Genomic DNA, 52,711 nt, shown 5'->3' on the forward strand with positions numbered 1-52,711 from the left:
CCTCTAGTCTTACACTGCTAAATTAGGAACGGCTAGTGCAGATAGCCCTCGAGTAGCTTTGCGCGAAATTCAAACCATATCAATTTAACTACTAATGTTTTTGAACATGTGAAGTTATCTATCTAGTCATGTTTCTTGTTCGTAACAAAACAAAGTTATATTGACGATCACGTGAAACCCACTTCAAGTAAAAATATATTCTCAAGACGGCTGGTATAGCTATTAAAACTTTAATCAAAATAAAGTACAGAACAACGTTTCAACCTTCTTAGGTCATCTTCAGGCTAACAAAGACAGTTTGCAACTGACCGTTGTCGGACACTTGTCTTAGAAACGAGAGTGTAAACGGGTACGGGATTGTAGGGGCGTTGTAGTTAGATGTTAGGTTATTAATTAGTATTGGTATAAAAGTGTTCCTTTGTGTTGGTTTAATTTTAGTTTGAGCGATCAATTCAGCTTTACACCCATCACGATACTGGTACAGATATGTTGACGATACAATTGCTGGAATCACATCTACAGAACTCACACTTAGTTTTTCAACCACGTTAACTCCATAGACCCCAATATTAATTTCACCTGTGAACAGGAAAAAAAATAACCAAATAGCATTTCTTAACTTCAAGACCATTAGAACCGATACACAATTCAAAACAGAAACTTACAGAAAAAACGCCCATACTGGACTATACATTCCCTGCGACTGAACACAAAAAACAAAACAAAAACTTAACATATTAAAAAACCAAATAAAAAACAGCTACAAAACTCTCATCAAACGATAAAATTAACAATGAAATGAACAAAGTAAAGCAAAATTTCATCAACATCAACATTTGGAAGAAACTTATAACAAAACACATCATTCCAGTAAACACCAAATTTATTTAAAAAATAGGTGCAAAACTAAAGTCCATACTATGTAAAAACTATACTGACAAACACAACACCAACATTATTTATAAAATACAACGCAACAACTGCTACGACTTCTATATTGGAGAAACAAGAAGAAAAATGGAAACTAGATTAAAAAAAAACACCTTCTAACGTTTTTGAACACTGTAAATCAAATAAACACAACATAATCATAGAAAACGCCTAGATACTAATTAGGGAAAAAATATAAAGAAAGGCAAAATCAAAGAAGCCCTACTTATACAACAACTCTAACCAAAATTAAACCAACATAAAGGAACACCGTTATACCTATACTAATTAATAACCTACAGTCCGTAGGTCAGTAGCGGACTCTCTTTGTTTACCTGAAGATGGCCTAAGAAGGTCAAAACGTTGTTCTGTAATTAATTTTAATTAAGATTTTAATAGCCATACCAGCACTTCTGAGAATACAAAGCTGTATTGGGCTATCCGCTGTATCGACTGTGAAAAATTAAACCCCGAATGTTGACGTTAAATTCGAAGCTTACTGCTGACCTACTAGATGAACTAACAAATCTTAATTTAAATATTTTGGATACAGAAATAATATACATAAAATACGACAAAATCAACAGAAAAATCGGAAAAGCTTTATTCATTAAATGACTGCCTTCACCTATTATATACTTCAAGACAACGTGTTATATTTATTATTAAATCAAACAGTAGGAATACTGAAATGTACAACTACCTATACGTATCACTACTATCACTGCTCACCGTATCTATGTTAATACACGAAAAACTTCGTTAGAAATGACGTTTTACCTTTAATGAGTTTCAATTTCACGCAAAGCTGCACAAGGACTATGTGCGCTACCCGTCTCTATTTTAGCAGTGTAATACTAATAAGGCAGCTAGTCATCACCACCCACGGCCAATTCTTGGGATACTCTTTTACCAACAAATAGTGAGATTGACCGTCACATTATAACGTTTCCAAAGCTGAAAGAGTGACCATCTTTAATGGGACGGAGATTCGAACCTGCGACCTCCAGATTGTGATTCAAGCACCCTAACCACATGGCCATTGCCTTTAGTGTATGCTTTCTTATTCATATCACCTAGTTTTATGTAGTTTTTATTTATATTAAAGTTTGAAAAAGTCTCCTATAAACCATTAAAGAATTAATTTCTTAGTTTTGAAAACTTACCCACGATTAATTCTTTCCTTAGACTCGTAAAATACAACAACATTGAATTAAACCGGCTTTAATTTATACATTTATAGCATGTATGTATTCTTATAAAAAAATAGCGACATCGGAGTCATAGTGAATCCACCAAAGGGAATCGAACCCCTCATTTTAGTGTTGTAAATCCGTATACTTACCACTGTACCAACGCATTTACCGCCGGAAAAGCAATAAATTGTTTGGGGACTTTTTCAAAACAAGCAAATATATTAAGTTTTGCGACATTTAAGTTTTAAACACAATGAGCTATAAAGCCTTTTTTCAGACAAATGTAGTAGCAATGTGGAACTTTTACCGCTGTTTTGAACTATTGTAAGAATACTTCTGACAACTCATGAAAATCTTATGCGTTTGTTTTTTTCATTTTTGGACAGAATTACACTTGAGCTATCTTCGCACAGTAGTCCCTAATCTTTTCACTAATCGAATAGAGGGCGACAGTTAGTCAATATAACCCACTGCCAACTCTGGTGCTACTCCTGTTTGACCAAATAATGAGAGACTGATCTTTCCTTTTATAACGCACCTGCGGCTCAAAAGTGAGAAACATATTTTTATAGCAACAAAAAACAAACAAGGATCGTTCAGGTTCATAGTACGCGTACGCTAACCACTAGGCCTCGACTGGAACAGTAAAAAAAAAAAAAAAAAAAACTTGTGTTTTTTCGTTTTCTGTTAATAAGACAGTGATCAGTCTAGTACTTCTACCTTCTGTTCTTTGTTGGAATGTTTCCTTCGACGTTGATCTACCTTTCTTAGCTTCTGCTGTTCTCGCTGAGAAATTTCTCGAATATATCTTTCTTTACGTTGAGGCATGTAATCAATATTTTCAACGTACAGCTTCATGTACCTGAGAAATGCAATTACGTCATATAATATTTCCTAGTCATAATTATCGTCTGATTATGCTTCCTGTTGACAATATCATAATTTCTAACATAGATATGAATAATCGTGGAATTAACCTGAAACTCACAGAAAGAGAATAGATTAAGTAATATTAATAGTGAAATTAATCGAACTTTCTCATGAATATATACCTGTAATAAACACCAATGTGAACGCTTCTACATGAATTCGAAATCGGTAAATGAGTACAAAATATCCAAAATGAAAGATGAAATTTGTAAAAAATAAAACCATACATGTCACATTTCCGAACTTGGTCTACAAACAACCAAACGTCTACAAATATAAATTCATGGTTCTTTGGCTGTAGAGATGTTTAAGAATTATTACAGTGAAGATAGAAAATGAAGTATCTTGAGAAGGACTTACTATAAGCTTACTTAAGGGCTCACATAAAGACTTATTATAAGCTTACTTAAGGGCTCACATAAAAACTTACTATAAGCTTACTTAAGGGCTCACATAAAAACTTACTATAAGCTTACTTAAGGGCTCACATAAGGACTTACTATAAGCTTACTTAAGGGCTCGCATAAGGACTTACAATAAGCTTACTTAAGGGCTCACATAAAGACTTACTATAAGCTTACTTAAGGGCTCACATACTTTTGTTTTTGAGTTTTTTCTCGTTCTTCTAGAAGTTTCTGACGTTCAGAAACTTGTCTACATCGTTCCCGAACTGCTTTGCGCATTTCAGTATTTCTTAGTTCTTTTAATTTCAGTCGCTTTCTCTCTTTCAATCTTATTTTCTCTTCAACTTCCTATTAATAAATGTAAGAATTCATTATTTCATTATCATTTAATTTAATTCAAAACGTCTTAGGTGTTAAAAATAAAATGCGGCAACAAAAATATTGAGTGTGCGTCTTAAAGGAACAAAATCAACAGTTTGTCCGCTAACTTTGATTTCATTCTTTTAAGCCACAAGCTCAATATTTTTTTTTCACATCTAAGGTGTGTTTGATTAGATATCATGACTTTTTTGTCGAAACACACCAACAAACCTTAACAAATAAGAAAGCGACCAACATTACTTTTGGGGTCACAATTCTATTATTCGGAACATACTTAAACTTTACATATTCTTTAAAGTATGTGGTGGTAGTTTTTCTATATAAAACTTAGCAGTTTCTTGTCATCACTCCCATGCAATCGGTACAGCTGCATCAAGCGTTATTATTTACGTTAACTGCTAAGGTAATACCACGTGACACAAAACGCTCTTTAATTAGGAAAATTTCATATCATTTAGTAAATTTGTACTGAAAAGTTGAATCATCGTTCACCCACATGATTCTTTTGAAAGCTTTAACTAGAAACTGCTAATCTAGTTTGCTCGGCGTAACCCGATAATTTTGCTGCTAGAAATAAGTCGTCTTTAATACGAATGACAAAACTAACAACGGTTTACTTTCACTATTACGTGAAACTGTAATAAAAATGTTAGACCGGTATAATCGTAAGCAAAAACGTTTCGTTTAATTTAAGTGCTTGTTTTTCTCGAATAACTTTGCACGTGTAAGTACAAGTCACATATAATTGTGAGTTGTAAAGATCCGTCTGTGTTCCAAATTTTAAAAAAATATCCACAAAAGTTAAGTATTTTTTATATCAAATAAAGATTTCCTACTTTGGGCGCAAAGAGAAAAAACAAGGAAAAAATCAGTCATAATTCGAGAAATTATATCTCAGGTGTTTCTAAATATACTGCCTTGACATTAGATATGGATTATCAAAGTACCTGAGCTACAGAAGGTGAAAAATTGCTAAACTATCACTCCTGTTAATATCATACAGTGTGCCCTGCAAGTAGTTTATTTGGACACAACACACACACACACTAATGTGTCTTCAGATTCAAATAGAAATTATTATTAAAGCTCAACAAACTAATAATAATTGAAATAAAATATATTCGTCTACGTGTTGATACTTTTACTTGAGATACAATAAATATTTTATTTAATCTATACTTTCCAGAAGTGTGATATGGTATTTACCGCCTTTTTTCTGAGCTGTTCAAGTTCATACAGGTATAGCTTCCTCAGGTACAACCTGTACTGGTTAAACTCTGATAAACTACAATTTACTTTGCTGTCTTTTGTCACATAACCGTTTTGAATAAGATGTTGGAGACGTAGTGGATGGTAAAAGAAGTCTTTCAAATGAGGATCATGAAGGCTGTGGTAAATCGTTGGTATATTGTAGCCATATGGGTCACTAAGGTCGAAGTCCTTACCATGGAATGATTGATGCAGCTAGATTTATAGAAAAACTTGTTTAAATGTTAGTTAAAATTCTGATTTTTGCAGTCTAAGACTAATGGGCGTCGCAAATCGCGGGTCCACAAGGAAAGGACTCCAAATGTATTATGCAGTGTCCTGAATATGCAGTCATGTGAAAAAGTTAGGACACCCTATGAAAGCCTGTGTATTTGTGTAACATTTTTGGATATATGGATATTTAATCTCAATTTCAACAATACTGAGATATTATAGAAATATAACTGAACAATTAAAACTGAAGAAAATACTTTTCAAGATCTTCTGTAAATGTAATTCTACAAAAATGCATATTCGAACGGAGGAAAAAGTTAGGGCACCCTACCCCCTAATAGCTAGTGTTACCCCCTACGGCTGAAATACCTGCAGTGAGACGCTTCTTGAAGCCATCTACCAGTCTCTGACATCGGTCTGAAAAAAGTTTGACCCACTCCTCAATGCAGAATTCTTTCAGCTGTGAAATGTTTGAGGGGTTTCTTGCATGTACAGCCCGTTTCAAGTCACCTCACAGCATCTCAATGAGATTAAGATCTGGGCTTTGACTTGGCCATTCCAGGACTCTCCATTTCTTAGTTTTCAGCCAGTCCTTGGTGGATTTAGTGGTATGTTTTGGGTCATTGTCATGTTGCAGGGTCCAGTTCCGCTTCAGCTTTAATTTTCGTACAGATGGTCTCACATGATCCTCAAGCACCCTCAGATACACAATAGAATTCATGGTGGATTCTATGATTGTGAGCTGTCCAGGTTCTGCTGCAGCAAAGCAGCCCCAAACCATGACACTTCCACCTCCATGCTTCACAGTTGGTATGAGGTTCTTTTCCTGGAATGCTGTATTTGGTTTACGCCAAACATGTCCTCTGTTCTGGTGTCCAAATAATTCAATTTTGGACTCATCTGTTCAAAGAACATTATTCCAAAAGTCCTGGTCTTTGTCTACATTCTCTCTGGCAAACTTCTGTCTGGCCTTGATGTTTCTCTTAGAGAGCAAAGGATTCCTCCTTGCACGTCTCCCATGCAAGTTAAACTTGTGCAGTCTCTTTCTGATTGTAGAAGCATGCACTTTCACATCAACAGTAGCCAAAGCCTGCTATAGGTCTCGTGATGACATGTTAGGGTGTTTGGAGTCCCCTCTTAGCATCTTGCGGTGTGCTCTCGGGGTGAACTTGCTTGGACGACCAGACCTGTGCATGTTGACAGTCGTTTTGAAAGCCCTCCACTTGTTGACTATATTCCGGACAGTGGAATGGCTGATTTCAAAATCTTTTGAGATCTTTTTAAATCCCTTATCAGACTCATAAGCTGCTACAGTTTTCTTTCTGAAGGCTTCAGGCAGCTCTTTTGCTCTCACAAGCTCATGGTGCTCACTCTCACTTCAACAGTCAGGAGCACACCAAACTAAATGCCTGAGGTTTAAATAGGGCAAGCCTCATTCAAAATGCTGAGCAACGATCTTCTAACCATGTTCACCTGGTGTGATACACCTGTGTGTAAGTTGAGCTATTTTAAGTGGGAATAAATGAGGATGTCCTAATTTTTTCCTCAGTTAAAATATGCATTTTTGTAGAATTACATTTACAGAAGATCTTGAAAAGTATTTTCTTCAGTTTTATTTATTTAGTTATATTCCTATAATCTCTCAGTATTGTTAAAATTGAGATTAAATATTTAAATATCCAAAAATGTTACAAAATTACACAGGCTTTCATAGGGTGTCCTAACTTTTTCACATGACTGTATTACATTTGGTAGCCGCTTCTTCAGGCCAACGTCCCGAATATTTTCGGAGGCCAGAGATGCCCCTGCAGAAACAATAACTAAATATAATTTAAAACTTAATCACACTAAAGTGTTACTACAAATCTATGTAAGTTTCATAAAATACATTTGTTTGTTTTGAATTACACGCAAAGCTACACGAGAGCTATCTGCGCTAGCCGTCACTAATTTAGCAGTGTAAGACTAGACAAAAGTCAGCTAGTCATCACCACCCACCACCAACTTTTGAGCTACTCTTTTACCAACGAATAGTTGGATTCACCGTTACATTATAACGTCTCCACGGCTGAAAGGGCGAGTATGTTTGGTGCGACAGGGATTAGAACCCGCAACCATCAGATTATAAGTCGAGCACCTTAACAACCTGGTCATGCTGAGCAACATTCATGATACGAATTTAAATGGTGTCTGTTTTTGTTTTGTTTTTCAATGCACCTATAGTTTAAATCAAACTTAAATATATATTAAAAATCAAGTATTGTTCTAGATCTGACATAGCGTACCCGTTTTGTCTTCACTGAAACTGTTAAATTATTATAAATAATACAATATAACTCAGTTTTGTGTATTGGATTCATAATTTTCCTCGGCCCAGTCAGTTGGTCAGGGCGCTCGGCTCGTTGTCTGAGGGTTGCGGGTTCAAATGCTGTCGCACTAAACATGCTCGCTCTTTCAGCCGTGGGGGCGATATAATGTGACAGTCATCCCACTATTCGCTGGTAAAAGAGTAATCCAAGAGTTGGCGATGAGTGATGATGACTAGCTGCCTTTACTCTTGTCTTACACTACAAAATTGGGGACGGCTAACGCAGATAGCCCTCGTGTAGCGTTGCGCGAAATTCAAACCAAACTATAATTTTACTTTGTTTTTATATAGTAATTCACGAATATCTTTCCCGTAAGTTAGAATGTTTTATAAATATATAACAGTAGGAACCAATGAATAATTTACGGTGATGATAAAGTGTACAATAAAGAAAACAACAGTGCTGATTAAATTGATGCCGCTTGTTTTAAGAATAACTAAGATTGGTGTAGACTGTTTCTTAAGTTTTAAAGTTGAAATAATGTATTCTAACGATGAGATGGAAGTAGAACTATAATAGTGCTAATATTGATTCGCCAGACGCAAATAAAATAATGATTATATACACACTTGTGTGTCGAGTAGGGTTACAAACACAAACACATGAGTGAAACCGTGCGCTCAATTAAGTACGACAAAAACAAACGAAATAACAAACACAACAAAGTAAGGTATGACTGATGACATCGTAAGATATAATAGCCTCATGCAAAACGGTCCTAAAGAATCAAAGTAATAGTCTTATGTGACGTTAGACCCTTCGCATACCCTAGAAAGGGCGGTATCCACGAAGAAATTTTTTTACTGCGATATGCGATCAACGCAGTAACTAACTACAAGAATCCTAACGACGAATTGCAGTTAAAGATCAAAGATAGTCATTTAATTAAACAGTCTTAAGTCGTAATTAATTCGGTATATCGAAATATATACTCATATTTTCTGTTATTTGAGAATTTCTTCCTTTACTCACTCATATATATATACAGTGAAAATGAATAGATTTTTACGAAGTAAAATAAGCAAAAAGGAAGGACTGCGTTATAAACAGCAAATTCAAACCTCTGACTAATTATATTAGTTTGTTTAGGAATATGTTAAACAAAAAACGCTGCACTAATCGCAAAAATCCCAGGGTACAAGCTATAACGTGGGATTATAAAATATACCCTAGGTTTTGGAGGTGACTGAAGAAGTAGGGCCCCTCATTGCGGTGGAGATACACCGCCTATCATTCTTAACCTCCATTCGCCAGTTTCACATAAGAAATAAAAGATATAAAAGTATAAATTAGAAGAGCAAGATGTGGGTGTTCAAGCCCACAACATCCCACATCTATATCAACCTTTACTACCTGCAGACAGTTGTGGGGAGCTACCATTTGGGGCTGAATAAGTTGAAAGTTATCTCTTAAGGTTAGCATTCCAGCCCTCAGTATGGTTGCTAGGTACTAGCTGGTAACACAGCAAACGAGATATATCAGCATGAAGCGTTCTATCCAGCGAAATTAGTATAGCTCCCACTACATCACCACCCATTCACCAAATCTACTGCGACTATCATGTTATGTAACAAATAAATAGATGTAAAGAAATAAAAATGAGAGAAACTTTACTTAATGTTTCTAGTAACTATTTTTAGTTATGAATAAGGTCTTTTAACAAATTGGCACTACATTATACGGATGTATACCTTGCCGCATATAAAAGCTTATTTAGAACATGATAGTCACAGCAGATTTGATGAATGGGTGGTGGTTGGGAACTATACTAGTTTTTTGGATAGCTGGATGGGACACTTCATGCTGGTATTGTTCGTTTGCTCTCCTGTCAGTTAGTGCCTTTCTACCATATTGGAGGCTGGAATGCTAACTCTAAAAATTCCTCTTTACACTCTACTCCTCCTCCTTCAAAAAATATTGGGTTATTTCGAATTTAACGTAAAGCTACACGAGGATTATATACGCTAGCTGTCCTAATTTAGCAGAGTAAGACTATAAAAAAGGCAGCTAGTCATTACCACACACCGCCAACTCTTGAGGTATTCTTTTATCAACGAATAGTGTAATTGACAGTCACATTATAATGTCCCCCGAGAATGTTTAGTTAGATGGGGATTCAAACCGGGGCACTCAGATTGCGAGTCGAGCGCTCTATGAATCTGGCTATGCCAGGCCTTTCCCAAAAGTAAGCATAATTCTAGCGTAAGAAATATAGTACATAATACCTAACCCGCATATTTTGTAGGATTCCTGATTCAAAGAAAAAGTAATTTCATTGAAATCTGTTCCATCTTAAGTGTAACTACTAACACCAACAACAGTCGTCATCATCATTTCAAATTGAAACAACAAATCAAGAAATGTGTGTGTTTTCTTATAGCAAAGCCACATCGGGCTATCTGCTGAGCCCACCGAGGGGAATCGAGCCTATGATTTTAGCGCTGTAAATCGGTAGAATTGCCGCTGTACCAGCAAGAGGGGACAAGAAATATAATCCTGGGACAGATATATAATCGAAAAGACACTATTATTACAATTAATTCATTTAATATTTTCAGTATTTCATCACTTTAATACGATTAAATGTAGAACTGAAGAAGTATCGAAAAAAAGAGTAAGGATTGTAAATAATATACATGCAACTCCCCTCAGGTAAAGCTATTTTGTAAATTAGGGGGATTGACTTACCACTAGGGGATTTTCAAAGTAGAAACTGGCAATCTTGGGCTAAATCTTAATCAATTTAGAAATATTATAAATATATTTTCACACAAAATTGTGGTATATTGTTTCAGTCTGTTTGTAAGGTAAAAATTAATATGCAGTATTAGTGTTGCCATTACCATGTATATTATATAAGTATGTAAAACTAGTTACTATTTCTTTGTTGATACTTTTGTCTTCAGTATCCACTGGACAGATACATAAGTACTGACGTTAAGTTGGGCCATTTAGCCATTGTCAAGGGCTAGGTGAGTCTTACTAAATACATTTACAGTTTAAGATCACTTTCACAAGTATGTAAGGCCTAATTTTGTTTCAGTCGTAGATACATTTCTAGAATTGAACTCCAGCAATTGAAATAACCACAGATAATTATTTACCTTTTCTCCTAGTTTCTTTCTTGTAAAGTAAACTAAATTAGGATTTCTCCCTATAGGTATTTTTGTATCCAGAGGTAGGTTTGCCCATCCAGGAAGAGTATTTGGTGGCAAAATTCTTGAGGGTTTTCGCACTTGCTCAAATCCAGGAAAGCATTTGTAACAATATGGTATATTTGTAGCCATTGGTTTATGTAGCGAATTACAATAAGATATCTTAACTAATGCACCTTACCTTCAAGTTATATTGCTTAAATTGTTTTGGGCGTAGAGCAATATGATGTCACAAATATCATACGCTAAGCTTACAGTTCTTAAACATATTCTTAACCTAAAAAATTAGTCCAGCGAAGAAGACTAACTTACGGTAATTGATAAACTAATTGAATTTCTAAATAACAGTACAATACTCTCACTCTTATTTTAGCGCCTGAAGATGATTTATTTATAAGACGATTATAGCTAACCTTAAAATAAATAACCTGATATTAAAGTGTTATTAACCTATACCTAAGCCTAATGCTAATTTCAACTTGACTTCATTATACGAGATTGAACCATAGCTTTGAATTTGATAACGTTGTCAAATTTGATATTCCATTTTAATACATATATTATTCCTAAATTTTCAATTAACTATATCTCTTTTTGTAGACATTTGATAATAGTTTTATAATCCTTTGGGGAAGATCGAACGTAATTAATTTTTTAATGAGGCTTAGGCTTAACAGCAATAATTCAATAGTATTAATCTTAGAATTCAACACATCTCGAGACAGTGAATGCGAGATACTCCGCAAGTCGTTTAGAGTGTTGTAATCTACATGTTTAGTACTACTGCATTGTGGAACCTTATAACAAATCGTTTTATTACGGCAAAATGCGTTATAACTCATCGACTGAAGCTAAAATTACTCCGTGTCATTCTTATTTAACTGAATATACTTTATATAACTGTGTATATTTTAAGTTTTAACATTATGTTGGTAAGATATCTTGTAAACACTAGTTTCGCCATATTAGTGGTTACTTTGTAAGACTTTGTGTTTCAATGCTTCGGAAAAACTTATGCAAGTTGCATTTTAACTTTGATTTTTTGTTATCTATATTATAGTTAGTAGTGTAGTCGTCATGAAGCGCTAATCCTTAATTATGTAGGGTGAGGGCCACTTCCATACATCTAATGTAAATTATTACCTGTGTTACTTTCTTACACGTTCAAGTGGATTTTTTTTTTTTTTTGCGCAAAGTTACACGAGGACTATTTGTTCTATCCGTCCCTAATTTAACAATGCAAGACTAGAGAGAAGGCAACTAGTTATCACCACCGTCAGCTCATGGGTTACTCTTTTACCAACGAATAGTGGGATTGATTGTAGTTTTACAACGCTCCCACGGCTAAAAGGGCGAGCATTTTTGGTGTGACGGGGATAAGAATTTGCGAACCTTCAGATTACGAGTCGATCGTCGTAGCCACGTGGCCATGCCGATCCCATTCAAGTAAGATCGGTGGATTTTAAATTATCTATCAATTATGGAACGCTTTGTATAAAATGAAACTTTTATAATTAGTTGAAAGCTCTCTGGCTTTTCATATACTGCTTTATTACAACAATATGCCTAAAGAGCAACTGTCTTCTGAATTTCTAATTGGTAAACATGATGGCCATATTAAGCAACCAGATAATTAGCTGTTCTATAAGGAATGAGGTACAGATGGTAGCGACAGTTTACCTCTGAATTTTACATTGCGTCACTAATAAATAGTAATGTACTTAAGGCTGTAGCTGAAATCCTGCAGAACACTTCTGATTGAAAACCTATATTGAACCAGTGGGGAATGAGATAATCAAAATTGAATATTATGATTTTACTACACGCATTACTAAGCCTAACATGTAACTTGCAATTTTTTTAACATACAGACATGCATTGGCATATATCATGACCCACGATAGTGTTAATAATTAGGGGCCACAAAGGAATGTGTCCAAAACTAATAGAACATTCGGGCAAAAACATCTTAAAAAGTAGTTGAAGTTGTTAACTTAAAATGGCTGTTTCGTAAATATATTGGTTTAGGCCAGGGGTCTGCAACCTCTTTCCCCACAGGGGTCAGAGGCCATGTCTGTGAGCCACATTAAGTTACAAACTTGAATTCTTTTTTAGGACCACCACAGGCCGGATGGATGTGATATTTCGTTTGGGGACTGAAGGCTGGATGATTTCGGTTGGCTGTCTGGATCCGGACCGTGGCCCGTAAGTTGCCGACCCTTGGATTAAGCTATACTATTTGTCAAAAAATAAATTGAGACAATGTGCATTAATGTTGTGTAAGAGGCCGTCACGTTATAAGCACATTGTCTTGTTATTTTTTTTTTTTTTTTAAGAGTAGGAAATTAATTCAGTCTAATAAGTCGCGAAATAGTCAATGAAATTACCTGACTATTCATGAATGATTTTGCTTCATGTTAAATTGGTGTCTGAGTTATTAGCTTTGTAAATATGTTCGTGATATCCAAGCACGCGCAGATTTAGCGTGCGACGTTCCTAGGCGATTATAGTTTTAGAAGCTTATGTTTCTCGATTATTGAACACGTATGATTAAAATGTTACGTTGGAAAACTGGCTATCAAATTATTAAAATTTCATTTACATGCGTGCATTTTAAGTGCACATTATAAAAAACAAACATGTATTATATATTTTGAATGCAAATTAATTTACTACACATGAAATTCAAACATTTGTACCCATAATACAAAATTTACGGGAAGCAGGTACACATCATTCATTCCAGTCGATCACAGTTCAGAATTTTCGAATGTAATAGTGGAAACTGGCTCTTTGAACTTCTTCAGGGATTTTACTACTAGCAACTATGTAGCCCATCACCATATGTGTAGGATGCTTTACTTATTTCACACAATTGCATGTTATTCTTCTGTATGCTAAAGTCCTCTATCAGATCAAAATAATCTGTATAGTTTATTATATTTTCTATAGATAACATTGCCAGAGATATCAATCTTTCTAAGGACATGGTAAAATGGTTTGTTTGTTTGTTTCTGAATTTCACGCAAAGCTATACGAAGGCTATCTGCGCTAGCCGTCCCCCTAATGTAGCAGGACGGAAAGCAGCTAGTCATCACCGCCCACCCCCACAGCTGAAAGGGCGAGCATGTTTACTATGACGGGGATTCGAACCCGCAACCCACTAATTGCGAGTCAAGCATCCTAACCACCTGGTCTCGGTCCTGGTAAAACGGAGTTAAGTCATGAAAACTTCTTTTGGTCGAAGCATCCTTAACTGGTATAGTAAGAATAGACGAACTTCAACATACACGTTAGGATAAATTTCACATAAGCCATTGTCATTGAAAAATTCCAAGGTGTAATTGATATCGGTGCTGGGATGGGTGGGGTAAGAATTCCGCGAAATATACTGATTTGTTTTGTACGTCATTAATGTCACGTGAACCCTCAAAACTAAGCAGAATCTTAAGGTCGTTGCAAAGTTACAAAAGTTCTTCAGTAATGGCTTGAACTTCTGATATACAAAAATCCATATCTACCAACATACTCACACGAATCGTATCAACGACAACTATCAGAGGGTCGCGGGTTGGAATCCCTGTCACACCAAACATGCTCACCCTTTCAGTCATGGGAGCGTTATAAAGCGACAGCGAACTCCACTATTTGTTGGTGAAAGAGTAGCCCAAGAGTTGACGGTGGGTGGTGATAAATAATTCCTTATAATAATTGGTCGACACCATTAAAGTATTGAATCCTTAAAAATCCCTTATAATTACTTATACGTTAATGTTCACTTCCATAATTTTTTTTTTTTTTTCTAAATTCGACGTCACGGTTCTCTGAAATCTCTCTGAATCTCCAAATTTTCTGCCAGATCATTGACTTTAGAAAATGTTGGCTCAAAGCCCATTGATCTGTATTCTCAATCATTTCAGAAATTCTTCTAAGTGTACAAAAGTACTGTCTAAATGCATATTATTACTATTTTACTATTTACTGATAGCATTGATTTCTACTAGGATGTCATACCATACAATTAAAGAAACTATGAAATCGCAGGTTATAGTATCACTAATGAAATATTTACATTAATTGCGAAGTTTGGGATCACCTACACAATTTGCTGATAGTTTTTGTAAATTGGTGCAGACCTTTTCGAGTGGAAATTAAACAACTTTCCCATCTAGTTTACGAAATTAGTTTTAGGGTTATATTATCCCTTTCTTTTAATACACACCTGCTGTAAGAGGTTGGCTCTGCATGGCCAGATGGGTTAGGTGCTCGACTCATAATCTGATGGTCGCGGGTTGGAATCTCTATCACACCAAACATGTTCACCCTTTCAGCCGTGGGAGCGTTATAAAGCGAACAGTCAACTCCACTATTCGTTGGTGAAATAGTAGCCTAAGAGTTGACGGTGGGTAGTGATGACTACTTGCCTTCTCTCTTGACTTGCACTGTTAAATTAGTGATGAATAGAACACGTATGCCTCGTGTAGCTTTGCACGAAATAAAAAAAAAATCTCACTTGGATGTGTAAGAGAACAACACGGGTAATAATCTACATTAGATGTATGGAAGTGGCCTTCACCCTACGTAATTAAGGATTACCATTTCATGACGCCCATACAGGACTACACCACTAACTGTAATATATATAACATAAAATCAAAGTTTAAACGCTACTTACGTAAGTTATTTGCAAAACATCGAAACACGAAGTCTTACAAAAGTAACCACTAATAACAGCCCAAGAGTTGGCGGTGCGTGGTGATGACTATCTGCCTTCCCTCTAGTCTTGCACTACTAAATTAAGGACAGCTGTCGTGTAGTTTTACGCAAAATTAAAAACAAACAAACTAAGAAGTTATTGAAAATAGAATGTAAAACCTCTGGATTAGACCAAAAAATGTACTGAAGCCCTTGTAAAGGATGAATCAGCATCTCTTTGGGTCATATACCAACAATGACAACAACATAGGCGGAAGGAGGCCCGTGGATTTTCTTGTAATATTCTCGCTTTTACATCACGTAATATCACTTAAATCTCGCGTATTTCCAAAAGAAACGAGTTGTATTTGGCATCCATCGCCTTGTCCAGTATCTTATTTTTAAATCCTTTTACTATAAAATTAATCAACGCATTCTCAGTGGTCTTACTGGGATAATGATTTCTTATTTCATTCTTCCAGACACAACACAAATGTTCTCGCACAACAAGATCATATTTTGTTAATAATTATAATTTAGGTAATCCGAGGAAACTTCCACTATTTTTATAGACTCATTATACATTCTTCATGTCCACGAAAAGCTAAGTTACGTTATGATAAAATATCTCGTCAGCGTTGTTTTCTTAGTCGTATCTACATTTGCGAAAGTTTGGCAAGAGTAGTTCTACCATTTAGTTTATTTCCGAAGTCTAGCCATTTCATCACACATTTCTTGTGGTCTTTGTAATTTTTCTGTGATTTTTAAACACTTTTTTTCCAATCTGGATAACTTTGAGAAGCAATGGCTGTTTGTAATCTTGCAAATAAACAATAAACAAAACAAAAATACATAGCTTTTACTTTGAGAATACACCAAACAATGTTGGGTATGTTTTTCACCGTTACTTAAAACAAGGTTATGGTAAAAATGGACGTAAAATGTCAGTTTTTTTACCAGCTTTCAGAAAGTTATAATTTTCTTTTAAGATTAACTGACTATCATTGAAGAGCTAAGGCCATTAACTAGGTTCATATAAATTGGTAAAAACAACAACAACAACAACAAAAACCCAGCCTTCCAAGTACGAATTGTTTGTACCGACGAAAAAGTTGATGTATCACTGATAGCACTGGTATCTTCCTATGTCATTTGGAACAGTTACACAATCTTCTATTTCATTATACATATTCATATTATTTTTTGCTTTCACAGTTATCATTAATAAAATCTTCATTTTCACATACAATAAATCCTTCTATGTCACTGGTACGTCCAACAAGGATTCGATCATGCAGGAAAAATTTAAAACTAATTGCCTGCTAAACATGGAAAATTCAATTATTCGTGGTTCACCCAACACGCAAACATACTAGCTCTCTAGATCGTTCTGAGGAAAAAGGATATGTCCATCAATAGTTGTTTAATGCAAATGAGATAGGGCTCTTTTATAAGAAGATTGGTTCGTTTGGCTTGTTTTGAATTTTGCGCAAAGCTATACGAGGGCTATCCGCACTAGCCGACCCTAATTTAGTAGTGTAAAACGAGAGGGAAGGCAGCTAGTCATTACCACCCACTGCCAACTCTTGGGCTACTCTTACCAACGAATAGTGGGATTGACCATCACATTATAACACTCCCATGGCTAAAAGGGCGAGCATATTTGATATGACGGGGATTCAAACCCGCGACCCTCGGATTACGAGTCGAGTGCCTTGCCAGACCACTTTATAAGGACAACAGGGCATAGTTACCAAAGAGCATAAGCAGCATCCAGGTATAAGGCCTTTAAGGATAGGCTCACTTTGCTTCCGCTGAGGAACTCATCCGGTGATTTTAAATGCAAGCCTGTGTTAGTGTATCGCTCCACAAACCCACACGCATTAAAAGGCAAGAATAAGCAACATATGTCTGTTGTTTGGTGTTCAAATAAAAAGGCTTAGGTAACTAGGATGCTATTCAACAACTAGTTACAATATCATTTTGTGTACGAGTTTTAAAAAATACCTGCCGAATAATAACCTTGACTTTGAGGTTCTTGTAGTTTTGGATAATGTTTCTGTACATGACCTTGGCACACTATAGTTCAACTATCCCAATGTGAAAATAATAATTTTACCTCCCAATACCACATACATCTTGCAGCCAGTGAACCAAGAGGTAATAAAAACATTTAAGTCTTACTATACAAGGAATATCTACCAATGTTCCACCCAAGCTATAGACTTTGGTGTTTTCAAAAACTCAACCAACCTTTGGAAAGTTTATAACACTAATCACTATATTGATATCATAAAATGTCATGGGACGAAACAAAAGAGTCTTATCATAAATGCATGCTGGTTGTCCTGAAGTCATAAATGATTTTAAGGGCTTTCCAATGGTTGAGAAGAAAGTTACCAATATTGTAAGACTCGCTAAAGAAATTAGAGGTAAGGGGATCTTTCCAAAGTAGCATGCTTTTTCCTTTTAAAAACCTCCTTCCTCAAATTTGTTGCAATCTATGCTTGACACTTTAAATACAATAATACAGTAATTGTTTTTAAATCAAATGATATGGAATTATTTCAGGTGAAGTTTACAACGATAATGACGAGGAAATGCCACAAATAAAATGACTGATGCCTATTGGCACTTCTTAGAAACTCAATTGAGGCAATTGTTTAACAGGTTTAAGAAAGAAGAATTGGATAAGATGAACAAATAAAATATGCTAATGACAATTTCACTGCTTTGAAGAATTTATCTGTCACTGATTCATTTGTTGAAGTAGTAGCAGTGTCCTGTGTTTCTATAGAAATATGAGTTCAGGATGAAGAGATGCTTGTTCTGCTGGAATCCCATTACCAAGAGTCAAAGAATAAAGAATACGAAGTGCTGATAGCTTCCAGAATGATGAAGATGTGGAAGAGACAGAACCTGCTAAACCTATCCTCACAGCGAAGGCTATATCCGATTTCCTATGCAAGACAGATGAGCTCGCAGAAATGGCTCTAGACATGGAATCTATAATAGAGAGAAGCATTAAACTTACAAGAGGGTTTAATGACGTTTTAGCACACTACAGAGAAATCTTGAAAATATTTTTGAATGAAAGCCAAACGTCCGAAAATTACTGACTTTATAAAGCCCAAGCCTGATTTCTGGCCCCACTCCCTCGACTTCTACATCTGCTTCATTAAAGTTGGAAGCCGAGTTTTCTGATGATCCACCAGCCTCAAATTAACCTATCAGCCCCTAATTTATTATCATCACCATTGCAAGTCTTCCTTTCATCAACAAAAGGTCTTTGTCTTCTGTTACAATAAAATATGATACTTTTTATTTAACTTATTTTCATTTGCAGGTGCAGAATATCACATGTGAATGTTGTTATTTTATATTTTTAGCTCCTATACAATAGGTAGGTCTTTTAATTTGTGTATAAAAAAAAATCCGTATATAAGCATTTATCAGAGACTTAACTTGGCTGTGTAGCCGTGTCCCTGTTAGTTCTGTAAGGTGTGGATGGAGTTCCTCCAACATAACTTGCTTGAGGGATGTACCCCTGCATTGGAGGAAGACCCACTGTACTTTACTCAAATTACAGCTAAAATAAGTTCTCTCACAACTGTCAGTTTTCGAATATTTGTTGAAAGATCTTTCCAAAGTAGCATGCTTTTTCCTTTTAAAAACCTCCTTCCTCAAATTTGTTGCAATCTATGCTTGACACTTTAAATACAATAATACAGTAAGTTTTTAAATCAAATGATATGGAATTATTTCAGGTGAAGTTTACAACGATAATGACGAGGAAATGCCACAAATAAAATGACTGATGCCGATTGGCACTTCTTAGAAACTCAATTGAGGCAATTGTTTAACAGGTTTAAGAAAGAAGAATTGGATAAGATGAACAAATAAAATATGCTAATGACAATTTCATTGCTTTGAAGAATTTATCTGTCACTGATTCATTTGTTGAAGTAGTAGCAGTGTCCTGTGTTTCTATAGAAATTAACACCTGATAGCTTCAGTGATGTAGGGTTCTTTGTTGAATATAACATTATAGTTTTATCCACTGATTTTTATATCACTGCGAGACTTGAGATGTCTGGAAAAAACAGTTTCCTTTCTTTTAGATTGAAGTTAAACATGAACGTTAAGGATAAAATGTTTATTCCAGTGGCATAATGTAATTTTCTAAACGTGGTGTACAGTTTAGGAGAGGTCTTCACAAGAGATTCTCTTTGAATAGGAAGATGCTGGATTTTTAACAGTATTTGAAGATTAAAATGGACTAGTCCATTAACTGTGTTGTAAGTGAAAAATTAAAGCAATTATAAAAAGAATCAAATGCTCATCAGAGTGTCAGAGAAAACTTTGACTGTTTGCAATTCTCCGGTCTCCAAATACGCTCTTAGGGCTCTCTCAGACTGCTCAGCATACAGGCACTGTCGAGCCACACTGGTTCAAGAACAGGTGTCAGATCCACTCAGATTGACAGTGAAATTTTTCCATTGTGGTTATTAAGACATGCAAATATGGAATTTAAAGGCTTAATGAAATCCATTTATACTGTAAGTTTAAAATGTATACACTTTTAAAAGGATTGTTACCTGCATAATATACAATGAAAGTATTTTTGTTTTTTCACTTATTGAAGGTGGCAGGACAGGAGGTGTGCAAATTATTTTATAAAACAGCATTGTTAATACTATTTGCAGACAAATGTTGTTAAAATTAAAGTTGAATGAGATCAATTTTTTTTCCCCCCTTTGATACTTTGTTAAAGGAGTTTGAGTTGCACTTTTTCACCTGGTAACGTGCAACCAACTTCTTAATAATGTAAGTTGTCTCAAACAACTTTTGCATATCTCTACTTAAAAAGAACTTACAGAAATGTAAATTCTGAAATTGCTTCACAACATTTATTTAATGAACTTTGTTAGTTTTGGGAAAAACAAAAATACTAGTCTGATGCTGTAGAAAAAACAAAATCTAGGATTTGATTTACTCATAATTACACGTAAAGCTACATGAGGGCAATTTGTGTTAGCCATCCCCAATTTAGCATTACAAGACTAGAGGGTAGACAGCTAGTCATTACCATCAACTGTCAACTCTTCCCAATGAATAATGGGATTGACCATCACATTATAATGACTGAAAGAGCAAGCATGTTTGGTTGGAAGGAAATTCAAACCTGTTACCCTCAGATTGTGAGTTGAGTGCCCTAACCAACTGGACATGCCAGGCTCATGAATATGGAAATAGTAATGTTACAGATACACAGATATTCATGTGATGAATTATAAAAACCTTTTCTGGAATGAAAAATAAACTACTGGTTTCAAGAAATATACATGTATCAAATTTATTTATCTTACTAACATTTGTAATGAAATATAAGTATTGTGCACATGTGCTAGTTGAGTTTTTCTACTAAATACTAAAAAAAGTATGAAGTGAAAGGAAAGGCCTGAAATATAGTCCAATGAAAAGGAAATATAACAATAAGTTAATATAAATGTAAGATGTAGTTGTTTGAAAAAATAATGTAACTGTGTCCAAGTTTAAGAATTTTTTAAATAAATATATTTATTATATATCAGCACATTTTGAACCCATCTGATGAATGAAGCACGAAGTTAGAATTATCCATCATTAGAGCTTTCGATCAAAAAAACCTAAGCACACGTACTTAGCATAAATAAAAACTTACCAACCAAACAGCCAACATTACACTAACAAGATCAATTTTTAACATAAAAATCTTGAAAAATGTCTACAAAAGAAATCAGATGAAAATATTTTGTTTAAGTTTTTAAACTGTATGTAATTAATGCCATAATAATACACCCATCTACATCTTGAACTACTGATTATACTGAAGTCTTACATGATCAGTATGAAAAAAATAAAAGTTAAATTTAGAGGAAACAGAATTTTTAAATCATATATAAACAAGTTACAGATTTCACAAATGAATAATGATTTCATTTTAAGTTACCAAAAATATTTTGTCACATCTTAGTGAGTAAAAGTAAGATTACTTTCTCTGAAAGATGCATACGCTAATTTACAACAGATTCAGTACTGTTACCAAGTATCATAATGAAAAAAATACTTAAGCACTAAATATTCATCAGTCAGTCAGTCTGTGTGGCTGGAGGACACATCATCAGCACGTGTACAATTACATTAAACCAAAAGAAAAATTCACTAAACATCTTTTTTCTTCCTCTTACTTTTGTTTTCTACATTTTGTTGTTGCTGTGCTTATTTATTATACATGCCTTATTAAAGAAATTACAGGTAGCGCTATGATCTGTGAAAGTACAAATTATTGGCAACTTCTACTTAGATTTACTTAACTAATAAGTATCTTCAGGATATTTCATTTGAACTACACATCACAAGGTACTGTTGTTATATAAAAATGTCTGGAATTAAAAATTAAGTTTAACTGTGAAAAATCTGTTAACAAAAAATGTAAATATTACTGTCTGAAGTGCATTAACCTAAAATACAAAAGTCTGTACAAAAAAACGTTTATTTTGTGAAAAAGTCAAACAAACTTGCATATAACCAAGCATCTGCTAGACAATAAACTGAACACCATATTTTGCGTTCTAAAAAAACTACAATGATTCTAAGCTTGTTCTTATTAATGTACAGACAAAGAATGTTGCAGATACTTCCTTCAAAAATTTGGTAAATATTTTATAAGTTTACATAATGTTGTGTCCCAACTCTCATCAACATCTTGAAGTTCATTGAAACGTTTAATAGAAAACAGTAAATGAAAAATCAATGCATTTGTTTTGTAAAATGACTTACATAACAGTGCACTTTTCTGACGTAGCCAAAAGTTCCCAATATCTACACACCAACTTTGAAAAACAGAAGCTCATTCTTCCGAGATGACTAGTTAACATCCTTTTTGAATAATACCAAGTCCAAGTCCAGAGACTATGTTTCAAGATATCTTACATAATATTTTTCAGTTTCAAGTGGCAAATGAAACTTAAAGCAGCACTGTCTACTATAAATGGAAGATTATGAAAAAAAAGTATTTTAGAACAAATAATCTCACTAGCAGTAATGTTAGTTTCCTGTATTTTATTTCTACAATTCCATTAAAAAAAAAACACTTTGTATTCACGTTTTGTTGGTGATGTAAAATAAATGAGTGTTGCCAATTGCACAAGGAATTCTTAAAAAAACATACTTTCCAACTGAGAACATTTCATTTGTCAGTCACGTACACGTAGTCCCCAAATGCTAGTACGGTGAATACCTGTAGTTGGTCTGGCTATGGTTGAAAATAGATGACGATTAATTTCTATGTGCGGCAGACTGAAGCGTAAAGACTGAATGGCCATTTCTGTTAGAACACCAAACACTTCTAGATGTTTTAAAGATGGCATATTCTTCAAATATCTAGACAGTAACAAAATATAGTTGAAACTTAATGCATATAACTACAAATCAAAAAAAAAATTTTGTATATGTCAAGGAGGTAAGAAAATCATAACAAAAAACAACTATATATGTAAATTTTCTTGTCCAAGTTCTGTCTTGTCAAACAGTCATAGTGTTCTAAATAAAATTTATATTCTTGAATTAAAGAAAAGTAATTCAGTTTAAATTAAAGTTTGCATGAATTGCTATAGTTTCCAATAATGGAACTGTTACTTACAAATAATGAGCAGGAGGGATACTGTAGCAGCGACTAACAAATAGATGCTGTAGGTGTTGTAGCTTCAGTATTGCATTCAAAGCTTCATTAGTTAACAGTGTGGCATCACTAATATCCAAAGAATGAAGTCTAGGACACTGTTGGACTAGTACAGCAATATCTTTCAGAAAAAAAAACTATATAGAAGTTTACTTGTTTTAACTAAAACCACATTTTATGTCAGTGATAATGAAGTTATTTTTATGAGGAAAAACAAAATTCACTCTAATATAATACATTAATTTGACAATATTTTTATAGCTAATGCTAAATGTACTCAAGAACTTCATCCCACCCTACATATTAAAAGCATTGAAGAAACTGATTTTAAAACTAAAAACTTGTTATTACATTAAAATCTATAAATATCTTTATGTTGACAATACACTCTTGTGTACCTTCATTCAGCAACTTCTCTCGACAGCCACTAAGGTTCAGGTGAGTAATGGAATTTGGTAGTGAATGAATCAAAGACCAAATGCAGTCTGATGAAAGATGTGTCCAGGCTAAGTTCCATGATGCTAGCCTACACAAAAGACACATTCTAATGATTAGCATATTGCTATGTTTTTTGGCAGCTTAAGTCCATGTACTATCCACATCAAACACTATATGGTTGTTACCAGTGTAGCTGTGATCAACACTTCTAGTTTATGAGCTGGAACACTTATTATCATCATTATAGGTTCGTCAAATTCTTTTTAATCAGCCAAATTAAATTAAGATGCAACATTTACTATACTTTATCAGACCTTTAAATAGTGGCCTCTCACCTTCTACAACCAAATATGATAGCTTGTAATCCCTCACTTGTAACCCCTTTACACATGGCCATGTTCAGAACCTCCAAGTTTGTGTTAACACCTATGTGACTGAAGAGACAGAATATACAAAAACAAAATTGTACTTATGGTTAAAACACACTGGAATACAATTACGTGATTAAGATATTACAATAACTAATTAATGTCACAGTAGAGGGGTAGGTTTGCTTAATATCACTATTTAAAAACTATTTTTTCAACCATCTTCAGACATAACTGCTTAAAGTTTTCTATCACAAATAAAAGCTACTATTAAAAGTTATGTTTCACAAACTACACATACTTACCAGAAAGTATCACTGTTAACTTGACAGTGTTCCAAGCTAAGTTTCCTTAACTGTTTGCATACCAATAGGATTTCATTAAGTCCTTCCACTGGAACTGTTACCATACTGAGATCTAAATACTGAAGCTTACTGCACCTGGAAATAAATAATGTTATAACTTTTTGTTGCACAAAACTGCATAATGGACTATTTGAGGTGTACCTAGTACAGGGATCAATCTTTAAATCTTAGTGTTACAAAAAGTCAAGCTTACCACCAGGGAGAATGCTGGAACCAACAAGAACACAATGTGAAAGAAACATCAGTATCATAAAGTAATAACTTGTGATGTTTCTTGGTTAGAAGGAACTAATCAGAAAATAATTTAATTTCTCTGTTCAGATATCTGTGGCACATAGTACATAGTGGAAAATCAGATAGTGAGAAGTCATGAATATTGTCTTCACACTATTTATAATTACAAAATTTTGTATTTTACTGGTGTGAATTTTCCTTACTTGCAAGTGTGCTTGTATCAGATTGTATCTTCATTTGTAAGAGTTACTGTGCTAATAAAGTACTTGTTGAAAACTAGTTTTCAGGTGGTCTATATTGTACATTTAATGCCTGACTAAGTAAATTGTTCTTACATGGATTCAATTTAATCACTCTCATTCAGTATCTTCAAGGAAGGTACAAGTTGAATACTTAGTCTTATCAAAAATAATTTAAGTACTTCTACTGGTTCATTGTTAAAATAATAGTTGATATTTAATAAACTTTCTCAGAAAAGCCTTGATTTAAGTAAAAATGTCAAATTGCCATTAATCCAAAATATTTCAATATCAAAGAATAATTCTAGAATACTTCATTCTACCATATGTATTCTAACTTCTAGCCCTATAAAAAAAAAAATCAGTTGCTTCTTTAATATCCAAGTTTATTTTTGAAAAGTTCATTTTGAAATAGTTGAGTATGACGTTTTTTTCTTTACACATACACACTGTGGAGGATTAATTGCACTTAATAAAAATAATTTGTGTTAATAAACCATTGTTGTTGTTGTACATATGAACCATGGGTTCTCAACAAATTCCAAACAATATGACAGTGTAGTGATCCATGGTAGGATACTTTTATAGCATCATACACCTAGAGCAACCAAAATATGTAAATGTGTTATTCAGAAACCCCAGTCCAATTTGTAACAAGTTGTAAAAAATTCTAATTCCCTGTGTTAAAGAAATATCTACTCTTTGACAAAAACAAATTATGTGTACACAAGGTACTCCTCATGTGCAATGGTAAGAAAACAATATGCAGAAAACTGTACATAAAATACCTTTCTTGCAAGAGATGAAAGCTTGTTGTAACATTAAATGAGGTCTGGGTGTAGATAAAACGACTGTGACAGAAAATGAGCTATTTGCTATCAAGTCATGATGCAATAAGGGCTTTCCAACATGGGACAAAATAGGTAAAGAAAGTTTACGTTAGGTTTCACAAATGCTTCAGGTATTTTGTACTATAAACAGTTAAGTTCTCAATGTACATAATAAATAAAAAATGAAACCTATCTACCATCAGAACATATTAACATAAAAATGAAATTTCTGCACCAAAGAGAATGAAACTGATGTTCATACTGTTCCCTTCTCTGATGTACAAAGTCAACTAACTGTGGACCAATAGATTTCAATGCATTTTTCTTACTTGAACACAGCCTTGGTTTTAAATATTTATATATTGAGGGAAATGCACAAAGAGTTTACCAAAATATGCAGATTATAATTGGTCATGGCCATAAGAATCAACATGGACAGCACAGAGCTTGAAACATTACTCTCAAAGTGTGATTATTGCTCAGTACAGTTAAGTACACTTTATTCAAAAACTAATTTAACAGCATGATCTGAGATCATGATTTGAAAAGTTTCCAAGATCAACTGAAAACTTGTAGAATCTCTTACAGAGCATCAGTTGTTAACTTATTAACTCTTGCATTGGGTAAATAAAAGTGCACGTCACAACCTTTTAGTCACATTCAAAATTTAATTAAACTACTTTGTTATCAATGTATACGAAAAACTCTTGCATCAAAACATAGTTAAAAAAATCAAATTTTAATATTATACCATTTAAATTCTTAATTTTGAGAAAATACTTTAAAAAATCTCATCTAGTATGAGAATTGTAACATTTCCTCTCCAAGCCTTCCCTCTTCTACAATTTATTCAATACCCTTCCCAGAAGTAAGGAATTTAATGTTATAATATAGATATTATTGAAGGAAAACGTAATTTTTATAGCCTTCAATCTTACTTGTTTACAGACTAGTAAAGCAGACACACTTGTTTACAAACTAGTAAAGCAGACACACTTGTTTACAAACTAGTAAAGCAGACACACTTGTTTACAAACTAGTAAAGCAGACACACTTGTTTACAAACTAGTAAAGCAGACACACTTGCCCACCTGTCACATCCGCTCTTTCACAAACTGCTGATAGTTCTCAGACATTTTATCATATACTACTTATAACCAACAAGAAACCAGTTTTAATGTATCAAATGACAAAGTATATTATGTAGTTTCCTGTTTAGGATATTGTATATGTTGTTCAGTTACAAACTTGTTCTTATTGGAAACACATTAAAAAACTAAGCTTAATTTTTAAAGGATCTTATCACACAGTTTGAAAGCTAGAAACATTATGATAGTTATAGGACACTGAATTTTACATGTTAATATTCTGTGTCCCTAAGCACATTATTTAATTAAGATGATTTAGTGTAGTAATAGCTTTATTAAAAAGAAATAGGCTTAAGCATAATTGACAATCAAAAGAAAAAAGAACCAGATAAATGCTATGTTTCTTGTTTTTCACATTTTTGATTTATTATTATAAAAGTAACTAAAATGTAAAAATTAGAAACTTTATGTTAGATTTGGTAAAATAATAAAAGAAAAAATTCTTTGAGGTATGTCTGTGAACAGCTCATGGCATTACATAACTTAATATGGTACCACCAGCTAGATGTTCACCAAGTGATCAATTTGTGTGGCACGAGTATTAGTTATACAAAGTGCAAAGGTCAATAAAACAATAAAATTATATACAAGTGTATGTATACTGTTATGAACTTTAAGCTATTTAGAATAAACAGTTGTGGTTTCCTGTTACAATTTGTGATCATTCTGAAAAGAAAAAGGGTAATGTAGATTTCCTAATTTTTAATAGCAGTTACAAGGTCAGTCATATCAACCAATCCCCATAGTCAGGATAGAGAAAATAACACAGAATTTATCTGAAAACAAAATATTTGATATTTATTTAGGAAGACTGTGCAAATGAAATATGAAAACTTTCAGATGAAGAAAAGTTTTTTAAATCTAAACATCAAAATCACTTTGAACACAAAGCAGTTAACACTAATTCCATATAAATTATCAGTAAAAATGTTTAGTTATAAATTCTGATTTTTATCCACAAAAGATTTGTAATATTTACTGAAAGTTTGCCAAATTTCAAAAATACGCATTAAGTATTCTTAGAGTTATAGTAAATATGGTTAAGCTATTTTACATGGTGGTTACAAGGTCGTGTAAAATACACAAGCTACACAAAAGAGTTAACTATAATTACATATGGTTTAATAATTTGTAGAATTCTAATTTCACTACAGTTTATTATTGGTTTATAATTTAGTATAAGAAAATAAAGTCACAATATTATTTATGATTAGTTAATTCACTCACTTTTTTTTTTTTATGTTTGGTCACCAGAACTATACCCTACTTACCTTTGACAACTGTGTCTTTTCAGTGCCAGAGAAAAGTCATTAAAAATTGGTAGCTTTACCTAAAATAATATGTAACACAAATTATTTAGTGCAGAAGGAATGTAATCTCATGGTAAATGCACAACTTAGACAGTCCCCTAACTTGTTCAAACACATGCACATTTTCTTACTAGACTGATGAATTATCTGTTTGTTCTACAAAAATAATTACTCTGGAAAGTTAAACAAAGGAGGTAAATATCACATGAATGATGACAATAATGGATTAAGCACTTACCATACAGAGCCAAATCTATTAAACAGGTTCAGCATTTTCCAATGAAAAACATAACAGTATTGTGTATACAACAAAAAAATCCTTCTCAGTAACATGCAAATATTATTATTTTCTAAGCAAATTAGTTGGAATTGAGATGCAATAATTAAGTTGCATAGAAGTAATTGCCAGTTTTATACTTTATATGTAGATACCAACACCAAATGAAAGTAACCAAATATGGTTGTTGTATTCAATTGAAAGATGGTTAATATCAACTTCTAATTAAATCAAGCTAATGACTAAAAATCAAGCAAGTAATGAACATATTTAATTTATTACACTGTTGTTACATTCTTAGAGATAATAATTAGAATGAATTGCTTCACCAGTTAGGTAACTGTATTGTTAGTGATATTTTTAGCTGCACATCACATGTGTTCCACATCTTCAGTAAGAACAGTCATACTTTTGAAATGAAAGTTCCTTCAATGTCTCTAATACTAATTAATATCTTGTTTCAATGTAGATTTTCATAGTTTCTTTTTATCAATTATTTGTAAAATTGTGTTTTTGCAACAAAGTTCAAGTCTCTCAGATACAAAATAAATTTATTTAAGACTGATAAAAGTAGTATTTTCTTAACTTTTACATTACTGTAATGTTATGCAGCAATAGGAATGTGAAGATACTATGATAAAAGATGCACATTTAAACTGGGCAAGTAGAAATAGTATTTAGTTGTGATGAAAGACAAGCATTGCACAGGATAACTCCTGAAAGGCACACTGCCTCTTTAACACAACTCTAAACGTGCCTGAAATATCAGTTTTTTAGAGGATGAGGTAATTTATTAATACACTGCTTTAAGCAAGTAACACTAGTACTACAATGTACTTCCAATCTTTCGTGACAAACTCCATATTTAAGTGAAATATTCTGCTTCTAACAACTATTAAGCACAGGCAACATGACCAATAACTGGCTTTTTTTGTTTTTGTTGTTACAATGCACAAAGCTACACAAGTGGTTATCTGTGCTGTACCCAACATGGATATTATAACCTAATTGTTAGCATTAAAACTTTCAGTGTAGCTGAGTTATCAAGGGACATAATTTGATTTTCAGACCACACAACAGATTATTATGTTTGATTGCCACAACATTGAAAAGGGTAATTAACAGTAGTTTTGTCTATTAATAGCTAAAATATCATAGCATTCAATTATCATTTAATGGCTTTGTACAATCTACCTAACTATACAGAGATTTCCAACCTCAACAATGCTACCAATAATATTTTATTATCTTTGCATTGTAACTATAACAAACTACTTATATTGCTTAATTTAATCAATTTAATTTGAGGCATTTTTTAAGCTAACAGTTTAATAACACTCGTATGTACAAGGAATACTGCCTGACATGAGCTTAAAGTTAAAATGTTACACAATGTTTTTATTTGAGTATTTAAAAAACAAAAACAATTAAGTGTGTGATTATTTATCTAGCATAATGAAGCCCATCCAAATACAACTTCTTCCAATACAGCTACATACCTCAAACACATGAAGTTGAATAAAGCTAAATGTAACCTGTAATGCCACTATTTTACACCTTAAGCACATTATTATACCTCTGACATAGCAAGTCGCATGATGACTACCCCTCGATCGATCACTTGTCCAAGTACACCTGGTTGAAGATGTTTCTTGCCAAGATCAACCCTCTTCCATAAGCTTTCATCATAACTAGAAAGTAAAAATAGAATCAAGCACTTCCATTACTAAATATAAAATTTAATAGCACTGATGAAATCTAGTTAATAACAAAATAATGAAACATACTCTTTCTGTTGGAACTTGTAGAGAATGTTGATACATACTTGCACTTTTTAGGTTAGTTATAAAACTCCATGATAACAGTTGACTTTGTACACATACATGATAAGCTGCTTCTGGTGAACTACCATTTCTTTAACTTCTCTAAGGTAGCATTAGAGACATCATATCTATCCATACATTTTGTACAAAGTTCAAAATTCTGTGAAACTTGTAAACTACATTCTGACAGCTATGTAAATGAAATACTGACAAAGAATTATTATTGTTAAATACCTATTTTTAATATTTTTATTTTACACATTGACTGGAGAGTTCTAAATGTCATGTGATGAACATGTAGTTAAGTGACTAAAATATACTCTTCAAAAAAAGAAACGCAAAAGGGATATTTTTGTAATTTTAAAGAGAAATATATGTAAGAACGTTACAAGCTCAGAGTATGTGATGTTACACGTGTTAAGGCACTGATTGTCAGACCAAAATGACAATAAAAGTTGTGCACTTTGAAAATGGAGGAAAACATCGGAATTTTTGCCAAAATGCATTCGTGTCCAATAAATTTGTTTGAGAGATCTGCATGTTCTGCAAGTGCAACATGTGCAAAATCCCTATAAAAGTGATGGGTTCTCGGTTTCCATAGCTCAGTGTTAAGCCACTAACACGCAATACAATTACGCCAAGACTGACTGAAGCACAACGCAACAATGCCAATGGTCGCTTGGAAGCAGGCGAATCTCAATCAGATATTGCCAGAGCTGTGAATGTCCACCCAAGCACCATCACAAGGCTATGGAATCGTCACCAACAACATGGATCAATTCGTAACTGTCCACGATCTGGCAGACCTCGTGTGACCACGCCCGCACAAGATCACTACATCTGGTTACGTCACCTTCGGGATAGGACTACCACTGTGACGTCTACTGCCTCAACCATACCAGGGCTGCATAGAATTTCCGATCAGACCGTACGCAACCGTCAACGAGATTCTTAGGCCCCATGTGCAACCCATCATGGTGAACATCAACGACGTTTTTCAACATGACAACGCCCGTCCTCACACAGCCCAACTCACCACTGTCTTCTTGAGACACCACAACATCAACGTTCTTCCCTGGCCCACCAGATCACCAGATTTAAACCCCATTGAACATATTTGGGACGAGTTGTACACACACAGTCATGAATATTTGGAAGCTAAGTCTCTAGGATCTTCCAAGAAACAGCTTAATGCAGATCTCAACAAATATTTTCAAATCTAGGAGCTAGCTCCAAACCTCCAAAACCAGGTTTGCCTAACTTCACTGTTATACAAAATATTTGTAGCTTGGTTAGGTTTATTTGATAAGTGATTAAAAACATAGTATTCAAAAACAACCAAAATACATATTAAGACTCTTTAAAGATTCCAGTCAACTAAAGTTGTCATCAGCTGTTCTACGCTACACTACATGGTTAAAAGTATGTGGACACCCCTTCTAATTAGTGGGTTTGGCTATTTCAGCCACACCCATTGCTAACAGGTGCATAAAATCAAGCATACAACCATGCAATCTCCACAGACAAACACTGGCAGTAGAATGGGTCATACTGAAGAGTTCAATGACTTTCAACATAGCACTGTCATAGGATGCCACCTTTCCAACAAGTCAGTTCATCAAATTTCTGCCCTGCTAGAGCTGCTCTGGTCAACTGTAAGTGCTGTTATTGTGAAGTAGAAACATCTAGGAGCAACAACAGCTCAGCCATGAAGCGGTAGGCCACACAAGCTCACAGAACGGAACTGCCAAGTGCTGAAGCTCGTAAAAATTGTCTGTACACAGTTGTAACACTCACCACCAAGTTCCAAACTGCCTCTGGAAGCAAAACAGTACAAGAACCGTTCATCAGGAGCTTTACGAAATGGGTTTCCACAGCCACACACAAGCCTAAGATTGCCATGCACAATGCGAAGCGTTGGTTGGGGTGGTGTAAAGCACACTGCTATTGGACTCTGAAGTAGTGGAAATGCATTCTATGGAGTGATGAATTACACTTCACTATCTGGCAGTTTGACAGACGAATTTGGGTTTGGTGGATACCAGGAGAACACTACTGACCTGAAATCATAGTGCCAACTGTAAAGTTTTGTGGCAGAGGAATAATGGTCTGGGGCTGTTTTTCATGGTTTGAGTTAGGCTCTTTAGTCCCAGTGAAGAGAAATCTTAATGCTACAGCATACATTGACATTCTATAGAATTGTGTGCTTCTAACTTTGTGGAAGAACTTGACTGGCCTGCACAGAGCCCTGACCTCAACCCCATCAAACACCTTAGGGATAAATTGGAACACCAACTGCGAGCCAGGCATTCTCGCTTAACATCAGTGCCCAACCTCACTAATGCTCTCTCTTGTGGCTGAATAGGAGCAAACCTTGCAGCCATGTTCCAAAATCTAGTGAAAATCCTTCCCAGAAGTGTGGAGGCTGTTATAGCAGCAAAGGGGGAACCAACTCCATATTAATGCCCATGGTTTTGGAATGAGATGTCCAACAAACACATACAGTTTGATGGTTGAGTATCCACTTGGCCATGCAATGTATATGATGGGCATCCTGAACCACAGATGCATATTGAGATGCACTGGGGTATCATTCTGCACTTGTTCCTACAGATAATTGACATCTTTAGTGTGTTTTGATAAAGGTGTTTTTGTAATAATTCCCAAGCATAGACTTGTGTCAATTTTTGACTTATTTTTCAAAGACAGTTATAGGGTGCAGTTACACTTCTGTGTGAATAGCAAAAAAAGTGCCAAAAGTTATTTATGTCTATGCTAGCAATTAAATTCTACTAAAATTGAAAAGTACAAATCAATAAAGGAGCAAAAGAGGAATTGGGCATGTGCAACTCACAAAATCAAAATAAATCAAGCATGGGCAACTAACTGACTGGTTGCCCAACACTTGGCTTTTATAGTCATGATTGTGACAATTATTATAATTAACTGGTTATGTGATCAAATGACAGTAAAAAAACAAACAAACAAAACAAGGAACCTAAATATGCTGAAACATTTTACTTAGATTAAACAATGGGCTACCTAGTGAAATACATTAATGTTTCTGTAATCCAAGACATTTTTCTTTCCCCAGAGCAGCATTTATAATTAAAGCACCAGTATATATTTATTCACATTCACAGCAGTGCATGCATGCTAGTGATCATATAATATCAACAATCATTTGATAATATTGCCTGAGCTGACTGCCTTTGGTTCTGTACAAGTCTAAACATGCACACTGATATGGTTATATTGGAAGAAAGAGGAAAAACAAAATGGTGTGAAATTAGTAATGTGGTATGCAACCACAGTGCTTCATTCCTGAAGAAACATGAAGTACCAAACCTGCCATTAAAAACCTAGAAACAAAGTTCAATTTAGGACTCACAGAATGTGAAAATAGCACGAGACTTCTGAGAGTCCCGAGCTGTTAAAGATACAAACCCTATTTAGCACAAACCTCTGCATGAATAAAATGAGAGAAAATGCACCACAAGGAAATTTTTTTGTCACCACTGTGACCTGGCACCCCAGAATTATCAATGCTTGGCTTAATTGGATTCTTTTATAAACAACCAAATGAGAAAGATTGTCCCAATGGACTCCTCTCATTCATAATCTTTTTTTTATATTCTTATTTGACAGTCTTAATCCAAATCATAATTGAAGTTCTCCTTGGCTTTTGTGTTACACGAACCTGACTAATAACTCTCCAGCAGTTGGTGAAGGTAACCTTGTTTGCTTATTTCTCTTCCCATAATTCTTACTTGCACTTCTTGTGTTTTTTGACCAACTGGCAGTAAACTCCTCTGTAAAGAAACTTTTGCATGTTTCTGTTACTATTTTCCTGCACTTCAGTACATTCAGTACAACAACCTTGTTTTGTAATGGATTTCTTGCTGATTTACATCCATTTCCTAATGGCTGGAAGTCTCACTTTTTAAATGGCTGTCTGAATTTTTTTTTTACTTCCTTTTCTTAGTGAAGCTCCCTCAAATGGACTTGTGAGCACCTAGAAGTCTGGTTACTTAATTGTGTCGCAATAACTTGACAAGCCATTTGTCTTTCATATAGTGTTTATGGAGGATTATTTTATCCTTGCTTCCATAATTAAGACAATGATTACAAACAATACAAAATTGTTCATAGATGTCAGTTTTTCCCATAAACAATATCCTTATGGCCAATTTAAAGAATATTTGTCCTTGGACCATTCCCAACACAATATATTTTTTTACAGATTAATCAATGAGAACTGCATCAATTCTGCACTTCAAAAACTGGCAGGACAAAGTATCCAGTGCACAATCATGCAGTAAATGATAATGTGGATACAAAAGAGGACAATAAATTAAGGATTAGCAGAAATGACATAGTGCATTACAAAACTACAAAACATTGTTTTATATGATTCATGTGTATAGTAATACAAAAAAAAAACATCCTGCTGTTCATTTAAAAGAATCAATTTCAACAACATTAAGCAACCTTCCAGCTGAAAGCCATAAGGCATTGGTTGCTGTCTTATAAAACTGATTTTTAATATCACATTAGTTGGGAGGTTCTAAAGAAAAGTTTAGGGACTGAGTAAAAAGAAAGACCTTAGCCAAACTTCCAAAAAGTGTAAAAAGCTTTATTTTAATTATCCAAATAACCTATGTAATGTAATGAATTTGTTACACATGACCAATTCACAAAGCTATAACAGATAAGGATATGCAAATTAAGCTAAAACAAAGTAGAATTATACACTGCACAACAAAATTTTTGCTTCTTGATCAATGTTGGGTATTCCTTATAGATTTTTGGCTGCTGATCACAAAAATCACATCCAAATTTGCCCATCATGCACCATTTCATCGAAACCTTCAGTTTCACCAGGACATTGCTACAATGGAAAAACAATATCAGGGCAACTGGAATCCGTCAATGCTTGCTGACTACTGTTGGACACTGCAACGTGATGCACCGGACATTGAATACAAAAGAAAATCAGTAGCAAAACACTTTTAATTATGTTGAACTTAATAGCGTATTAGAAATGTAAACACAATTAAATACGTTATTGCTGGTAAACAGTTAACTGTCTATTTCTCAGAGTTCCTACGTGATGAAGCAAAACCAAAACTATATTTGTGCATACCCACCAAGTACCTGTCACAATCAGCAAAAACTTTTCAAAAAAATTGTTGTGCAGTGTTATGGCAGTGCAATTTGAATCAAATAAGGTTGCAGGTAAACAAACAGAAGCACCACTATTGGAATAATAGGGTCCTCAGACCAAATAGTGGAAACAAGTTTCTCTAATGGAAGTATAAAAGAAATCATAGAACTAATCAAACAACTGGTTACTTAAAAAAGGCCATAGAAGAGTAGATGTTTCAGCTGCAATGCTGTAGAACATATGGCTAGAAACAGAACAAAAGCATGTACTAGATAAATATTTCTCTCAAAGAGTAACAAAAAGAGGGAAACTGCAATATTTGAAACATTTGGGCATTATGGTTGAGACTGACTAATCAACTGATGATAATAAACCAAAGAAACAATACCCAAGAATGAATTCTAGAGCCCAAACATAACTAAAAAACAAGAGTTAATCAGACACCAGAAAACACAAATTAGTTGGATGTAAGAAGCAAAATTCTACTCCATCTGCCTCAATCAAAAAAAGAGGTAATTACTTAAAGAAACCAGTAAGCTCTTTGATGGATTTATTAGTGGGAAGCCTTGCAACATGCTGATTTATACTGGTTTTAAAGCTATCATTATTCGACCCAATTCAGCAAGAAATTGTCTCTAGAGGTGAAGCAAGATGATGAACTGAAATGGACAATGAATGATCATAAGAATTCCAGACAAAAGTTTACTTAGAACACAAGTGCAATACTTAATTTAATGTTGAGTCCAATTTAGAATATGTTTGAAATTTGGTGGGCAATAATATTTTCTCCTCCAAAAAATGTTTGAGCTCTTCATTTTCCATTAACTCTATAGACTATTTAACAAAACTCATATTAAACTATAATGAAATTAAAAAAAGAATTTCAACTTTGTACAACTTTCATGTCATAGACTATGCAAAATAAGATGGTGGGCCAAATATGGTCCAGGCAATATGTTATGCACCTCTGACTTAGCAGAAAGGAAATAAACCACAGAACAAAAAGGTGTTTCAACCACAACATTAAATATGAAATAATAGGAGAACCTACCTGGTCTAATATGTAACCACTACTACTGTGCAACCTATAGGTGCAGAACCTTCCTGAACTAATCCAGTTACACCATTAATTCATCGAGTTACAGAACGAAGCAGGCTAGTTGGTTCAACAGCTTGCCTAACTATGAAACCAATAACAGATTATGATGGCAAAGTACCATAGGAGACAGATCAATGTCAGTTTTAAATATTTCCAATATGAAAGGATGCAATGGTGAACAACAAGCTATTAATCTTGTACATTCAAAAGGATTAGCATTAATGACATTACACATCCTTCCAGCTGTAAGGCACAACCATCTAATGGCAAAAAGAACAGAGGTACAAGATAATGTTGACAGAAAGTCACTTGATCTTAAGACAACATTTATTCATCACAATAATTTTGGGGAGAACACTGGCACGAGACAAGCCAACTGGTTAGCTTCAGAGAAGACTTTGCCAATGGTAAGCTAACTTCCAGAAGAGTCTAAAGTTCCAACTGCAATAACTTCCAGAATATTACCAAAGACAGTCACCAGTGGATTTCCTCTACCATCTACCTATAGTGTACTCTTTCAGTGGCAAGACACTTTTATGCATTAAAGGATTAATTGTGGGACTTTACAATCCAAGGTGAGGTAGTGCCATAGACTAAATTTGTATTATTTTAGTTTTAAACTTTTGCTAGATGGAGTTTTAATATCACATGTTGAACATGTAGTTCAGTAAAAAGGATTGATTGATTGATTTAGTGTTTTATGGCACAAAGCAGCGAGGCTATCTGCACCAGACATTCGGTAAAAATGTAAAAAAAATAAATAAATAAATGTAGTAATAGACATAAATGGAAATGAAGGTAAAACAAAAAAGTATAAAACCAATGTTAACACCTAGTCTACAATGTTGAGATAGAAGGCAGAGTATAAGAAGTTGTAAGGTATTTACTCTAGCAAAAAGGTAATGATCATAACCCGCCAGGAAGATTAACAGGTAAGTTCAAGAACCACCGTCAATCACTTGAAGTTGGCCTTTCCAGTCCTGGTTCCGGGTTATGTGTCATAGCAGCTATTATCAAAATGTAAAAGAATAAAAGTTTTAAAAGACACTCCGTAAAATCGTAATAATGAGTAGCCAAATGTCCAGTAAAAAGATAAAGTCAAGTAAATGGAGTAAAATTTGTAAAAGTAAATGAAGGTAAAAACAAAACAGCAATTAAAACAGAAAATGGTGTAAAAACCAATGGTGACTTCCAGTCTTCAAAGTTGTAAAATATTTACTCTAGCAAAATGTTAATGATCATAACCCGCCAGGAAGACTAACAGGTAAGTTCAAGAACCACCGTCAATCACCTGAAGTTGGCCTTTCCAGTCCTGGTTCCGGGTTATGTGTCATAGCAGCTATTATCAAAATGTAAAAGAATAAAAGTTTTAAAAGACACTCCGCAAAATCGTAATAATGAGTAGCCAAATGTCCAGTAAAAAGATAAAAGTCAAGTAAATGGAGTAAAATTTGTAAAAGTCAGTAAAAAGGAAGTTCTGAAAATGTATGAGAAGCAATCTGAACAATATAAACAATACCAGTTAGAATACAGTAATGGTCACAGTAAAGTTGTTGATTGATTAAGTCTATGTTAGTGTAATTATACACTATTTGATGCATTTAAATTATAGAAATATTAATATATCGAATACAAGAACACATATTTTGTTATAATTATTATTAATTTTAAATACACTGTAAAACACTAACTAAACAGATCTGCCATTATTTGATTATTTGATGATGAAATAGTTAAAGCATGCTGAGTTTATCAAATATCAACTAATTCGTTACAATATCATTCAATAAGCCAGAAAATATTATGTGCAAGTATTCAGAATATCATTATATTATTCATTCACCTTATAATTTTCAAAGTTGGAGCAGTACAAACACTAAACATTTTCACTTACGCAAGCCTCTTCCACCTTTTATTGACTTGTGCACATCTAGCTAATACAGACTTTGGAAGCCATTTAAGTATATGAAGAATGATTTCATCAGACATCTCTGATAAATGGTCTGTGAAGAAATAACAGTAAAATGTTTGTGAGAAAAAAACACAAATGCCTCAAAAATAATTTATTTTAAAATTTAAGAAATAAATCTGAAAGGGAATTTAGGCTTTTCTAAATGACTTCCCAAATATATATATATTTTTTTTAATAAAGACTTAGCTTTTCAACAACTTTAAAACTTTCCACAATTGTAACACTGAATACAAACCAACAATTTAAAAACAAATAATTAGTACAAAATGTAAGTTTAAAGGAAGAAAACAACAACAGTAGTATATACTTAGTGAACAAAATATCACAACAATAAATAAGACTTCAAGTTAATGTGGAAAGGGTAGCTGTTGAAACTTTTCTATCCTTTATATCCATGATTAGTCACTAAAAATATACATATCCACTTTCAGCTCTAAAACTGTCTACAGACTTATTTCATGGGAATAAGAATTTTAGAGATACTTCAGTTTGCCTTTCCCCCCCCAAAGAAAAACATCAAAGTTCAACTGTTATTTTAATATTCACACATATATACAATGTATCTATGTACTAACCTTTGCCAAAAATACCTTCTTGTTTGCTACGACGAAACAAAACAAAATCATCTGCTACTCCACAAAATGAAGAATTGAGAGAGGTATTCGCTTGGGAGTCGTTATTAATTGAAGAGTAAAATGTTGGTCCACGTGCAACCTAAACAATTAGAAAAAATAAAATACAAATTTAAGATGAGGATATTCTTCAACAGATTTTACTAAGTCTGTATTTAATAATCTGTACTTTTGAATGAACAACTTTCCTACAAATAATTAAGTCCTGGCAAAATTTCAGCTCTTTTGCAGTTGTTTCCATTAGGTCAAAGTATACGGACCAGATAATAGTAATTGCAAGAATGCCAAAATGTCCAGATTATACTCATTTCAGGTAGATAGTCCTTTCAAAAGTGCACATAATTATCCACAAACGTCTTAATAAAATCATAACAAAACTTGGTTACTCTAATTTACAAGCTAAAAAATTACGTAATTATAACTCAAAAACAGTTTAACATTAACAAATGAATAGCAGATCTATAACATATGAAAACTAATAATTAACTATAAACCTTATTCACAGTAATACCGTGTAACTAGAAACTGTACTACAATGGTTCAGCAGTAAACCTGCAGGCTTATGATACTAAAACCAAATTCGATACCCGTGGTGGACAGAACAGAGACAGCACAATGTGGTTTTACAGTTCACAATAACTAACTTATAAACTGTCAACACTAAGCCAAATATAAACGTGAAGCAAAAAACTCAGTACAATATGTAGAATCTACAAATGCTTTTCAAACATACTTCGGTGAAAAATTTGACTAAACTTCATTTTCTAAAGATATTTCTTCTTTCACTAAATTTTGTCTTCGTTACCTCAATATTCGCCCACATATGTTAAGAACTTAAATATTTATATACTAAAAAACTTTATGCGTTAAATAAAAGTAAATACATATGCTCCTTTCTGCTTATATCTGTAAAAATAGGGCAATAGAACAATGAAATAATGCATGAATTAAAAACTAATTTAATGTATGCTTTATAGTATTGTTTTCATGCCTTAGGTTATACATTAAACTTAATATTTCATTTGAAAAACGCAGCGTCACCTATTGACTACATATCAATTTTTATAACAATGTTTGTTATTAGGAATTTTGCTCACATCAAACATCAACCAGTAGCAAATTGTTCATTATATAAACGAACTATTCGCGTATAGTCTGCCCCTAATCCAGCTCTTAAAAGTGCTGTCCCCCCTCAACTTAATCTGTTGCAATATATTTTCTTAATTGTTAATTAACCAGTATTTTCTTTCAACGCTTTTGCCATTTCTTTCTTGCGTTTCAGATTTCTTGCTGTTTCGATTAAGAAAAAAGATACGTGTGTGTATGTGGAGGGGGTTGGGGCTTAACTTCGTCCATAACCCCCCCTTTTATTCCGATTTCTGGCCACTTCCTGTTGCAACAGTTTTGTAAATATAACAAACACTGAACGGACCTGATCCCACTTCGAAATTAATGGATGATTTTTTTCTTCCTTTCTTCTTGTTTCAATCGTTTCGGAGTTAGAAAGTGAAATAAACAGGAGTTAGACTCACACACGTTGAAATTCCTACCCACTTGCTTCGAAGTTATAAAAAAAAATAAGTGAAAGCTAGCCTTCCATCTAGGGCTTTCTACACAATTATTTTTCAGAATTACTTCCAGTTCCTAATGTAAAGGTAAAAAAAAAAAAGAGAGAGAGAAACAAGTCAAAGCTATTTCTTCATACAGTATTACCAAGATATCCTGTAATTTCCAATTATAGCATTAATACTTTTCATGGATTTCTAATCACTCATAAAAATTTGAAAAATCAGGGGTTAAACATCCAACAACAGTCTTACCAAACGTCCTAATAAGTTGAACACTGTTAACGTTATATACTACCACCGTTTGTTTGTTTTTTGTCGGAATCTGTGAAATACGCTGAGAGCATTTTAGTAGGTTCCACGAGTCAGTTTATCTTAACAATACAAGTTTTTAATATCTTAACTACACACGAATGTGTCGATAAACAGTAGGCCAAGAAGTGGTGGGTGATGTTGACTGCATTCTATCCTATCACTTTGACATTACACATGACAAATACAAGCAGTTCTCATGTAGTTTTGCATAAAATTAAACATAAAACTAAGTTAAAACTTTTAACAACACATTCTATGTATAGTTTATATTTTTAAAATGTACATAAGGCCACCAAATGCCTTCCGTCTTCGCTACACTGCTTTCCAGTCTTGAGCTTTTCCACAATAAGGGATAAAGTAACATACAACATCCAAAATGTAACTGAATGTTAGACTTGTGTAAAGCACTCAAATCTAAATTACCCAAGTTTGAAAAAACAATTAACTTTCGCAACAAAGACGAGATTTCAACAGTAACCAACTCGGGGATATTCATATGGAGATAAAACGACTCTCTCCTCGCATGCCGAAATTCAACTTAATGTAAAAAAAAAGCCGCAGACTGTAAAACGTCATCATAGATGCTGCAAGATATTTTTAGGCAGCGAAGAAATAGAACAGTTTCGGGTGCCTTCCTGTTTAAAGTGGGGCGAAATGTTCTTTACGCTTCAAGTTCTATAATGAGACCCATGCAACCTCAATAAGCAACGAAAATGTCCCACCTTTTAGAAACAGGGCGGAGCGATCTTCAACTCTACGCCAGTAGAACTGGTATTACTGCTGAGAAACTAATTTTCATGTTCTTATTTCTATTATCAAGAATATTTACCATATATTATTGTTCTATCTTAACATTTCATGTGTTAAAAATTAAAAATACTGCCAAATATAATATTGTAGAAAAATTACCTTGTAGTTGCCACAGGTACGTATTGAATAGATAAAATTTATTATCGAAACATTCATTATATATTTACGTTGACAATGCACAAGAAATACAACTGTAGAAAAATATTCGATCAAATATCGAAGTACATAAACATTCCAACAAATAAATACAACTTATAAAAATCCTATTACCCATACTAAACTTACATATAGATTGTGTGAACATATCATGAGCCTAGGCTTCTTCCTGTTCATTTTGAAAAAAATCAGAAATCACTACAATCTGACACGATTAAAAAACTCACTTTCAACCGCGAGCAACTTTTTAAAACAAGTTGCGTTTTCATTCTTTTATACAATCAAAACCTCACTGACCCATATCACCCCTCCATTTCAGACAAGAGAATCGACCCAACAAATCACGTGAATAAGCCAATCACGAGCTTGAACCTTTGAGGCATATCGACTAATAGCACTTGCTAAAATCATAAAGCTCTCTATTAAATTCATCATTGGCTGAACGTCAGTTTAAAACCTGATTAAAGCACGTTCACCCTTTATCGATTTGAAAAGTTTTTTGTTACATATCAAACATTAAAATGCACTCAAAACACAGTACAATTCCTTTTTTGCTAAGTTCATAAGAAAACTTCAATCTAAAAAACCCTAACATTAAAACGTGGCTCTTCAATTAGCAAAGAATAACAGTCAAAACAGCAGTCTACTACTTTTAACTAGAGATTATGGCCGTGTTTTTTAAAGCACTTGGTTTTGTCGGTAGGCTTCGATAAAGCAATTTCCAACATTAACAGCAACACCGAAACATGTCGCATCTTATGACATTTGTAATAGTTAACACGTAAATGAGCTAATCATACGTCTTTTTCTTCTCGTCTCAGGTACACCAACTCAGAACGTTTAAAATCAAATTTAGTTTCATGACTTTTGCGAATTTGCAGGTTTTACTTATGATCTCTAACGTCTACGCTGTAACTAAGTATTAAAAAAAAACCGCTACAACAGCGGCTTTATGTTAATCAAGTATGACAACTGTCACTAAGACAAAGAGACCGACATCATCCCCTAAGCCCTGACACAACGTGATTATGATTAATATGTTGCCACCTGCCGGAAGTAACGGTAGCAGGTAATCAGAAGGACTGACGCAATCAACATTCGAAAAGAAACGCACGAACATATCAATACTAAAAAATTCTCAAAACTTGAGACAAGTATCTTAGGCTTTTTAACTTTACAAAAGCCTTGCATTATTTACTAATAATCTTCGAAATGTTCTAAAAATACGCATACTGTATTAAAAACTATAATATTCTATTCACTGTAATTGCATAACTTTGAAAACGGGTCTATTGTCCCTTAATTTTTTATTCCCCTTCCGGGGTGGTGAGGGGCGAAATGCTATAAAACACGGAACTATGTACATAGAACTTGTATCTGTAAGCTGTGTATGTTTTGGTGGCGTCTCTGTATAGTCTGAGTGGCCAGTAGGCGACATTAGAATGTCATGGATGATTATTTCAACTTATGAGTAATTTATATTGACAGTATTTCAAATCAAAAACTGTCATGCAGACTTGTGTAGATAAAATGCCTTCAAAATAAGAAATAAAAAACACTTGGCATATACACATTGAAACTAGATGTTAATATCCACGCTAGTTCGACGTCGCTCACTGTGATCATATTATCAAAATAAAAAACACTATTTACAATAACGACAAAGTGTTCGTACCCCTACGTCCCGAGTAGTTTTTTGCTCATAACTTAAAAAGTATCACGATTAGGCTACTAGACGTGTAATTTATTATAAATATTATACTAACACACATCTACAAAATTTTTATGTAAATTAAACGACAAATAAACTGTTTATAAACAAATAACCAAAAATAGGAGGAACAGAAAGTGTTCGTACAGTTCAGAACGTGTGAAAAAACTGATATTCCCGTAAAAATTTTGTTTAGTTTGGCGAATAAACTACATTATACCATTCCAGAACTAGACACTGGGTTCATCAACATTGGAATTTAGCCAGCAAAAAATGTACTTCTGGCAATTTAGAGCCGTCTCCATCGTTATCTGCTTGGTCATCATAGCAAACAGGAAACTCTCCAGTGATTTAAAAATCCAAATTATTGTAAAATACAAGTCTCACGTGTCTATTTCCGATATTGCTACACAACTTAATGTGCCGAAATCTACTGTTCAAAGCATAAATGCCAAGTTTAAACTTTCAGGATCAACTGCTAACCTCCCTCGTTCCGGACGCCCCACCAAATTTCTAGAGAGAACCAAGAGGAAGGTTCTCAGAGAAGTTAGTAGGAACCTTCGTTTAACACATAATGACATACAGAAACTGATAAGGGAAACTGGGGTTGAAGTAAGCATCTCTACAGTTACGCACATGTTACACTCTTCTGGGTTCAAAGCATGCCGTCTTCGTAGAACTCCATATTTGAAGCCTGTTCATTTAGAAGCAGATTGAGGTACGCAAGAAAGCGTGTAGATAAACCTTTTACCTATTGGAAGAGTATTCTTTGGTCAGACGAGACTAAAATTGAGCTTTTCGGCCACAATGATATTCGCAATATTTTTCGTAAGAAGGGGGAACGAAATCTTCCAAAGAACACTGTTCCTACAGTTAAACACGGAGGTGTATCGATCATGCTATGGGTTTTCTTTCGCTCTTCTGGTGTAGGCAGCCTTCACCGCGTCAACAGAATCATGAAAAAAGAAGAGTACGTTGATATATCAGGCACTTATATCAAGAATGATGCTCGGAACTTGCGGCTTGGGCGTCGTTTGATCTTTCAGCACGACAATGACCCTTAGCACACATCGAAATATGTGCAATCCTGGTTGCAGAGGAACCATATAAGCGTTCTGGAGTGGCCATTGCAGTCATCCGATCTCAACCCAATTGAAAATGTTTGGCATGAGTTGAAGACCAGGGGTCATCAGCGTCATCCGAAAAACTTGCAAGAGTTGGAGGCTTTCTGTAAAGAAGAATGGAAGAAAATACCAGTCGAGTACTGTCAAATGATCATGGAGGGCTAGGAGGAGAGATTGCGCCAAGTAATTCATCTGAAAGGCTACACAACTGACCATTAAAGTAGACGCACGAACACTTTCTGCTCCTCCTATGTTTGGTTATTTGTTTATAAACAGTTTATTTGTCGTCAATTTACATACAAATTTATGTAGATGTATTTTAGTAAAATATTTATAATATATTTTCATTATCCTAATCGTGATACTTTTTAAGTTATAAGGAAAAAACTACTCATGACGCAGGGGTACGAAACACTTTCTGTCGTAACTGTACCTGCGGAATGTAAAACCCTCCGCTTTCCGATCCTGGTTATGGTATGTTTAACAGTTAATGGCGATCATAACTTAGAAGGACGACTTACTCTCGGCCATTTTAGATTGTCTGCAAGTTCAAACTTCAACACATAGCTTTGTTTGTTTTTTTTTGAAATTTCGCACAAAGCAACTCGAGGGCTATCTGTGCTAGCCGTCCCTAATTTAGCAGTGTAAGACTAGAGGGAAGGCAGTTAGTCATCATCACCCACCGCCAACTCTTGGGCTACTCTTTTACCAACGAATAGTGGGATTGACCATCACATTATAACGCCCCCACGGCTGAAAGGGCGAGCATGTTTGGCGCGACCGGGATGCGAACCCGCGACCCTCAGATTACGAGTCGCACGCCTTAACACGCTTGGCCATGCCGGGCCCTCAACACATATCAATGGTGCCGCATGCACACATACCCCTCAATGTTAAAGGGTAGTGACAGTCCAGCGTTGTGTTAGTTGTATCTATGAATACAACACTATAGCCTGAACGAAGTTTAATTTGAGGATATTAGACACCTGATAATGGTGGCACTTAAATGATACATGAAAACTCAGTATTATTATATTAATGAAAAAGCACGTAGTAGATAATATAAACATGTATGCATTGTCACGTAAAAATATTTATATAAATTTTCTCGTTCAACTATTCACTTTCAATTAACCCAGTAATGCCTATGTGGTCAATATCAGAAGTGAACAAAACAAAAGTGAATGATAATTTCTTCGCCTCTTTTTTTTTTTAAGTTGTGATTTAAGGATAAGCTTTGGGTAAATTTCTTTTCATTTGCTTTTATTAATTAAAATTGAAAAGTTCAGTAATTAGTATAACTTACAGATAACACAGGGAGCAAAGTCTCAACTAACAATAGTAGCAGTAATGGTAACACAAACAGTCGAATCTGAAAGGAAAATGTGCAGAATAGAACAGAACTCAATATGAGAAAAGTCTAAAATATGAGAGTTTAGAGTTAGTATTTCAGCTATAGATAAAATAACAGTCAACTTCAGTAAATGGTATACTAGAAAACTTGAGGTATGTGTCATAGTAACCAAAGGCAAGAAAGTAGGAACCTCCAGACCTAATGTGTTTCAAGATAATGAAGTGAGAATGTGTGAAAAGGCAGGTGGGTATGTTTTAGAGGAGGTAATAAAAGGGGGAACTTCCAGCAGAAGACTGTAGGCAAGTTTGAGTAGACTTGCAATACTTGGCAAGGGGTGTTTGGGCTCTTTGCATGCTAGATTTTTAACTGGATTGGCAAATATAAAAGGCAGAAGAGGATTTTTTTTTTATAGTGATTGATTAGAAGTCTTAAGAGATTGAGCACAAAAATAATATGATGAAAGCTTACTATATGTGCTTGTTTTGCATAGAGAGAGAAGAGAGAATTAGATTCATATAAAATGAGTAAAAATTCTGATAGTATTATAAGAGGACATCTAAAATATTCTATTTTGGCTTTTCACCAAGAAAGTGAATAATCCAAGAGAAAGACCATAATGAAGCACTTAATGAGCTTAAGAGGTATAAATCAAAATGACCATAATAAAAAGCTGTCTGCAGGTATTGAAGGGTGATATAGATGTGGGGCATTGTGGGCTTGAGCACCCATATCTCACTCTCCTAAGTTCTATTTTAATTCCTTTATTTTTTCTTTATGTGAGACAGGTGAAAGTGGGTAAAGACTGACAGATGGTGTATCCCCACCACAAAGTAGGTACTACTTCTTCAGTCACCTCCAAAATCTAGGGTACATTTTATATCCCATATTATAGCTTGTACCTTGGGATCCTTTCAATTACTGCATTGTGTTTTATTTCTTAATTTATTTTTGTTTTGGCTTGTTTTTGGTTATAACAAACTAATATAATTAGTCACAGGTTTGGATTTTCTGTTTTTAATGCAGTCTTTCTGTTTGATTTTGTTTACTTAACTCTGTCAGTAATAATTTTCTCTAAAAACAATGGTGTACTTCCTATGTTAACTATTGATATTTTGGTGAAGAGGGCTTTAATTAATTTCCTTTTTTTAAATATGTGCTGTATGAAAAACAAAAAAGATTAACTACTATTTGCATGAAGGTGTTCAACTAATATTCTTCATCTATAACTATTTATGTTTTCGTAAAATTCTTAAGTAGTGTTTTACAACTATAAAACATATCAGCTTTACCAATATTTTGGATTTTAAACATTGTGTCCATTCTAAAATTTCATGGGAACTTTTAGAAGTTTGACTAAATGTTAATTAAAAACATCACTATTGGTGAGAATTTACTTTAGGTTTCCTAGAGCAATTATATTAATTTAACAAACACACACAACTGGGGTTACAATACTAAACATTTTCTTTAAACCTACGTTTTATCAGTTATATTGTAATTAAGTTTTTCTCCTTGATACTAGAAAAGTATGATTACTTTTCAGAATTGTTTATAATAAACATTAGAAATAAAGTAATATCAAAAAACATTTTCAATTATGGATGTTTTGAATTGTTTTATATTCCATCACCAGCATTAAAATATCAGAAAGTTAATTCACAACATTCTAACTACAAAAAAACATCATCAGCTATTAATCAAATCATTTTTGGTGCAACCAGAAGTTTAGAAATAACACAGATCTTAATGAATGTACAAAAAACATGTGATAGACATGTTTGATAATGTTATTAAGTGAAAATATTGCAAAGAAAGGCTAGAATATAAGTATAAACCACAGCATATTAAAAGGAATGGCTACATCTTATTGTTGTACAATCTAACACATAAACATTCTTAACAGTTAAACCAGAACTAACCAAAATGTCAAGCTTTCTCAAAATATCCTCTAATTCTTATCAATTTTTAATGTGTACAGTTTTAAATCCAAACCCAAAATTTTAAAAAAATGGTCAAAGTATATTTCATGCAAATTAAGCAATGGTTAGTATTTAACCAACATTTTCAATTACAAACTTGCTTAAACCCAAAGGCATTCTACTCATCACTGTGGATACGAGTTGTTTAAATATACACTTTTAGCAGTTCCAAAATTACCTGTACTAGCAAAACTACTCATCCCCTACAAATGTGAACACAGGAATTTCAATTCAAAGAGAACATATGCTAACTAATCCACTACAATCTTTTATTTCACTGCAAAGAATAACAACCATCCCTTCATTCTTGAAAACTTTAAACTTCTTGATTTCAAAACAGCTTTATTAAAGAAAGCCTTTCCATTTATAAAAATCATCCACTCATCCCTGTTTTCATTTATTTAATAATTACTAATTTTTAAATAATATATTTCTTAAAAATTTAAACATTTATAATTTTGCCCTTCTTTATATAATGTTTTCTCTTAACAATATTATGAAATATGTTAGTCATACATTTTACCATATACTCCATTATAGTTACCATTTAAATGGGTGTTCTTTCTAAACTTTTGGTTGTTTCAAAACTTCTTGCTTACTAGCTGATGTTGATTTTTTTTTTAGTTAGAATATCATGAAATAATTTCCTGAGACTTTAATGTTGATAATGGAATACATAACAATTCTCAAATTTACAAAATTAAATATTGTTTTGGTATAACTATGTTTCTATTATTTATCACAAAAACTTTGTTTATCTGAAAGATTAGTTAAAATAACCCAGTATCTTAAACTAAATGAATCATTTACCTTAAGAGGAACTTTAAGTTCTGCAATGGAAATACAATGAGGAGTTGGCTCTGGTTCCTGACAACTATGAAGAGAAAGATCATCTTTCAGAAAGCTCACACCCATATCTTGCAAAATTTCAGTTGTCACTGCTGTACTAACATCCCACTTAATTGGTTGATTTGTGGATAAAGACCTTCTTTCATGTTGATTCAGAAATTTATCATTTTTTTTACTGGAGCAATCCATTGGTAAGTCAAACCGATCATCTTTTTTTCGTTTCCTTAAAAAATTATTGTTATATATTTTGTTAAAAAAAGTCTCAAATTGAAAATACAATACAACTTATTACCCAAGATCATCTAACAATCTCCCACAAGAATTTCTTTCAGTAACTGCATGTTTCTTTATGATTCTGTTACATTTTTCCTGAATCAATAAAGAAAAGTGTTAAATGGGTCTGTTAATAGAAGTTAACTTTTGTAATTTAACTATTGAATGCTACTCTTTGGTAAGAAAGATTTTGGAAAACAAACTATAGAAATAGCATCTTTTTATAATTGTATAAAAATTTCCATTCTGTTCCAGGACTGCAGTGGACATTCTTAGATATTTGAAGCTTAAAAATCAGTTTCAACACATATATACTTTCAAAAGAAGTCTACACTTACATAAATATTTATGAATTTCATTACTGGAACACAAATAAGTAAAAAACTGTTAAATGTCATGAGCATATTTTAAAATATTTGTTTTATAAAAGTGAATTATATCACAAGTATTTGAGAATGTATGCTGTACATAATGATTCTAGAGCCTAGACCAAAATATTCATTTTAAGATCTAAGAGTAAAACATCTGGAATTGTTTTTGAATATACAGCATAAATTGCAAAATAAATATATTCATTAACTTTGAAATTGTCTTAAGTATGAAAAGCATCAAAACGTTTTTGCAATTTCCATTACAATCACAGTTCTAACATTCAAAACTAAATTAGTACATGCTATTTTTTCTTTAAGTCTAACACTTATAGAATACATTTATAATTTAAATTAAATCTTATCAAATAAGATTTATTTATATGTTACTTCTTATGGTAGATTTAGGCACTACCAAAAAATAGACAAAAAAATTACTGCAGTAAAATTATGGAAAAACTTAAATTCAAAGAAATTGGTGGTTGGGCTAGGTAGGATGAAGAAAAATTGTTATTAATGGATTTCAGTTTAACTGCAGAATTATTACAAATGTGGTGTTTCAAGCATCTGTGCTGAGATCATTTTTATTCCACACTTACACTGATAAAGAAATAGTTTGGAAGTTGGTTATGTTTGATGATAATATAAAAACTTTAGATCTTGCTGACTGTGATGATGATACTATTATCTTACAGAAATACCCAACAGTGCTTCATCAGCTGGGTACATATGACATGGGAGTAAATCACTATGAAATTATACAGTTAGGTATACAATTCAAATAGAAATTCTCTTAATTATGTGGATGAGGAAAAAAACCTTGAGTGCTCTATTACAAGTGGTAATGTTAACAGAATATCTGGTTATTTACAAAAATACTGACTACAAGTTTAAAAATCCTATGGTTTCATTTTATAGGCCTAAGTTATTAATTATGACTCTTCTGCAATACTGTTTGTAGTTTTGACTTGAATTATTGGAGGAGTCTGCTAGAATGATTCCAGAAATTGGTAGGTTGTCAAACAAAAGTAAAATGAAAACTAAATTAAGTATTTAAGATGATTAAGGGAAACGAGAAGACTGATACATCAATTTTTTTGTATGTCAAATTTTAAGGGCAGTAAAACAAGAGATCAGACATATGTCTAAAATATGGTGGAAATTTGTGTAACAAATTGTCATCTGGATGGTAAGTTAAAACTTTCCAAGAGTATAATTTTATATATATATACAATTGATAACTATCAGGGGGAATCAAAACTAAATTTCGTGGTTTCTGTTTCAGTAAGGATAGGAGACTAGACATTCTTGAAGGGCCAAAATAACCTTTGTGGATTGTGTATAACTTACATTTATACTAAAATCATAAAATTTGTTTGATACTTGGAACAGTTTTGCCTAAAGGAAATATCACAATATTGAAAACAAAATATCATTTATATATACAATACTTCATGCTTTGAGAATACATGAAAAAAATGCAGTGCTTATTTTCACGGCACTGTGAAAATCGATAGACAATTTTCAAGGTGCGAGCTTTACCACTTTACATACAAATGTTTATCCATATTTAGCCTATATTTTGTAAAAATTCGAATATGGAATTGGCTTTCATATCCCGTTAAAAAAAGCACTTTTACTCCAACGTAAATAACCCGTTCTATTAATTACCACAGTTTCCAATTATAAGTGAAATAAGATCAGATGGCCTCTGAAACAACACAACTTTTACAAGCAACGACAATCGCGACTTCTCAACTTATATTAACACTTTGTATTGGGTTTAATTTTAAGGGTTAATACATGTTTGTATTTAAGTCACACCCCTTCGCAATCTATTGAAACTTTTTTTTTTCACTTACAGTTAATTTTAGGGTATAAGAATAACCAAGTAACAAAATTCACACGAAAATAATACTTCAGACTCAAGGCTATTTTCACAGCGATGTGACTGTGAGAATGACATTGTCAAAACACAAATATCGTAGGTAAGCTAACCAATTATAAAAATTATAAATTATATTTAAGAATGAGAAATACGTTATCTCTTATCTCCAATTATCCAATTAAGGGGTCAAACTTTATGTGTTGTCAACACAAGAATTACAATTTTAATATTTTATTCGTAATGCTAATGTGCATCAAACACCTGTAATAACTGTAACTTGTGGTTCCATTAGCTTTATTAGATTTGTTATATATATATATATATATATTTCTAGAGTGAATTTACAGTTAAAGAATAATTATTCAAAATAAGTATACGCATGCCTACCTCGCTTGATTTTGTTTCCCTTCGGTAATAAGAGATTGAGAAGATTTATTCTTCAACTTACGCGCCATTTTACAGAAAGCGCACTCTTTCAACAAATGCTTCACCCAGAGGTCTGCTCTTGAGCCAAAACACTTAATATTTCGGCGTAGGCCCAGTGGTATCAACACAGAAAAGCTGAAACGTGAGTTATTCGATTACTGATATTTTTTTTCTTTGTTTTATTTTGAAGGACCTTTCATACAATACTTTTTTTTTTACATTTATTCCTTAATCATTTATTTAACAATAGTTTTTTTTTTCTTTAATACAGAAATATTCATATGAGTATTATCGGAAATTACAAGACATTGTTTGATATAAATATTCATCAGTTTTTAACAATGAAATATTAATAGTCGGTATTAAAAATTGTAGAATCCTAAAACACATTAAACTGCTCGGGTTTTAAATTTGTTTAGGTTTACCTAAAAATTTCTTTATGTTGAAATATTCTTCAGTTTATGTTTATTTGTAATTAAGCACAAAGCTACACTATAGACTACCAGTACCCACCACGGACATAAAACTCCTTTTTTGTGTGTGTTATAAACCTTCAGTCTTACATTAAGCAACTAGTGAGCTGGAGTTTATGTTAAGAAACATTAAAATTTGATTTAGTGTTTCCAAAAGTAGCTATATAAAATGACTGGTTATTACTGTTTAGTGCTTGTGAGCGTTTTTATTGATTTTTATTTTTTCATTTCGCGTAAAGCTACGCTAGGGTTA

The 52,711-nt window shown here is 33.5% G+C and overlaps 1 protein-coding gene across 5 annotated transcripts; it reads right to left on the reverse strand.

The window, feature by feature from the left end:
• Nucleotides 1-20,872: 20,872 nt before the first annotated feature.
• On the reverse strand, nucleotides 20,873-52,102 carry LOC143249332 (S-phase kinase-associated protein 2-like). 5 transcript variants are annotated; one of them, XM_076498980.1, is made up of 12 exons: nucleotides 51,947-52,102; nucleotides 48,992-49,253; nucleotides 39,111-39,249; nucleotides 38,458-38,566; nucleotides 30,051-30,165; nucleotides 28,159-28,217; nucleotides 24,377-24,511; nucleotides 24,039-24,137; nucleotides 23,664-23,791; nucleotides 23,227-23,386; nucleotides 22,756-22,967; nucleotides 20,873-22,569 (listed from the first exon to the last, which is right to left on the reverse strand). In XM_076498980.1, the coding sequence occupies exons 1-11, from the start codon at nucleotides 52,012-52,014 to the stop codon at nucleotides 22,781-22,783; spliced, it is 1,461 nt and encodes a 486-aa protein (XP_076355095.1). In that variant the 5' UTR covers nucleotides 52,015-52,102; the 3' UTR covers nucleotides 20,873-22,569; nucleotides 22,756-22,780. The 5 variants fall into 5 exon arrangements, 4 of the variants coding, with proteins under 4 accessions (XP_076355095.1, XP_076355094.1, XP_076355096.1 ...); XR_013027736.1 differs by having other exon boundaries at nucleotides 20,873-22,967; nucleotides 23,227-23,402; XM_076498979.1 differs by having other exon boundaries at nucleotides 20,873-22,967.
• Nucleotides 52,103-52,711: the final 609 nt, after the last annotated feature.

Source organism: Tachypleus tridentatus, chromosome 4 (genome assembly GCF_004210375.1).
Source record: "Tachypleus tridentatus isolate NWPU-2018 chromosome 4, ASM421037v1, whole genome shotgun sequence".
In the NCBI taxonomy this organism is placed as follows: domain Eukaryota; kingdom Metazoa; phylum Arthropoda; class Merostomata; order Xiphosura; family Limulidae; genus Tachypleus; species Tachypleus tridentatus.

What these genes read in the sequence shown, in the direction of transcription:
- LOC143249332 (XM_076498980.1), bottom strand. Translation starts at nt 52,014, where the DNA reads ATGGCGCGTAAGTTGAAGAATAAATCTTCTCAATCTCTTATTACCGAA. An exon ending in GGGAAACAAAATCAAGCGAG is followed by an intron (nt 49,254 to 51,946) that starts GTAGGCATGCGT and finishes TAATTTTTTAAG; the next exon opens with GAAACGAAAAAAAGATGATC. An exon ending in AGAGAAGTTGCTGAATGAAG is followed by an intron (nt 23,387 to 23,663) that starts GTACACAAGAGT and finishes TTTTTCTGAAAG; the next exon opens with ATATTGCTGTACTAGTCCAA.